Source organism: Artemia sp. Qi Xiang Cuo, chromosome 4, assembly GCF_049724085.1.
Source record: "Artemia sp. Qi Xiang Cuo chromosome 4, ASM4972408v1, whole genome shotgun sequence".
NCBI classification, from domain to species: domain Eukaryota; kingdom Metazoa; phylum Arthropoda; class Branchiopoda; order Anostraca; family Artemiidae; genus Artemia; species Artemia sp. Qi Xiang Cuo.
This window is the reverse complement of record NC_142797.1, coordinates 5,902,640-5,968,075: the sequence shown is the minus strand read 5'-3', so window position 1 is coordinate 5,968,075 and position 65,436 is coordinate 5,902,640. Positions and strand designations below refer to the sequence as shown.

At 36.7% G+C, this 65,436-nt stretch overlaps 2 protein-coding genes across 2 annotated transcripts; one reads left to right on the top strand and one right to left on the bottom strand.

Annotated features, from left to right (window-relative positions):
- Positions 1–25,066: 25,066 nt before the first annotated feature.
- LOC148952716 (uncharacterized) lies at positions 25,067–25,636 on the bottom strand. Its single transcript, XM_089087761.1, has one exon. The coding sequence runs from the start codon at positions 25,634–25,636 to the stop codon at positions 25,067–25,069; it is 570 nt and encodes a 189-aa protein (XP_088943887.1).
- An 8,976-nt stretch (positions 25,637–34,612) lies between these two features.
- Positions 34,613–35,047, top strand: LOC148952715 (zinc finger BED domain-containing protein 5-like). The gene has a single exon (XM_089087760.1). It carries the CDS (start codon positions 34,613–34,615, stop codon positions 35,045–35,047), a length of 435 nt encoding a protein of 144 aa, XP_088943886.1.
- Positions 35,048–65,436: the final 30,389 nt, after the last annotated feature.

Genomic DNA, 65,436 nt, shown 5'->3' with positions numbered 1-65,436 from the left:
CTACTGTGGTGTTTATCCTCCCCATAGTATAGTGCAGACGGTTTGATATCATTCTATTTTCCCTTCTTGTTTTAGTTTTATTTTTGTGTTTAAAGCTTTTTCCAATAGGCAATGATTAGAAGTCCTCAAAAAAAAAGTCCCCCCAGATCCCAAATCAAATTCCAGTGTAAGTGTCATAGTGAAAGATACCCATCCTGGCTGGTCAAGCACGCTATCTCAAAGTTCTAATGATAGCTCCAATTCGGAGAATAGGACAATGATAAGTGTAGGGGCTAATGTAACCATAAACGATGATAATGGGTTTCAAGAGGTCCTCTCTAGAAGTTCTAAAAAAAGGAAAAAAATCTCCCCAATTAAAAGCATTTCCCCTCTCCCTGCCCAAGATTCTCCCTCCAAAAACTTAGGAATTTACCTTAAAATAAGTCCCACTACCCCCTTTGAAATAAAAATGATCACTGCAATAAGAGTTGCAATTTTTAAACTGCTAAAATCAATGTTCTCTCTTAACATTAACCGTGATGGATCTCTGCTAATAGCTGTAGAAGAGCAGAAATCAGCAGATACAATAATTAACCTTAAATCCCTTCTGAATACCCCAATTATTGCATCTAATTGGAACCCAAAACAATCACCAACACAAATAGTAGTTTATAATGTTCCCCCAGAGATATCTACTCAGGAGTTAAAAGAAGGCCTCTCAGACAGGGCTGGAAACATAATCCCAGTTGAGGATGTTACCCAACTTGGAAAACCTAACTCTAATGGCCGATAAACTAGTAGATCCTTCTTATTCACACTGAAGGATAAAATTGATGTCCCAGAAAAATTATTCCTATTTGGGCAAATCAAACCACACAAGGAATACAAACCTAAGCCTATCCAGTGTCAGAAGAGTTTCAAACTGGGACACACAACAAACAAATGCAATGAAATTCTCCAAGAGTGTAGTAATTGTAAATCTTTCCATCCTAAAGAGCAGACAACTTGCAACAACACTCAGCCTACATGCATCAATTGCAAAGGCTCACATGAATCTACAAATAAATCATTATGCCCTGCATACAAGAAAAGAGCTTTAACACTCCAAATATCAATAGAGAAAGCCATCCCATACCCTTTTGCAGCAATGGAAGCAAATGCTGCCCAACAATACCAAATAAAGCCTGTAATGAAACCAACCAAAACCCCCAAGTCAAATGCCCCCAATGCATCAAGCACCCCATATAAAACACCATTTTCTAAGCCCCCTAGCTCAAATCCCTATCAGAAGGAATCACCAAGCCAACAAGCCTCCTTGTCCAGTGAGACGAGGTCAGCCTGCCCCCCCCCTCCCAAGAGGAAACAAACCAGTAACACTACCAGGAATCAATCCCTTAACTAAGAAACAGGATACACAACCAAAAATGCAATCCCCAAATATATGCTTATTCATTCTAAACTGTAATGCAGTTCAGGCCATGAACATACATCAAATACAGAAAACAAAAATTTTTGCAGAATTGGCAAAAATCTACATCCCTGATGATATGCTCATTCAAGCAAAAAAAGATCTTGCTTTACTTTTAACAAAGCTGAACATTGATACACAGTCATATGAAGAATAAATCAACAACACAACATATATCAATACTCCAATGGAATGTAAGATCACTCTCAGAAAATAAGCTAAATGAACTAATATCATTTATGAATAATAATTCCATTAATATTGCTTGCCTCCAGGAAACTCATTTAACCCAAAATCAACAAATTAAGTCTCCGGGATATACTATCCTGAGAAAGGATAGATCTTCAGAGAGAAAAGGAGGTGGGGTAGCTTTATTAGTTAATAATAATATAAAATTTTGTGGCATCAATTTTCCAGATTTTGCAAATGATGTTGATGTAATTGGTATCAGTGTTTGTCTGAATAATTTAAAAACCTACATAATAAGCTTTTATAACCCTAATGGCCAAACTACAGATGCCAAGGATTTCTTTAATTATATAAATAATTCTAATATGTTAAAAAATATCATTACTTGTGGTGATTTCAATGCCCACAGCCTTTTGTGGGGGAATAAACCAGCAAATAAAGCTGGTAAATTCATTGAGAACATGACTTCAAATAATAATGAATTAGCTGTTGCTACCCCTCCGAACCTGAACACATATTTCAACCCCAAAAGTGGCAGATTCCCCACAATTGACCTACAAATTGTGTCATCAAATTTTTTTGAACAAAATTTACATAAATAAAATTGATAGTCTATGTACTGACCACTTCGCTATAGTTTGCTCCCTAAATGAACCTGCTGAAACTTTATCTCATACCTCCAAATATATTAACACTAAAGTAAATTGGTCTATATTCCAAAATAAGCTAAATGATGAAATTAAAAGTTTCATCCAAAGTTCATGCATTTGAAAGACAATTGACCCACAAGCTGAAGCCTTGATATCTTTAATAATAAATACAGCTAATCTTGCTATCTCCAAGACAACACCTAAGAAAACACTCCCTAAACAAATTCCTAAAGCATGGTGGACAAATGAGTGCCTAAATAACTGGAGGTTAAAAAAGGCAGCCAGGACAGAATTCATAAAAAAACCATCACCTATTACATACTTAAAAAAATTACAAGCAGAGTCTAATCTAAAAAGGACTATAATAGATGCTAAATATAAATACTGGAAGAATTTTACAAATAATCTCTCCAGAGAAACTCATGAGCCAATTATACATAAAGTCATAAGCCACATCTGTGGGAAAAAGACTTCCCCCAACCCACTCCTGTATGAGCTTATACATAATAATACCCATTATGACAATGATAATGGTAAATCTAACATATTTGCAACTCTTTTTGTTAATAAGCTAACATCAAATAATCAAAGCAAACTGTCCACAATTCCTATGAACCCAAGTTACCAACCACGCCCAGGATCCGAGTACATAACCAATCTATTTTCTATCCAGGAATTGAATAATGCAATACATCATATTAGGACCAAAACTAGCAGCAGTTATGACAATATACACCCTACATGGATAAAGAATCTCACACCTTCATACAAACAAGAACTGCTAAATTGTTATAATCATGCTTGGGCATCTTCTAGGTTCCCCAATATATGGAAATGTTCGTCCCTCATACCAATCCTAAAAAAAAATAAACCAAAAGATAACCCTGAGTCTAATAGGCCCATAATGATTACACCAGTGATGGGGAAAATAATGGAGAAAATGATCTATCAAAGACTCCTCTGGTTTGTTGAAAAAAATAATATGATCCCACACACTCAAACTGGATTCAGGAAACACCACTCCTCAACAGATGCTTTCATTTTGCTAACAAATGCATGTTTCATTTTTGCTAACAAATGCATGAGAAATGAATCTTTCTAAAAAAATAATGTCCTAGTGGCAGCTTTCCTAGATTTTGAAGGGGCATATGATAATGTGAACCACCAAATCCTTTTAAATAAACTTGCAAACCTTGGAGTATCCCCTAAGCTAGTATCCTTTATTAAATCGTTCATAGAAGTGCGAAGTTTCATCGTTTGTGTTGGTTCAGCGTCTTCACCCCAAAAGACAATAACCAAAGGCCTACCTCAGGGAGCAGTCCTCAGTTGCCTCCTATTTGCCCTATATCTCTGGGACATGAACCTACCCCACACGAATCTACATTGTGGTGATGATCTGGTGTTTTGGTTATCTGGCAACATCGTCGAAATAGCACTGTCAAATCTGCAAAAGTCACTTTTCCTGTTCAAAAAATTCTCTCTACATTCATATTTACCCATTGCACCCATTTAGTCACAAATAATCCAATTTCACCAGAAGTGAAACCATCTTAATGAACCACTAACTCTAAATAAAACAACTATTCCAGAAGATAATCATATTAATTACCTAGGTCTCATGCTTGACCAAAAACTTAATTTCCAACTCCACATTTCAAACACAATAAAAAAATGCTATAGAAAGGCAAATATACTAAAAAGACTTCTTTCCGCACCCTGGGATTGTAAGGAGAAAACCTTACTCCAGTTTTATAAATCACATATAAGACCCTATATTGACTATGGGCTCATCGCCTATGGTGCATGTGAAAAGACCCAGATGCAAAAAATTGAAACAAGACAAAATGATATAATACGTCTCATACTTGGTCCTAGGAAACCCACAAGCACCAAGTTTCTGCTTATGGATAGTGGATTAACAACAATAAGGGAGAGACGTAGCTTTCTCTTGACAAAATATCTTACAAAAATTGAATCAAATAGCTCACATACATTACATAATTGGTTAAGAAATCCAGCCATGTATAGAGGTATTGCAGTTGAGTATGCCAATGTTCAAAAGAAGTTCCCTGTACCAGCAAATTCTATTGCACCTACTTTCCCCCAATCCCCTCCATGGAATTGGTCATTTCCCATAATAAATACTGAATTTTCAAAAAGGAATAGAGATTTAACCCCCATTGCTTTTGTCCAGAAAAAATTTGCATAACTTTATACAATTACCTATAAAAATCACTTCCAAATATTTGTTGATGGGACAAAAATGAATGAGAAGGTTGAAAGTGGTGCTTTCCTTCCTCACCTGAAAATTGCAATGGGTGAGAGATTATTTAATAATTTATCTATAATGTGTGCTGAGTTAAATGCCATAATCATGGCATTAGAACACCTTAAGCAAAACCAACCTTTGATTGCAAATTCGAATAATATTATCATCTATTCCGACTCTTTATCAAGCCTTGAGTTGCTGGCCTCGGCTCCACAATATAAGCTGGACATTGACGCTTATCATTGTCTCAGTATTATTGATAATCTTGCTTCAAGTGGCATAAAAACTTATTTTCAGTATATTCCTAGCCACTCTGGCATAAGTGGTAATCATCAGGTTGATGAAATAGCTAAAAATGCTATAAATATTGACCAGCCAAGTGGGACACCAATCCTAATTAGAGATATTTTCCGATGGAGGCTATCAGATATTAATTTTAATAAGATTAATCCTATCCTCTCCCCCTTTCCCAATAAGTATCTTTCTAAAATCTATCATAGAATTCGTTCTGGAACAAATGGACTAAATTTCCTTGCAGTCTCATATAAGCTTTCTAATTCAAGTGGTTCAATTCCCTTGTACCCTCTTTTCAGGCATTGTAATATGAATAATGAAACAATTGACCATTGCCTATTTGAATGTAATATGCTGACGTCTGCACAACATACCTTGTTTTGTAAACTGTTAAAATACTTCAAACGCCACAAAATCTCACTATCAGCCAAGAGCCTAGCCTACTATACCTGCACACAGAGCACAGAAATCGATATCTATCATCTTATATTTGGACTCCTGAAGTCAAAAGATCTACTGAAAGATATCTGAGAATATCTAATAAATATGAGACAACCAAGCCAGTAGCTCTGTAGCCCACAGAGTAAAGCAAAAAGAAGAGGGCTAAATAGTACCAACTGAATAGCCCACCTGCTGTGAATTAGAAGAAGAAGAAGAAACCTTTGATCGTCGACAGTGTAACGGAAAAAAATGGAATCGACAATTGGACTGGGCAATTTTACGCAAGTTTAGTGCTAAACTGAAAAAAGTCTCTTGAGGTACATATCAAGATGACCCTTGGGCTTCTGATCTGCCTTAGTCATAAGAGCTGACGTGGTTAAAGGCCTTTAACGAATATCAGGGAAAGTTCACGACGGAAAACGTTCTGGGTGGCCATCAGAAAAAAGGTAAGGCTCCTTGGGTCGATGGTCTGCAAGTAAAACACTTACAGTACGGTAGACGTGTGCTATTTCAACCCCAAGCTTCTCTATTCCTGCTAAGTCTGTCCTAGCAGTAGGTCCCTAAGTCGCTATTTGATGGACTAGTATTATGTGTGCCTAATACGAATAAGAATGCAACGCTATGTGATTTCTATAGACCTATAACCATATTCCCTGTTTTTAGCAAGTTACTTGAAAATATAATGTGTTAGTTTCGGTAAGAACAGTATGATTTTGGGGATAATGAAGTTGACTTCAGACACGGATGGGGAACACAAAATGCACATTCTGCGGTTTTTTCTTTAATAAAACGACACAAGATGATGAAAAAGATTCTATTCGTATCCCAATTGAAATCTCTAAAGCTTTTGACTACATTTTACATTAATAATCATTAGTTGCCTAATTAAATAGTGAGACTAGCGGTTTATCTGCGCGTGCTATCGGAAATCATACCATTATTCAACAGCCCGGATTCATTCTGGTGATGGAATAACAAATCCTATGCCCGTGAAGTTTGGGGTAAAGCAAGGCTGAGTTTTAAGTCAGTCAATTTTCAACAACGGATTGAAATCTCAATGCACTGTTAACACAAACAGCGACGAAAAATCCCACCCTATACTATTGATAGCCATATTGTGCTTAGTCACCAATCGTATGCAGATGACATACTTCCTCTTGCTGAAAACCTGTCTTCAATGAAAAAAGCAGGCGAGGCTCTTCTGGCCAATTTGTCTAATTGGCCTTGCTATTGGACCATTGAAAACTGAGTTCCTGATTGCAAACCCGGATGAGAAGGCTCAATCAGAGTCCCTTAAAATAGCTTCGATCACTGTTCCTAAATCTAACCCTCTGAATTATTTGGGTGTTCCTTTTGGTTCATTGATAATAGCAACATACGTATAGGCATACTCTTGTTATAAATGAGTTAAAAAAGAAACTTCACAAAACATATGGTCTGCTGACAGAATTAAAGGACAATTTGATATATACACGTTGGGAAGGCTTCACAACTCCGTGTTTGCACTGAATGTGTTTTTCATAATTATATTTGGAATCTCTTTTCTATAGCTGGAAAAACAAAATCAGAGTCCAAATTTACTGAAATACAAATAACTTTATTGATATCCCTCTGTGGTTCCAGAGCTCCCACATTAGCAAAAATTGTGTTTTTGATATATATGTGAAGATGGAGGCATTTTCGGCTCGTTTTGAAGACCGGTGTGAGAAAATATCAGAATTTCCACTTAACCATTTATTATATAATGTCGGGTAGCCTGATATTTCCTGTGTCTTAAAATTAATTCAAATTTCTAGTTGTTTTTCTTCCTCCGTTAGATATGTTCGTCACTTTAGTGTATAATCGCTAATTATTCATGTTCATTTTTGTCTTATTTTTTCTCTTTTTATACTCCTTTTAACGAAAGAGGGTAAAAATAAATTATTACTATGATTGTTATTTAATGTTGTTCGTGTGCGATAATTATTGGACTTTGACCTTTGACTGAGAACCAAAATGGTTGCCAATCAACTGCACTTATCATCTACTGTTGTGTTTCGCATTGTCACTTAAGATCTTGTAATAAGTAGAGCGTATTCCAAGCTTTTGAAAAAGGTGTTGTCAGACAAACAAAAGATAGATCGACTTAAAAATTTAAATGAACTTTTGCAATGTGTTGAAAATGAACCTGATTATTTGAACTACGTCATCACTGATGATGACACCTGGGTTTTCAATAAGACCCAGAAACAGGGCACCAAAAAACTGAGTGCCCAGAAGCGAGGCCGCCGTACCCGAAAAGGTGCGAATAAGCAAATCAAAAGAGAAAGTGCTCATTATATTTATCGACAACAAAGGAGTAATAAGTAAGGAGTTTGCTCGTAGACGACAAGCAGTTAGCACCGCCTACTACGTGGCTAAGCTGCAAAACCTCTCAAAACAGCCAGAACGAGAAAATACATTCCTACTACCTGGCAGCTCCTTCACGACAACAAGCCTTGCTACAACGCACCCAGAGTCCAGAAGTTCCTGGAAAAATACCAGCCGTCAGCACTACTCCCCATTATAGCCCTGATGTAGCCCCAACAGACCTCTTTATGTTCCCTCGGATTAAGGCAGCTCTGAAAGAAACCCTTTTCCGTCCATAGAAGATATCCCATCAGCCCTGACAATGACCTTGCGTGAGGACTCGGGAAATACCTTTTAGGGTGGGGAGTTTTCTTGGCATAGTTGATTGTTGGTACAAAAAAAACTATTAAAGCCCAAGGACCAGTATTGCAGGCACTTTGAGATAAACTGTGTCAATTTCTGAGTACGACAGTACCGACAGTAATTAATATGTACCACCTGGACAGTAAGTTGGCCAATAGGCAACTTTTATTAGTTTTTTTTTATGTAATCTTTGTTATTTTTTTTATTTTTTTTATTTATTTTTTTTTGGTTGATTCTACTTTTAACAATTTTCCGTATGCTGACCAAATGGTATGTGTAGCGCTGGTACCAGTCTCCTGATTTTTTGCCTTCCGCCTGGAGTGCGATGCGTCGTTGGGGGCAAATAACCTGACCCTTCCGATGTTTTTTCCCAGGTTTCTCCAGGTACCCATTTAGAACTGGGTCGACTCGGGCTGAGCTTACAGAGTCACACCATTGACGCTCGTTCCAAACCAAGTAACCAGCGACACCAAGACTCGAACCTCTACGAGGACTCGAGGGAACTCGACAAATAAAAATACCTTGCTCAAATAAAAAGTGTTTTCAGGAAACCGCAATTGACGCTCCGGCCTGTAGAAGGTTTTGTGAGTGGTCGTCATACTTCCGTGTGTGGTGGTTTCCGCTTGTTTTAGGTTTGAGTGCTAATTCATTTTAATATCTTTTTGTTTTGGATCTCATTTATTAATTAATAAATGATTTCTGTTCTTTTTAAGTTTGAATTATTGTTTGACTTTATTTCTTGTCATCTTTCGCTCAATGTCGTTCGTAAATATTCTTTGAAGAATTCCTTTTTTAGAAAAAGTTTTCTAAAATTATTTATTATCATAAAGCCATAGTCTTAGTCCAATTATGAGTCAAACAGAAATTGTAACAAAGAGCAATGAATACTCTCCAAGATGTGGTTTTTGTACTTCCGGACTGAGTCAAATTGGCTTTTGGACAGTTCATACATTATCTAAGTGGAATTGCAGCGTGTGTAAGAACATTTATTCTAGCCTCGTTTTTCACAATATGTCTAGACTCTACAGCTCCATAATAACTAGCGGCCTTAGTTAATTTTGCTTAAGGGAGATGATAGACGCTGCTGCATTACTCGTTAGCTACGGAAGATTATCATAGGCGGCGCAATAGCGCTGCCTAAGTAAAGAGCGATGTTGGCACAATGTAAAGTTTATTTATTTTTTGTTTTTTATTGTTTAAACCAGGGTACTTTGCATCAAAGGAGTTCTCGTAGAAACTTCGAAAAGGGCTCATTCGATTGGAAATCGAAAAGGCTAGTGCCCTTTTAAATAATTGAAAGTGATTGGAGGACAACTAGCCCCCATTCCACGCCCACCGTTTCCCCAAACATATTCAATAAAGACTTTGAGATAGCCATTTTGTTCAACATAGTTGAAAGATCCGGAACTATAGACATATACATACATAACGTGCCAATGACGCAGTAGGTTTTAGAATTTTACAGTGAGAGAAGGAGGCGATACCCAAACTCTTGTTTGTAGTGATTTTTATTCGTTTCAAGCTTGATTTGTATATTCAATTTAAGTTTCACTCGTTTTAAGATTTATTTATTAATATACATTAATATCTATTGTATGTTTGTTTCCATTGATTGTTTATTTAATTTCTGTTCGTTTTAAGTTTCATTTATACTTCAATAGCAAAATATTTGTGTTTTGTTTTAAGCTTGATTTTCATATTCAATATAAGCATTACTCGCTTTAAGATCTATTTATTCAATTAAAATATTACTTATTGTATGTTTTTTGCATTGATTTTTTATTTAATTTCTGTTCGTTTAGGCTTTCAGTTATTCTTTGAAAGTAATTTTGGTCATTTTGAGTTTGAATTTTAACAGGTATTTGTGTCTCCTGATCTTAAGTTTAAAATGGCCATTACTTTTCTTTGAAAAACTTATTTTTCGGAATTTTTTTTTAACTAATTTTTGTTCGTTTTTGATTGTAAAAATTTCAAGTTTTTAAAAATTCCTTATTTCGAAATAAAACTTAAAAAAAAAATCAAATATTCATCAAAGTATCAAAACTGGTATCAAAGTAACAATATTAAAGTGAAAAATGGGTTTGTGTCAGCCTGGGGAGTTTCACCCCCAGGACAACGCTTACAATACCCCCCCCCCCCCGGCCCTGGGGGGTTTGTTGTTACCGGAGTTTTTGTTGTCTAATTTTTAACTATTTTAAAAAAAATTGGCTATCTCAAAATTTGTAGCGGATGGGTTTGGGGAAGAAAAGGGCGTGGGGGGACTAGTTGCCCTTAAATTTCTTTACTCTTAAAAAGTGAACTAGAACTTTCAATTTCAAATCAAATGAGCCCTCTATGGAGTTTATACGAGCATCCCTTTCATAAGAACCATACATGCCTTTAGGGTATAACTTAGAACGCCTCTCCCGGGCCCTGGGTGGCTGACACCGAAGTTTTTCTTATCTGACCTTTGAACTATTTTTAATAATCTCATCTCAAATTTTTATAATCTATCTCAAATTTTTCATCAGATGGGTTCGGAAAAAGAAGGCGTGAGGGGCGGGGGGCTAGTTGCCCTCCGATCTGATTTGACTATTAAAAAGTGAGCTCGAACTTTCAATTTACAATCTAATGAGCCCTCTCTGAAGTTTATACGAGTATCCCTTTTCATAAGAACCATATATGCCCCATGGCATAACTTACAACGCCTGCCCCCGGGCCCTGCGGGGTTGTCGACACCTCAGTTTTTGTTAACTGACTTTTGAATAATTTTTAACTTGCTGGCTATCTCAAAATTTTATCAGATACATTTGGGGGAAAAGGGACGTGGGGGAGGGGCTAGTTTCCCTTCAATCTTTTTTGACTGTGAAAAACTGAACTAGAACTTTCAATTTCCGATCAAATGAGCCCTCTCTGAAGTGTTTACGGGCATCCTTTCCATAAAAACCATATTTTTCCCCAGGGTATATGTTACGACGCATGCCCTCGGGCCCTGGGGGGGGGGGGCTGTGTCAACCCCAGAGTTTTTGTTATATGGTCTTTGAACTGTTTTTTTTAAATGGCTATCTTAAAGTTCTTATCGGATGGGTTTGAGGAAAAAAGGGCGTGAAGGAGGGGGCTAGGTGCCCTCCGATCCCTTTTGACTCTTAACAAGTGAACTTTCAATTTCCAGGCAAATGAGCCCTCTTTGAAGTTATGCCCCCAGGGCATAACTTACAACGCTTGTCCCGAGGCACTGGGGGGTTGTGCCGACACCAGAGTTTTTGTTATATGATCTTTGAACTATTTTAAACAAAGTAGCTATCTCAAAAGTTTTATCGGATGCATTTGGGAATAAGGGCGTGGTGAGGGGAGGAGGATTGTTACCCTTCGATATCTTTTACGCTTAAAAAGTGATCTAGAACTTCTTAATTTCCAATCAAATGAGCCCTCTCTGAAGTTTATACGAACATTCCTTCCGTAAGAACCATATATACCCCAGGGGCATAACTTATAACCCTTGCCTGAAGACTGTGGGGGAGTGTCCTTCTCAAAGATATAATTTCCAGAAATTTCGACTACGTTGAGCAAAATGGCTATCTCAAAATTTTGATTGGATGTGTTTGGGGAAAAGGTGGGCGTGAGAGGGGGTTTAGTTGTCCTCCAATCACTTTTGATTGTTAAAAAGGGCACTAGCCCTTTGAATTTCCAATTGAATGAGCCCTTTTTGAAGTTTTTACGACAAAGCTTTCTATAAAAAGGCTTATATGCCCCTAGGGCATAACTTACAACCCTTGCCCTGAGGCCTATGGGGGGAGTAACCTCTTCAAAAACATAATTTCTGTCTGGAAATCGACTACGTAGAAAAAAATGGCTTTTTCAAAATTTTTATTGGATGTATTTGGGGAAATGGTGGGCGTGGAAGGGGTGTTAGTTGCCTTCCAATAACTTTTGACCCTTAAAAAGGGCACTAGAACTCTCGATTTCCAATCGAATGAGCCCCTCCGAAGTTTATGGGCTCCTTCCATACGAAGTGCCTCTGAGAAACAAAATAACAAAAAAACATTGGAGCCGTATGGCCTTTACTATAAGCAACGCCATAGCGTTGCCTTTGATATTTGATTAGGATTAACCTAACTTCACTTATTGTGTGTGTTCTGTTTAGCAGACTAGTACCGATGATTTTTCACTCGACTTCCACACAACTTGTCAAATTGAGCGATTTTTTATTTAGTTTAAAAGAAAAACAACTCCAAAGTGACTTTACTCGGACTTGGTGGGAATTTTTACCATTTCTATGTAACTATTATTTTATCTCCCATTTAATCTGTTCTGAAAATTTTTCCACTCCCCTTTCGAAGCTTCTTACGAGTTGGAGTTACCATCCCTTTATCGTACCCAAGTTAGGTGTTCAGCAACTTTGGAAATAAGAAAAAAAATTTATTAGACTGTATTTTTGTCAGTCAATCGGCCAGTTTGAAACGGGATTGATAAGAAAGGCGGTGTAGAATTTAGTGTATAGGCAGATTTCTTCTGAGTAACGTCTTCGTGGTCTTGTGAAATTAGCTTGGATTGTAATTGTTCTGACATTTGCTTTGAAATTTCAAGTGCTGACAAGAAGCGTAATTTTTCTGTAACCTGGTCCAACTGTATAACCGTCCAATGCTGTGAATGTGACGCCAAAATAAATAAAGACTATTTGAAAAGTCATGTTCATCTTATTCACAACAATCTTGAAGAAGAACCGAAATATGCGATTGCGCCTCTGTTTAATTACCCATTTACCGCGTCAAAGAAGCAAAAGCGATATGACAATATTAAGGTCACTACAGCTTTTGTCATTAAAAGTGTTTCTATGGCGATAACTCTCTCACCAATTCCTAAGGCCCTGTCACTACCTGATGACGCTATAGTGAGTGGATATGTCGGCTTACAATCAATATTTTCAGGCATTAAATCTTTTCTTATCACAATATATATTGACGAGAATTTTGTTCTGGACATCTTTAAACGGGTTAAACAAGCCCGTCATTTTCAGGCCTGGGGTGAAGGGGCGGCATCTCTAATCCTTTGAATTAATTTTCATGTAAAAGAGCATTAATATTGCAGTGATTCCGCCATCTCCATCAATGCTTTACCGTTTCTCGTTCTTTCGAACTGTTCACCATTTCTCACGTTTGCTAATAGCAATTGACTTCACATTATTACATTCATCAATGTCAGGTGGAAAAATTTTTGCAAGCTATGATTTTAGCAATCAATTCGGAGAATACTCCAATTCGGAGATTGTCCAAGTATATTACAATTTATTGGATTATCAGTGCATCATATAAACCTAAAGTTACCGCCAATGATCCACCGGTGGCTAGCGTTTACCCCCCCCCCCCCACCCCAACACCAGATAATGACCCACCACGGACAATACCCTCCTCCTCCTCCCCCGCGGGAATTCGCTTCTAAAGTTTATTTTGTATTCACCCCCCAAAACCCTCCTTAAAAAAAAACTAGCTACGGATTTTTACCAGTTTTTTTGGATTTTTTGATTTGATTTTGATTTTTTGGACCAGTGTGATGTATCTTAGATAGTTAAAAAGTGGAAAGGAATGAAAAATCGGCGAATCTCTCTTTAATTATGATCTTAATATTACGTGATATTTACATATTAAAGTATATTAAAAGGTCAATCTTTTTTTTAATTCGATGAAAATCAGGTAGCCATTCGGTAAAGTCTACAAAGTTCGTCCCCCCCCCCCAATGAACAGAGGCTCGTGAAGCCTCTGGCACTGGCCCAGAACGTTTGTAAACTAGAATCCTTCTTACCAATTTGACGATAAACTAGGCCTACCCAATGCTGAATTCCTAAAATTTCTGCTCTCTTTGGTAAAGATTAAAACGAAGCTTATTTTGAGTACGCTCGAGCATTCAAATGTTACTTATCCGACATGCCCAATTACTTACCCTTAAACTTTAACGAGACATAAATGACGTCTGAGTTTAAGAGAATTACTACTTAAAAAGGTCTGTATTAATTGTCAAATAAGTTATAGCTACAAAAATCCTTTGGTTTGCACTGACTCGGTTTTCTTTTAGCGTTAATCGGCTCTTTCCAGATATTTGAGCTCATTCCAGAAATATCCGTTGTCCTTGTTCTACTTCTTTTTTCAAAATGAAAAATAATTTTTTGGAAAGCTATTGTTTACATAGCACACACACTTTGTACGTTTAGGAGCCAAATTTTTGTCTTTCGCTGATTTTATCAGCAATGCCTATTTTTGCCACTGCTTCAAATTCCCCCAGCCCATATCTGGATAAGTCTGATAATATGTTGTCTTGTAGCCCTAAAGAGCATAACAAGACTTTCATTTGGAAGAACCAAAGCACGTTATTTTAGTGATTAATTAAAAAACTTTTTCCACAAAACAAGTTTTCCAAAGAAAAGTAAAGAACTCCATTAAACAATAAATGAGCAAAAATAAAATAAAATAATCTACCAAGCGTGAAACTACCACAAATCAGCATCAATAAATAAATGAAACTCAAAACGAACAAAAATTACAATAAATAAACTAGTCAAACTCAAAACGAGCAGAAATTAACATAAGCTGGGCTCAAAACTCCTATGCCTTCAAAAGGCCAGAACATTATTTGCACTTTACTGAAAAGAATATAAATATTTTACTTTTGTAACTTAAATAAATCAAATAATATTAACATTTTGATTACTAAATATCAGTATATGTATATTAAATTGACAATGCACATTCATTTGTATTTTTTTTTCAGTAAAGTGCAAATTGTGTTCTGGCCTTGGGAAGGCATAGGGGTTTTCAGCCCAACTTAGGTTAATTTCTCCTTGTTTTGAGTTTGACTCGGTTAATTATTGTAATTTCTGTTTGTTTTTGGCTTCATTTATTTATCGATGAAAATAACCTTTTTTTTTTAAATGACCTTTTTTTGAAAATAAGGCAAATTTTTCAAGGCTCCTAACTTCTAACTTTTGATGGGTAAGACTAAACCTGATGAAACTTATATATATGAAATTAGCATAAAAATCCAATTCTTTTGATGTATCTATTGGTATCAAAATTCCTTTTTTTAAGAGTTTCAGTTACTTTTGAGCCGAGTCGCTCCTTACTTACAGTTCGTTACCACGAACTGTTTGATATTGTAATAGCATTAAAGCATTATCATTCAATTCCTCATGCTACATTTTCCAGAAATAATAAGTAGTACCGTGACAATTACAATTGGGACCAGATCTTTTCCCCGTAATTTTAATAAACAACGTTTGTTATTTACCATTTTGACAAATTCCCCCCAAATGTATCTGATCAAGTATTTATCTAATTGCACTTAAGAGACTTTTCTAGATTAGACTTTTCTTGGAGCACTTTAAATGAAGGAATGTATGAGAAATTTAAAAGTACTAACATAAAATTTACAAAACGTGCCTCCATTTATGACTTTCTTCCTTTTCGACTTGACTTACTGACTTAAGTCCCATCCGTCCTTGAAGGTCGTCTTGGGGCCTCTTTCTTCGTAATGGCGTGGATGTGCCTTTTGTATGCTTCACGGTCTTCTGCTAAGCGAAAAAGGTCCGAGAGGCGGTGAGGTGCAAAGTTGTCCTTCCACCGTTTTGGGGGACGACCACGAGGACGAGAACCGTGAATTTCGCCTTTGAAGGTGATTTTTTGGGAGACGGGACCGACTCATCCGTTGTACGTGACCAAACCATCGAAGTTGCTGGAGCTGGATCTCGATGAGAATTTTTTGTTGTACTTTAAGGCGCTCGAGAAGTTTGACATTTGATATTCTATCAAGGTAAGTGATCCCGGCGATGTGGCGGAGGCACTTAGTTTCAAATGCTGCGAGTCGACGGTTGTCATTTATCTTCAGCGTCCATGTTTCACATGAGTATATTGCGATGGGGATGATCAGGGTATCGAAAAGTCGTGTCTTAAGCCGCAGAGACAAACCCTTGCTTCGCCATATGGGCATAAGTGCCTTGAAACTGGAACTCGCGAAGGCGAGACGTCTTTTATGTCTTTTGATAGACTGTTGTCGCTCGTGATCAGACTGCCGAGGTAAGGGAACTCGTCGACCCACTGTATACTCTCTTCATTAAGTTTCAGGTCTGGCTTAACTGTATCCTGCGACTTTCGTGAGCAGCACATAGCCTTTGTTTTTGATACATTTATGATCATTCCAAGAGAACTAGTGGCTTCGAAGACGTCGTTAGCAACGGCTCGTAGATCCTCGGGTGTTTCAGCCCTTTCGTCGATATCGTCGGCGTAGGCTAGCTTATCTGTCTGAACACCTTTATATGTGCACCGCAAGTTGTTTCCACCAGGGAAGAGACTGCTGTTAGGAAAAGGTTGAACAGCTCTGGAGACAAGAGGCATCCTTGAAGGACACCTGTGGAAGTCTGGAAACTGTCAGTGAGACGTTCAGCAGTCGTGGCGTGACTCCCAAATTTGGAGTACACTTCTTTGATAAGGTCGATTAGGTTTCTTGGGATTCCATAATGGAGTGGGATATACCATAGGACATTTCTCCAAATAAGGTCAAATGGTTGCTTCATGTCGATGAAGAGCTGATACAGGTCACGATCGAATTCCAGATATTTCTCTAAAATTTGGCGAACAGTGAAAATTTGGTCAACGGTCGATCTCCCAGGGCGAAAACCGACTTGGTATTCTTGGATGACTAAGGATGACACGGATCCGTTGGAGTATAGTTCGGGTGAAGATCTTGGCAGATTGACTTGTAATGCTAATAGGACGGTAATTATCACGTATCGCATTTGACCCCTTCTTGTGTAGTGGAACAAATGTGGCTTTGCACCAAGAAGTTGGGAAATGACTCTTTTGCCAGGCAGCGGATACAATCTTGTGGAAAATATCTATAAGTGGTTCACACCGGACTTTCAGCAGTTCTGCCTGTATTCCGTCCGGGCAAGGGGCCTTGTTAGTCTTCAGCGATTGGATGGCATCCTCGACCTCAGAACGGAGAGGAAGTGGGCTAGGGTCTAACACAGAAACGGGAAACAATTCCAGGACAGTAGGGTTTGGAAGGATATCAGGATTAAGCTTTTCTTTGAAATGCTCCATCCGTCTCAATCGGATACCTTCTATGCTTTGTATCTGGGAGCCGTTTTTATCTAGCAGTGCACAAAAACTGAAACTTTTCTTGCTTGCTAGCTCAAAAACTCTCCTATACATGAAGTATGAGTCGCCTTTCTTAAAATCAGACTCACACTGTTCGCATTTGTCTTTAATGTAGGTACGATGGGCTCTACGGGTGGTTTTTTCTACAGCACGCTTCAACTCCTTATATCTGTCCCTGCTCTTTCTGTCTGACCTGTTACTGTGTTTTCGTTTCTCAGCATACAATAAAATGATTTCGTTGGTTATCTAAGGCTTTTTATTGTCCTTTTTGGTTCCTAGGGCGGACATCGCTACTTTGCTGATGATCTTAAAGGAGTCTGTGACCAGTTTATCGATATCCTCTTTAGATAGAGTTATAGGAATATTAGAAAAAAGGTCCGATATTTGAGTAGACAGTTCATCAATGTAGGTCCGGTGGGTTTGATGGATTTTGAGAAGATGTGTGTTGAAACGAGCAGGTCTATTATTCAGCTTTACGGAAGATTTCAGACGTATCTTTAGTGCAGACGTGACCAGGGAATGGTCGATGTCGAAATCGCCACATGCGAGGGTGACAGTATCTAGCACAGACGATTTCCACCACCTAGAGACGAGCACGTAATCAATAAGATTACGGGTTTTTCCATCCGGCGAGGTCCATGTCGCCTTACGACGTTCTCTGCGTTTGAAGAGAGTGTTGGTAATGGGTAGATCACTGTCTCTGCAGAATTCAATGAGGCGTTTTCCCTCTTGTTAAGTCGTCCAAGGCCAAATTTATGTTGTGAAGTGTATATTTGTGGTATTTGGGTGTTTTAGTCGTAGATGCCTTTATTCTTCCTTTATAGGGGAGATAAACTCTGGCCCTAAGGTAATTAAACTTTGGTAGCGTGCCTTAGGCTATGACCAAACTAATGAGGTTTACCGACTTGGTTTATTCGAGGGACTAAAGGTAGATCGTAGAGAGGTTGTCTGAAATACAATGCTTTTATTCATTTAACGTATAATATAATCGGATAAATTCTTTCTACTGGGACTGGCTGTCCCAAGTAGATCACAAGTCTCAGAAACAACAATAATATACTAAAAGATAGACACTTACGAGGATAAGACAAAGTTCCAAGGTATTTCTAGAAATAACGGACCAGAGGTCAGTCCGGCATAAAGTTAGTATCAGATCTCCCCTTCCGTTAAAATTTATCTTTTATACATTTTTATCAACCACACCTTCCCACGTAATCGGTAGGAAGTGGTAATTTCTCAATTTCCCGTTAAACAGAACTTGGCGGATATGTTCCTTATCTTAACAAAGATTGGTATTTCAAAACTTCATATTTGCGTCTTATATATTTTTACTAAATTGATAATTAACTAAATTAGAAAGCTTTACCATAATACTCCCCATTTAAAGAATAATTGTTCTAATTCTCAATATTTTACTTTTAAAACAACTTATTTCGTTTACAGCTATTATGCTGCTATCTTTGGGTCATTATGTGCATCTACCCTCAATGGATTACTCTAGGGTTATGTTTCTAGTCCAAAATTGGTCATGTTCTTTTCTCTTGTCGAAGGATTTTAATTCTAAATTCATCCTTGTTTCTCATTTTCTCTGTCTCTAGGACTGACAATTACTCTTTTATCTTCTTCATATGCTTCTTCTGTTTTAACTTCACCCAAATTAGCTTAAGCATAATATTAGTGGCATCGCTTAAACAAGGTTCCAGGTTATATTTGAAAAGCTTTTCAATTATTTTGGTTTAAATGTATGCACCTCGAAGATGTAATTTATCCTTGTGGCGTGGTTGATATAATGTTTTTTTTTCGTTTTAAGAGTACCTTGTATAAATTACATATAAATCCATTTATTTAGATTTTTTTAGATATTTTTCAAACACAAGGTATTTTCACATATTTCAATAATATACACCATTTTGGGCTGTGTAGCACACCATCTATAGCTAAATTAAGTTTTGATTTTGGTTCACTTTTGATAAACCTGTATAAAGTCACTATTTCTGCACTAGTTTCCAAATATCATCTGATCAAGTATGGTTTGTTTTCTAATGGTATGAGATGATATTGTCAGGATCTAGTTGGACTGGCTTTTAAATTTTGTACTTTCCAAAAAGGCGTCAAAGAAAAGATTGAGAAATGGCTCCAAAAGGTTGTAATTAAAAATTTAATTTCCAAAAAAAATAGCTAGGACTGTATGTAAAATAAATATTAACATTAGAATACATATAAAGTATAAAATGTTACATATATAGAAGAAAGAAACACTAAATTCCGTAAAGTTTAATAGCTTTTATTCACTTTTCTCTCTTTTAATTGCTCCAAAAATAATATCCCGCTTAAATCGAAATATTACGTTTCTTGCTGGATTATTCTTTCAAACTTAATACTAAACTGATTATTTCACAATAAAAATTATTAATAAGTTGACTCGAGGTCAAACATTTACATATAATATTAAATCCCTAGTTAAAACTTAAAGTTGATAAAAACATAGTATATATATAAGCATTGTGTAATAGCTTACTTAAGTATTTTTTTTTTAATTCGCAAAACTAGAACGGATATTTAACTACTGTTTAAAACTTAAAGCATTAAAAAAATAATACATGGTATAGATAATCATTGTAATTAATTCAAATGATTGTTTTTTTAATTGTTTATGAAGTATTAACGTAGAATACTTCTTGAATGAGATAAACATAAAAAAACACAAATACTCAACATTTAACTCACTATATTTACATAGATAGTTTAGGATATATATATTTATATATATATATTAACAAAAGTTATGTTGATACATAACTTAATTGTTAAAAACAAATAATAATTATGTACTTTAATAATTTATTTAATCGCTGCAACATTTATTCTTTGTACAACTTTTAAATAAGTCAGTAAATTATTTTATATTATAAGTCCTAACTTTTATTAAAATACTTAAAAAACAAACACAACTCCAACAAATAGATTTATGAACTATAACTGATAACTGGGATTAGCCTTTATATAAGGGCTTGGCAATATTTCATGTAAAATAACTTTTCTATTTACATTTATATAATATTTTTTTTTAATACAATTCTCTGTTTATTAAAGGTTTTCGAAATATATTTATAACAGTAGATATTTTCTCAATTACATTTTCTACAACTATATATATATATAACTTTTCCCATATACGACTATATACATTTTGTTTTAAAACTTTGGTTCTATTTCGAACCTACTTGTGTCATTAACTGTCATTAGCTTATAAGCCTGTTTATTCAGACTTTTAAGCTTTCTAATTCTTTTCGAATTTTTTTTGGTACTTGAGACAGTTTTATAACGTTTTTGTCTGTAATCTCTCTTTTTCAGCTTTAATGTCCTTTTGGTTTAAGGCTTTATTTACTGCTTATATCTGATAAGCTAAAATATTTTGCTGTTCACCTTATACCTGTTATGCCATTATCAAATGACTTTGCATGTACTCTGAAGGTTTGATTACCATGACTGCCTTCTGGTAGCTCCTTATAACGTTTCCAGGTCCTCTTGTCATGGCTACAGCTAAAAGGACTATTATGAACCTGCACACACTATAATTAATTATTTATATTATTGTCACACTTTTTGATTTGTTGCCACAATTTTCTCTTGGGCTATTCTTTTTTCAAAAAAGTGGCCCTTCTGCAGAAAATACCTGGCCTTTATGGCACACAGTAATTTAGTTTTCGACATACAAGTGACAATGACTATTTTCACTTTAACTTCCCAACTTTTAGTGGTCTTGTCTTAGGTTTCAACTTCAAGTTTTTGTGCCTTACTTTCAATTTTCTATGCCATGCTAGTCATTTTTTTTTTAAGTCTTTTTCCACTTTTTCAGTAAAATAGGTATTTTTGTAAAGCCTATATTTCTATATTTCATGTTCTTTTTCAATAACCTTAATAAGTTTTTATGCTGATTGCCCTTCTATGGTCAAATTCATTATCTCCATATTTTAAGAGTTGGGGGTTTGTCTATTGCTGCACCCTGTATTTTTTTTAAATTATTTAAATTTCTTCATCCGAAAGTGTTCGTGTTAGAAAAGTACAGTCTTTTTTCAGCTGATTTTTAGAATACTTTTAATTAAGTTTTGCCCCGAAATTGCTAGTTCTCATTTATTTATAAAAATGTACGTTTTTACGATATACTGTTTGCCAAGTATTATTTGTTCCCTGTCTTCCTAAATTTCTGTCCCCCTGCGTTCTGAAATGGTGTCTTGTCTTGTACGTCTGGCCTTCTTTGCGTATTCTATGCCAGCAATCTGCTGCATTGTGGTTTGTTTTGCTACAATAATAGCAATAAAGTTTTCTCTTACATCGTTTGTTTTTTTTCTGGTTATTTCTAAATATTTTGGATCTGTCCTTGTTCCTTCCCAAACTATTTGTCTTTGGTGGGAGAGGGTGCCCATATTTTCTATAGTTATTAGCTGCTAATCTCTCAAGGTCGTGGAATCTGTCGGGTATCTCCCTAGATGGCGACCCTCAACCTCCATCACAGCTTTTTGGTTCATGATTTGGCTCTTCAAAGTTCACCCTCTTCTGTCCCCTTTCATACTTTATACTTTCTTGGGCTCCTGTGTTATTTATTGACATCTGATCAAACTTTTTCATAGCCTCGTCAAATTTTACCTCTGTTTTGACTAGTATTATAGCCTGCTCTAAATTTTAAGGTTTCCATGACAATATTAGTCTTAATAACTTTTTTGGTAACCGCTGGTTAAGAGTAGGTAGTTGTGTATTCTCTACTGTCTTGTGATTTTCTTCTTTCTCTGAATTCAAACGCACCGATCTACAAATTCTGTCGGCGTATTCCCTGATACTAGTTTAGTTATTGAATGCCACTACATCTGTTCTTTGCCATTTGGAGAAGCTTGTCTCTATGAATCTTGTCTTAAAAAATTTAATTAGAGTACTGAGGTCCTTGGGCTCTTTTTCCTTAATTGTCTCAATAGTTTTAAGGGCGCTTCCCTTTAGTCTGACTACAACGCATTACTCTTTGACCTTATCCTCAAACGATTCAGTTACTTCGTCGTAAATTTGTAATTTTCCGATTAACTTATCTATGTCTGAGTTTCCTACGCATTCTGCTATAATTTTTGCAATTTCAAGTGCTGTTGACAGGGAAGTTATTTTTTCTTCTGGTAAAGCCATTTTTCTTCAATCTGCTATTTTTATCTAGCCTGCTCGACCCAGTTTTTCCAGCGACCACCAGTTGTTGTAAGTCTATATTTATGGTATTTGGGTGTTTTAATCGTAGATGCCTATATTCTTCCTTTATAAGGAAGATAACTCTTGCCGTAAGGTAATTAAACTTCGGTGTCGTGCCCTAGGCTATTAACGAACTAATGAGGCGTACCGACTGGTTATATTCGAGGTACTAAGGGTAGACCTTTGAGAGATTGTCTAACACAAAATAATGATTTTCAATTTTTACATCATCATCGCGGATATTAATATGCTACTGGGACTGGCTGCACCGAGTTGATCACAAGTCTCAAAAAATGAAACAATACATAATAAGATGCAGACACTTACAATGATCCGACAAAATCCCAGGGTATTTCTAATGAGAAAATAAACGGGCAGAGCTTCACCTGGCAAGTCAAAAGGTCTGCCCCAGTCTCAAAAATCGGGGTATATGTATGAAAAACTAACCACGTCTTTCCGGTACTTTTACGTATTTAGCCAGGAAATTTGTTATTGAGCAGGTTCCCTCCAAGCCCACACATTCCACGATTTGTATCTTTATCTTAAAAAGTGGTATTTTGAAACTTTGTTTTTGCGTCTTAATATATTTTTATTCAATTAATAATTAACTAAATTAGAAAGCTTTACCACATTTACCCATAACATCTTCGTTTCCAGCAGAATCGTTACCAACAATAGAATTGAAGTCGCCAATGACAACAACAAGGTCTTTTTTGGGAACTGCGTCAATTAGGCTTTGCAGTTGAAGGTAGAAATTGTCAGACTCTTCATCTGGTTTGCTGCATTCAGGAGCGTAGACTTGTATGGTCGTGATGTTGATCGGTGATCCTTTCATTCGTATCATAATCATACCTTCTGAAAATAGCTAGAGCAGATCATAGTGGCAAAAAACAAATACCTGGATGCTTGACATAAGGCTAAGGTCGTCATGAGCATACCACAAGGCGGAATTTCTGATCTTTTGAATTTGTTATTGATAGGAATAACGAAAAGACAATTGGGATGAAAGGATTATATGGCAGTCTATACGCATACCCTTGTACAAATTCTGGAACTGGAACGAGCATCACAATTATAGATGGCAGAAATTTCGCAAACATTTTCAATTTAAAGATCGTTGTTAGGTGCTCTGGCTGATACTATTTTAGCGCAAAATTCGTCAGATAGCCTGTTCCACAGCCTCTTTATTGACTGCATTGTTGGAATTCGATTTAAAATGATAGATTTGTAATCATTGCAAAATTTTGGAGTTATCGAACTAGATTAGCTTCTCAGAAGCTACCTTTAGTCTTTAGTGGACTAGGCTAGCCTTTTGAATCTTCAAAAGGCCTAGGCCTAAATATAGATCAGAAACCTAATTGAAATAATGGGAATACAAAAATTTATAAGAGGTATTCTGATGTATAGAAAAAGTGCCAGGAAACAGATGGTTGAACAGTTTGAAAGGATAAGAGACAATCCAAAAGTAAGTAGGCTAGGCTATTTTGTGAGGTAGCCTAATTTTATTTAGCCTACTCTGTAGGATTGCTGGAATAGTTTGACTAGGCCTATGAAATGAACAGAACATAATCCTAATGAACTGTTAAAAAAACAATTCTTACTTTATAATATGCAGAATAATCATATTATGTTTAAGAGATAATTACTTGGCAAAAAAAAAAAAAAAAAAAAAAAAAAAAAAAAAAACTGTCGTCCTAATCCAGCAATTGAGACAAATGTGCACTTGAACGAGGCTCTCACCTTACACATCCATCCATGTGCAAATATATGCACCAAATTATATATTTCCTGGGTAAAATTCTACTTTAGCCACTTTTGGCTATCTTGGAAATGGATAGAAAATGCAAATTTCATGGATGGGTCTACAAGCTAAAGTATGTCTTGGGAATGTATTTTGAACTTCTCCCTCTAAAGGGTTCTAAAATTTGTCTACATGACAGGTCTATTACCTATTGAAATTTTGTCAAAACAACATTTTACCTTAATTTTCAGTTATCAGTTTCTTCTTCTTGGAATGCCAAGCCTTCTGGAGTCCACTTTGGTCTCCTTTTGGCTTCACAATGATTTTCAATATGCAGGGGATAATAAGTTAGGAATAAGTCTTGCTACCATCTATGTGAACTGCTTGCAGATATTGTTGTCTTAGGAAATCAAAAATACTTTTGTATAGATGTCTTTCAGTGTTAGCTGGTAGGCTTGAGAGCAGCAACACATTGATGTCAGGCTGGAGCTTTGCCTCACTGAAGATTCTTCTAATCCTGATTACTTCCTGCTGGATGCATTGACATTCAAAAATCAGGTGGTTCAAGGATTCTGGAAATGAGTTGCAAAGTCTACAATATGAATTGGCTTTTTTATGCCAAATAAACTCCTCTTTTCTCAGGATTAAAGAGTTGCTTTTGATTCTATGATAAAGAATATTATCTGCCTGTGATAGAAATAAGAATAGAATAGCATTTTTGTTTTGAAGGAACTCTTCTTCTGAGTATGTCTCTGATGGTCTGGGCCTTCAAATTGGGATTAATTAGACTATTCAAGGAGCTACTAACTATCTGGTCTGCTACCTTACTGTATTTGATGCCTTGGTGTCTGGGGATATACTGGAACTTGACTTCAGTAAGACTATTTTGGAGACTGATTAATAGATCCCTGATTGTCCTCAGGTCTATTTCCATAGCACTCCAATGGATATTATCAATGAGCTGAAGGGTGCCTTTGGAGTCTAAGAGCAATACTACTTTTTTGGAAGCCAGTGGATTAATATTGAATTCCAGAGTGGAACAATGCAATTATTGAAGAAGTTGAACTTCTCACACTTTCTGCTAAAATTTATGATGCAGGTATATGGGATTTTCTTATGTTCTGGTGTATTCACTGTCATCAAAAACGGCTTGATGGTGTCACTGTTCATCATCTTAAAAGTAAGGATGGCATCTCCTCTCTTTCTACTGTACATTAGGGTAGGCAGGTCAAGCTTATCTAGTTGTTGCTTATAGGAGATTTGTTTTTTGGCAAAAGGGAGCTTGGTTGTTCTACACTGGACTTTCTCAAGTGTCTTAATATCACACCTAAAGTGCAGGTTGGCAACTGACATGCCAAACTCAAGATGGGGATGAACAAGGGCCTTGTAAAGCTTCTTGATAACTCTTGGTTGGCAACTTGTTACTGAATGCTTCAGTGACAAGATCAAACCAAGGACCTTGTCTGTCTTAGCTGCTTGGTTCCAACAGTGAATATGAAATTTGAGCTTATTGTCAATTAATACCCCAAGATCACACTCTTCCTTGGCACTCTGAATGAGCATATTAGCACCTGCAGAGTCAATTGTGTGATAACTATGGCAGGGATTGTTTGAACCAAGATGAAGGACTTCATTTTTATGGGTTGAACTCAAGGATCCAGGTTATTGCCCACAGACAGAGGTTGTTAAGATCTTCTTGCAGAGAAAAGCAATTTTCTATTGAGGCTGCTGGACCAGAGAGTTTGAAATCATCTGCATACAGTTCCAAGCCATTCTTGACCACCTCAGGAGCATTATTTACATAGAGGTAAAACAGTGTTGGTCCTAGTTTGGCTCCTTAGGGGACATCACTCTTAACATGAACTGGTGTGGATAGATTAGGTCACCTCTTTCATCACATACAGTAACAATCTGGGTTCTGTTGGATAGAATTCTTTGAATCAAAACATATACTTTGGGTTAGGCCTATATATTTGCACATTAGGGGGTTGGGGGTAAAGTATAGCAAGGCTTCATGCAAAATGTGTTAAATATGGTTATTCTGCATATTATAAAGTAAGAATCATCTTCTTAATATGTTTCCTTATGTCTAGTTACTTATCTAGGCTTATACCATGAACTTATGCTTATTTCCCATATGTTTCATTTACAGCTTCAGATACATATTAGGCTATGATGAATATGCTAAGCCTATTTGTTCTGCAGATCAGTTTTTTTGGGGGGTGAAAAGAAGATTATTCTCAAAATTTATCATGGTCAGATATAGACTAGCATAGAGCTCCATAGAGGCTGATCTATTTTTGAATCAATAGACCAAGATAGTCCCAACTGTTTGTAACAGTAGTATGTTCCAAGTTTTTCCCACATGGCTTTACAATCTGTAAAAGTAAGTTCTACTATCAGTATTCCTAACAAAACAAAATGTATTTATTAGGTCAGCATTATCACATCAGAACTAAAGACTAGACACGCATAATTTCTGTATTCTCTGGAGGTATGGTTGATATTTCAGGTACATTACAGATTTTATGATCTTATGTTGAACTTTCTTGACTCCTATTATATCTCTCATGCTAAGGTGTACCAAAGTGATGAGCAATACTAAAGTATTGGCATTGGCAGATCCAGAGGACAGGGGGACCCTGGGCCCCCCAAGATTTTTTCTGGTGCCCTCTTTTCCTGTTTTTTATTCTTTTTACTTTTTATTTAGAATAAGTTTGAAAATTTGGTCAATTATGGACACCTTTGTCACACAGCCCCCCCCCCCCCCCAATATTTTGCTCATTGGTGTCCTTGTCACATTGGGCTGCCAAGATTTTGCTCTAGATCTGTCCCTAAGTATTAGATCCTAAAATGACTTCAATGAATGAAGATTGAAATTAGAGAATACCTTTTTGGGTAAATATAGAGCAGTTCATATAACTGACCTACATACAAAGTGAACATACCACTTTATATCAATTTTTAGGCTCTGTCTGAATATAATAATCCATTTCTTGCAGATTTAATTTTAAGCCCTCTTAGGACCCTTGAAAATAACAATTTCTTTATAGTTTTTGGATATAAAAAGTCATTAAAAATTGGTTTCAAACTTACTATTTTATTATAAATCCATTTTGTAAAAGTTATACCATTCAAAAAATTGATTTGTCATGGTTAAGTTGTATAAAAAAAATTCAAAACAATTCTGTCATGTTTTTCTCTTATTCTGTAAGACCACTTGAAAACTACTGTTTCACCTAAATGTCAAAAATATCAAAGCCAACAGAAGAGACATGGTGGATAGAAAAATGGATTAATTGTTTTGAATTGTTATCTAACCTAATTGCAACAAATGAATGTTTGTTGATTGTGTAATTTTAACAAAATGGATTTTATAATGGAATAGTAAGTTTGAAACCAATGTTTTAACCATTTTCATACCCTAAAACCATAGAAAGAAATTACCATTTTCAAGTGTCTAAAAAAGACTTAAAATAGAATAGAAAGAAACTTCTAAAAGGGCTCATTCAATTGGAAATTGGAGTGGCTTTTGCCCTTTTTAATGGTCAAAAGTGACTGGAAGGCAACTAACACCCCTTCTAAGCCCACCCCCAAACTCATCCAATCAAAATTTTGAGATAGCCATTTTGTTCAGCGTAGTTGATTTCCAGACAGAAATTATGTTTTGAAGAGGACACTCCCCCACAACCCTCAGGGCAAGGGTTGTAAGTTATGCCCTGGGGGCATATAAGGTTTTTATATAAAGCATTGTCATAGAAACTTGAAAAAAGGCTCGTTCAATTGGAATTTCAAAGGGCTAGTGCCCTTTTAAATTGTTGAACGTGATTGGAGGGCAACTAACCCCCTTCTCATGCCGGCCTTTTCCCCAAGCACATTCAATCAACATTTTGAGATACCTATTTTGTTCAACATAGTTAAAAATTGTAAAAATTAGGTCTTTGAGGATGAACCCTCCCCCCCCCCCACAGCCTTCAGGGCGAGGGTTTTAAGTTATGCTCTGGGTGCATATAAGATTTTCATAGAAAATGTTGTCGTAGAAACTTTAAAATGGGCTCATTCAACTGGAAATTGAAATGGCTAGTGTCCTTTTTAATAGTCAAAAGTGATTGGAAGGCAACTAACACCAATTCCACGCCCCCATTCCCCGAATACATCCAATTAAAATTTTTAGATAGCCATTTTGTTCAATGTAGTTGAAAGTTTTGGAAATTATATCTTTGAGCAGGAAACTCCTCCACAGTCTTCAGGGCAAGTTCAGCCCTGGGGGCATATATGGTTTTTATTTATTTATTTTTTTTTTTTTTTTTAAGTAACAATGGGTTTATTTAAAAAAAAAAAAATATATACATCATCTATTCCCTGAAGCAACTGAAAGCTTTGTTGTATAAACTTCAAAAAGGGCTCATTCGATTGGATATTCAAGGGACTAGTGCTCTTTTTAATAGTCAAAAAGTGATTGGAGGGCAACTAACCCCCCTCTCACGCCCACCTTTTCCCCAAACATATCCAATCAAATTTTGAGATAGCCATTTTGTTCAACGTCGTTGAAAGTTTTGGAAATAAGGTCATTAAGGATTATAACCCCCCCCCCACAGCCCTCAGGGAAAGGGTTGTAAGCTATGCCCTGGTGGCGTATGAGGTTTTTATAGAAAGCATCTTCATAGAAACTTCAAAAAGGGCTTATTTGATGGGAAATTGAAATGGCTAGTGCTCTTTTTAATAGTCAAAAGTAATTGGAGGGCAACTAACCTCCCTCTCACGTCCACCATTTCCCCACACACATTCGATCAAAGTTTTGAGATAGCCATTTTGTTCAACGTAGTTGAGAGTTCTGGAAATTATGTATTTGAGGATGACAAACCCCAGAGGTCAAAGGTTGTAAGTTATGCCCTGGGGGCATATAAGGTTTTTATAGATAGCAATGTTGTAGAAACTTCAAAAGGGGCTCATTCCATTGGAAATTGAGAGGGCTGGTACCGTTTCTAATAGTTGATAGTGATTGGAGGGTAACTAACCCCCCTCTCACACTCACCATTGCCCCAAACACATACAATCAAAATTTTCTGACAGCTATTTTGTTCAGCATAGTTGAAAGGTCTGGAAATTATGTCTTTGAGGATGACAACCCTCCCCCCATAACCCTCAAGACAATGGTCGCAAGTTATGACTTTGGGGCATTTAATGTTTTTATAGACTTTTTTTTCATAGAAACTTCAAAAAGGGCTCATTTGATTGAAAATTGAGAGGACTAGTGCCTTTTTCATTAGTCAAAAGTGATCAGATGGCAAGTGTCTTCTCCCTCCACGCGTATCATTTCCTCAAACAGTTCCAATCGAAATTTTGATATAGTCATTTTGTTAAGCCTATCAGAAAGGTCTGGAAATTATGTCTTTCAGGATAACAAATCCCTCCAGCCCTCAGGACAAAGGTCGTAAATTTTTCCTTGGGGACATATAAGGTTCTTATAGAAAGTATGGTCATACAAAGTTCAAAGGAAGTTCATTGGATAGGTAATCAGACACTCTAGCGCTCTTTTTAAGAGTGAAAGTGATCAGAGGACAGCAACACTCTCCGCCCTCCACAAATATCATGTTGTCCCGAAATACAGCAAATGTGGATTGTGAGATGATCATCCTATCGAAAACTGGCTATATATCTCACAGACCAACGGTGTTTGTTGAAACAAACCCCAGAGTTTTCGGGCTAGGGTTGGTAGCTATGTTTAGGGGATACTTTTTGTTTTTATGGAAGGTATAGCCGTTTTAACTTTGGATGTAGCTTAGTCCTTCTGCTTGAACAAGACTATGCAAATTTAAGATAAACAAAAATAAGTCCAAACAACTTAATACATAAATTATGTTTTTCAAAAAAAGTAATGAACTCCATTAAGCCAAAAATGAAATAATCTACCAAGCATGCAACTACCACAAATCAGTATTAATAAATGAAACCCAAAACAAACAGAAATTAAAATAAGTCAAACTCAAAACGAGCAGAAATTAATCTGAGTAGGGTTCTAAACCCTTCTTCTTCTTCTATTTCACAGCAGGTGGGCTTTTCAGTAGATACTATTTAGCCCTTTTCCTTTTGCTTTACTCTGTGGGCTACAGAGCTACTGGCTTGGTTGTCTCTTATTTATTAGATATTCTCAGATATCTTTCAGTAGATCTTTTGACTCAAGGAGTTCAAATATAAGATGATAGATGTCGATTTCTATGCTCTGTGTGCAGGTATAGTTGGCTAGGCTCTTGGCTGATAGTGAGATTTTGTGGTGTTTGAAGCACTTTGACAGTTTACAAAGCAAGGTATGCTGTGCAGACGTCAGCATATTACATTTGAATAGGCACTGGTCAATTTTTTCATTATACATATTACAATCCCTGCAAAGAGGGGACAGGGGAACAGAACCACTTGAATTAGAAAACTGATAAGAGAATGCAAGAAAATCTAGTCCATTTGTTCCAGAATGAATTCTATGATACATTTTAGAAAAATACTTACTGGGAAAGGGGGAAAGAATAGGTTTATTCTTATTAAACATAATATCTGATAGTCTCCATCGGTAAATATCTCTAATGGAGATTGGTCTCCCACTTGGCTGGTCAATGTTTATAGCATTTTTTGCTATTTCATCAACCTGATGATTACCACTTATGCCAAAGTGGCTAGGAATATACTGAAGATAAGTTCTTATGCCACTTGAAGCAAGATTATCTATAATACTAAGACAATGATAAGTTTCAATATCCAGCTTATACTGAGGAGCTGAGGACAGCACCTCAAGGCTTGGCAAAGAGTCGAAATAAACTACAATATTATTTGAGTTAGCAATCGATGGTTGGTTATCCACATGGTGTTCTAATGCCATGATTGTGGCATTTAACTCTACAGATATTGTGGATACATTATTATATCATCTTTCACCCATTGCAATTCTCAGGTGAGGAAGGAAAGCAGCACTTGCTACCTTCGCATTCATTTTTGACCCATCAACAAAGATTTGGAAATGGTTTTTATAAGTAATTGTATTAAGTTCAGCAATTTTTTTCTGGACAAAAGCAATGGGGGTTAAATCTTTAGTCCACTTTGAGAAATCAGTATTTATTATGGGGATTGACCAATTCCATGGAAGGGATTGGGGAAAAGTAGGTGCAATATACTTTGCGGGTGCAGGGAACTTCTTCTGAATATTGGCATGCTCATCTCCAATGCCTCATATGGCTGGATACATGGCTGGATTTCTTAACCAATTATATAGGGTGATTGAGCTATTTGATTCAATTTTTGTAAGATGTTTTATCAAGAGAAAGCTGCATCTCTCCCTTATTGTTGTTAATACACTCTCCATAAGCAGAAACTTGGTGCTTGTGGGTTTCCTAAGACCTATATTTCTAAGAGCCAGAATATAATTTGTACTTTACTGAAAAAAATTCTGTTAAATGTTTTCACTTTTATAACTTTAATAAATCAAAAATTAATTATGATTTTAAGGAATAAATATCAGCCTATGCATATTAAACTGACAATGCACATTTTTTTCATTAAATTCATTTCAATTTTTTCAGTAAAGTTGAAATTGTATTCTGTCACTTAGAAAGCATATGATTTAGAACCCTACTCAGATTAATTTCAGCTCATTTAGAGTTTGACTTATTTTAATTTCTGTTTGTTTTGGGTTTCATTTATTAAGTACTTTTCTCAATTACATATACTATGTGTATTAATGAACAAACTGCCTAACTGTTCTGAGGACTATGGGGAGGTTGACAACCCCATAAACATAATTCCTGGACCTTTCAACAAAGCTGAACAAAATAGCTCTCTTAAAATTCTGATCAAATATATTTTGGGGAATCATAGGCTTGGAGGAGGGGGGCTGATTGTCCTCCATTCACGTTTGACTCTTAAAAAGGGCACAAAAACTCCCGAATTCCAATCAAATGAGCTCTATCCGTTCGAAAGCTCATACAACTACCCATTCAATAAAAACCTTATATGCCTTGGGCATAACTTACAATCCTTGCCCCTGGGCTCTGGGGGACTTTGTCCACCCTTAAGACGTTGTTATATGATTTTGAACTATTGGTAACAAAATGGCTATCCCACAATTTCAATTGAATACGTTTCAGGACAAGAGCATTTCAGGGAGGGGGGCTAGTTGCTCTCCATCATGTTTGACTCAAAAGGGAACTAGAATTGCACATTTCAAATCAAACAAGCCTCTTATAAAGTTCCCACAACCACCCTTTCCATAAAAACTTTTATGTCCCTGCGGCATAACTTACAACCCTCACCCCCAAAATCTGGGAGATTCTGTATTTCCCCAAAGGCCTTATTATATGATCTTTGGACTCTTTTTAAACAAATGGCTATCTCAAAGTTTTTATTGGATGCATTTGTGGAAAATACGAAGTAGAGGGGTGGTGCCTGCCCCTGATCACTTTGAATCTTAAAAAGGAATTAGAACATCTGATTTCCAATACATTGAGCTCAATCCAACCCAAAGTTATACAACTACCCATTTTATACAAACTTTATATGCCTTGGGCATAACTTACAACCCTTGCCCAGGGGCTCTGGGGGATTGTGTCCACCCTAAAGACATTGTTATATGATTTTTCGACTATTGGTAACATCATGGCTATCTCACAATTTCAATTGAATACGTTTTGGGAAAAGAGGATGTCGGAGGAGTTAAGGGGGCTAGTTGCTCTCCATGATGTTTGACTTTTAAAGGGGAACTAGAACTATACATTTCAAATCAAATGAGCCTCTTTTAAAGTTTACACAACCACCCCTTCCGTAAGAGCCTTATATGCTCCTAGGCACAACTTACAACTCTTACCGCCAGACTCAGGGGGATTCTGTCCACCCCAAAGGCCTTATTATATGATCGTTGGATTCTTGTCGAGAAAACAGCTATCTCAAAATTTTCATCAGATGCATTTGTGGAAGATATGATGTAGGGGGTGGTGGCTGCCCCCAATCACTTTGACTCTTAAAAAGAGAATAAGAACATCTGATTTCCAATCCAATGAGCCCCCTCTGGAGTTTATACAACCACCCTTTTCCATTAAAACTTTTAATACTCTCGGGGCAAAACTTACAACCCTTGTTCTGAGGGCTGTAGGGGGGGGGGGCCACCCTCAAAGACATAATTTCCAGACCTTTTAACTATGCCGAACAAAATGGATATCTCAAAAGTTTGATTATATGTGTTTTGGGAATTAATAGGCGCGGGGGGGGGCAGGCCTTTGCCCTCGAATCGCTTTTTCCTATGTAAAAAAGCTCTTTTAATTTCCATTCGAATGAACCTTTTTTGAAGTTTCTACAAATACAAATGGCCATCTCAAAATTTCTATCAGATGAATTTGGGAAAATATGAGGTGTGGGGGGGGTATCTGCCCTCTGATCACTTAGAATCTTAAAAACATACTAGAAGTTCTGATTACCAATCTAATGAGCCCCCTCTGAAGTTTATGCGATTACCCTTTCTACAAAAAACCTTATATGCCCCCAGGGCATAACTTACAACCCTTGCCCTGAGGGCTGTGGGGGGCGTCATCCTCTAATTGGTTCCCAACCGGTGGTACGCGTGCCCCAGGAGGTAAGCTAAATCCTCGGAGGGGGGGGGGGTACGCGAAGGTCCCAAAATTAATTTAGTCTATATCTTTAAAACTTTTTTCTGGCTCAGTTCCAACATTTTCCTTAAAATCAGATAACCCATTGTACATAATTTCAAACTCATTTTCAAAACTTTCGCTTTCAGTAACCCGCTGATTTTTCTCCATAGCGGTAAGGTCTCGTTCACTTTCGCTTTCAGTAACCCGCTAATATTTCTCCATAGCCGTAAGGTCTTGATCAGTTCAGTCACAGACAATTTGAAACCAGCGATTTAAGCACCTTGTCATCTGCTGAAACACAAAGTTCGTGAATTGTGGTTGCAAACGAACATGGATAGATTCCTGATTAGTAGTCACAAGAAGCTGAATGATGGTACCCCAAACACAGAACCTGCACCTAAGAAGAAGAAATATGACGAATCATGTTCGGTCAAAGTGCGTTGATATTTGTCAAAATACCTAGGGCTCGGATTTAGTGCGACAAAGTCTGATCAAGCGAATGCACAGTGCGTTCTTTGGTGTTAAGTCTTGGCCAACAGTTCCATGAAACCTGCGCATATGAACCGACATCTCAGTAATATGCACCCTTCTCATGTCGGTAAGCCGATAGAGTTTTTCAAGCATAAACAAGAAGCACTCGCTAGTAGCTGTTTGGAAATTGCAAAAGTGGCATCATTTTCTTCCAAGGCTCTCCGGGCTTCATATGATGTGTCCTATTTAGTTGCGAAACAGAAAAAACCGCACACCCATACCGAAAGTCTGATATTGCTAGCACTAGTGAAAGTCAGTGAAATAATGTTTTATACGAAAACTGCTACTGCCCTTCAGTCTATACGTGTGTCGAACAACTGTTTCAAGAAGGATAGAAGACATTGCTAGCGATATTGTCATGCAGGTTGTTGAGCAAATATAGATGACGAAGATGTTTGCGTTACAGCTTGACGAAAGCACGGATGTGTCAGATGATGCCCAGGTGATCGTCTTCTTCCGATATCAAGACTATTCTGACATAAGAGAAAATATTCTGTTTTGTCAAAACCTACAGTCAAGAACAACTAGAGAAGAACTAATCAAGGTAATTGGCAAATTTTTTGCAGAAAGGGGCTTATTTGGGAACTGGTATCTGTCAGTTTGCAAAGATAGAGCTACCGCCACAGCAAGGAAGAACAATGGGTTTTTGAGCTGGATAAGGAAGGAAAATCGAAGGGTGAAGTGGTTGCACTGCATCATCCACAGGCAAGCTCTTGCATCGAAAAGGATGAACGCATATCTGCACGAGACCCTCAACGAGGCTGTAAAAGTGATCAACTTCATCAAAGCCAGACCACTGAACTCAAATCTGTTCTAGTTGTTCTGCCAAGGGATGGGTTCCGAATATTAACATTTACTTCTGCACACAGAAGTTCGCTGGTTGTCTCGTGGGAAGATATTAAGCAGAATTTTCAAGCTTCGACAAGAAGTTCATATGTTTCTTCTGGAGCAAAAGTCTGCATTCAGTTTACTTTTTGAAAACCATGACTGGGCCTGCAGGCTGGCCTATCTTGCGCATGTTTTCGACAAACTGAATGACTTGAATCTTTCAATGCAAGGTTTCCGGACGGACGAACTCTCCCTGAATTCGAAGATTTGTGCTTTCGTCAAGAAATTGGAGTTTTGGCATAAAAAGGCTCAAAGAAATAGCGTTAGTGTCTTCCCGACCCTTGACAAGTTTGCGGACGATAGTAAAATTGATAACCTCAAAACAATCTGTGATTGTATTCGGGAGTATCTGACAAAGTTGCGAGATGAACTTGTGTCATATTTCCCACCGATAACGACCTAAGATAGAACCCAGGATTGGATCCAAAATCCATTTGTTGGAGACGTGACCTCAAGCTCCGGTCTTAGTGACAAGCTTACAGAGAATCTAATCGAACTTGCCAGTGGTCGCGCCTTAGAACTGAAATTCCAAAATGTAACTGTTTCCCAGCTTTGGTTAGAGGTGAAAGCAGAATACAAGCAGCTAAGTGAAATCGCCATGTCTGCTTTGTTGCCATTCGGATCCACTTACCTTTGTGAAGTGTTATTTTTGGCAATGTCGTTGATCAAAACCAAACACAGAAACAGACTGAGTGTACAAAATGACCTTATAATTGCCGTTAGTGACATCGAGCAAAGATTTGATAATATTTTAGCTAAAAAGCAGCCTCAAGTTTCTCATTGATTTTGTACGTACTTTTACACATTTGTGCAACGTCATATATGACAATAAATCTCGTGTTTTTGGAAATCTAATTTAAGTTAAGAAAAAGGTAAAACAACGATTCTCAAGAAAAGGGTACGCAAGCTTTTTCGACCTTGATTAGGGGAACGTGGAACGAAAAAGGTTGGCAACCACTGCTCTAAGACATAATATACAGACCTTTTAGCTATGCTGAAGTAAATGGCTATCTCAAAATTTTCATTGGATATATTTGGGGAAATGGTGGGCGTGGGAGGGCTGTAAGTTGCCCTCCAATCATTTTTGACTATTAAAAGGGGCACTAGTCCCTTCAATTTCCAATCGAATGAGCCTTTTTCGAAGTTTTACAACAACAAATGGCCATCTCAAAACTTTTATCAGATGCATTTTGGGAAAATACAAGGTGTGGGGGTTCACCCACCCTTCTATCACTCTGAATCTTATAAAGGGCACTAGAAATTATGAGTACCAATCCAATGATACCCCTAAGAAGTTAATGCGACCACCCTTTCTATAAAAACCTTATATGCCCCCAGGGCATAAATTATAACCCTACCCTGAGGGCTGTGGAGGGTGGGGTTATCATCCTCAAAAACGTAATTTTCGGACCTTTTAACTATGCTGAACAAAATGGCTATCTCAGAATTTTGATTGGATGTGTTTGGGGAAATGGTGGGCATGAGAGGGGTTTTAGTTGCCCTCCCATTACTTTTGACTATTAAAAGGGGCTATAGAACCTTCAATTTCCAATTCAATGGGCCTTTTTCGATTTTCTACGACAAAAAATGGCCATCTCAAAATTTGCTCCAGAGCCATACACAAGCTCAAGCTGCAAAAGCAAACTTGGCCCTTAGGCTCATTATGAGAACATTCAGAACCAGGAAGCTGTGTGTGTTAAGGAAGCTCTATTAGGCACTATTCCACCCTCATTTAGAGTTTGGTATGATTTTGGCATATCCTCAGTATAAAATGGATCCTAAAGCGCTTGAGGATGTTCAGTGCCAACTCATCAAGCTTTTACTACACCTACAAGAAAAAAATTGATGAATATTGTCTCAGATGCCTAAAACTCCCTACACTGGCATACAGAAGAAAAAGGGGAGATGTCATCATGACTTGCAAGCTGCTTGAACACTCAAGTCTAAGTTAAGTTTTCTCCTGACCCCTCATCTTGCCAGGGAGGGCAAGAGGGGTTCTACACACGGGAAGTCAAGGGACATTGGATATCCTTCAGGAGACATGGGTGTTGGAACATTTGGGAAAAACACAAACCTAAATGTGTTTTAAGATGTCTGAAAACTTGTTTCGGGAAATTATTTAATAACGGACACTAATCACTCAATGAAAAAAAGTAAAGGGGCGTGTGCCTGTCCTGAGTCTTCAATAGCACGTTTTTCTTCAAGCAGTAGCGAAGAAAAGTTACTATTTAGTGAATATACTACTTAGCCTAGTTAAATTCAAAACATTACACAATACATAATAAACAATAAACATACTTTAAACAAACAAAATTAGGTACTGGTGCTCAACGTTTACCAAAATTATCAGCAATGAATTTTTGTAGACGACAGTAGCATAGCGTAAACAAGCTTTCGGGTGGGCGAAGGTGAATGTTTTATAAACTCGCTTTTTTCAGCTAGCTTCACCACAAATGTTGCAGTACCTTCCCCCCTCCACTTTCTTTAACCTCCATGCCCAGCACAGGATGCTCAATCTCATAGTTGAACCAAGCACTATTCCAACAACCCTGTAAGCTCTATCCCGCTATTCAGTTGTATGTGATTCGAAAATGGCGTCTGAGCATATACAAAAATACACCCTTTAAATCGTTATTGTCGAAACCTTACACAGGAAAATTGTAACCTCCCTCCTTGAGCAACAAGAAAAAAATCACCGTTTTGCATAGGAGCATTGTCTCCTTTTTTTTCTTTGTTGATATTTAGGCACTAGAACATCATAGAGAGCTGTTTAAGAGCTCATTGAAAAGCTAGCTCTTCTATTTTACCAATTAGACTTGATTAAGCCGTCAAAAAGTACAATATGGTAGTCTAAAAGCACAATTCGGGCTGTTTGTCAATTTCTAAAATGGAAACAACGAAAAAGGGTTTTTTCCAATGAAAAACTCTGCAAACAAATTTCCTCTGGGAAATTACCTTCCACCCCTGCAGAAAGTTCTCTTCCATGGAAAATACTCCACTGTAAATTTTACCTATATTTAAAATAAGTGGCTGTATTTTTAATCTTAAATTATTACAAAAAAAGTTAGAATTATTAACTTACCCATTGGTAATTGTTTGATAAGAGATATCTAGATAATCTGAACAATTCTTGGCATAATTGCAACAGAAACCTTACATTAATTAAAACTTGCCAGAGCTGCAAATTGGAAGGGAAAAATAGACGCATAGAGTCTTCTCCTTTTGTATCTTTGTTTAAAATAAAAACGAAATCTAGCAAGATTACACAAAAAGTTTTTTCTTATATAAATCTGGGTATGGTATACATTTCCGGAGTGGGAGAAATTATAATCAACATCATTCTTGTGTCTAAATGATGGTGTTTGGGCTCATTTTTGTGTCTATGGGCTGGTACCACTTATATTTGCACGCAAAATTTCTAATTTGTGAGAAAAATATATATGTACTGCTCAAATTCACTATCATACTTGCAGCAGACACGTCGTACAACAGTCTGATGCAGAGATAAGTGTCCCACAAGTAGCACTGGCGTTACGTGAAATGTGACTAATAACAGTAATAATCCGCAGAACATTTATGGCAATTCTTTTTTTGGATGTGGTTGAAAGAAATATTTAGAAAAGCGGAAATAGCAAGTAGTCCACATTTTATTATACATAGAGGCAGTTCTACATTTACCAGCATACATTTACCTTTGCAATTTAATTTCTGCTGTTAAACGTCCCGGATTTACATTCTAGCTTTGTAATTCAATTTTTGCTGTTAAACGTCCCGGATTTACATTTTAGCTTTGCAATTCAATTTCTGCTGTTAAACGTCCCGGATTTTTTTGCGCAGTAGGTTATTTTTCTAAGGACTAAGAGACTATTGCATAACAATGAATCGGACAGCTGATATTGTTGATATGACAAGATTTAAAAGCGTAGTCAGTACTGACTGACATTCTAAGGTACTGAGTCTCTAATTAACATGTCGCCGCAAGGAATCCTACCTTAAGGTTAAACAGACACAAACTATTTTGCATCTAATCCCAATAAATGAATTTTTGAACATACGCTATCGTCTGGTTTACCGCGACCTTACCAAATTGGATTGTAGCACGAAAAATGAAACTGTGATGTCTACCGAAACCAAGTAGCAACAAACTGTACCAAGCGTGGATGAACTGTGCGGCACACGTGGCATTCTAAGATGTACATCAGGTGGTAGAAAGTGGGTGCCCCTTTGATGTTGCTCCTTACTTTCAGTTGAAAAACTTGTTTCCTACCTTAATCCTACCTTAAGCTTTTAAATCTGGAGTCTCATTCTGAACGGGTATAGGCTGAAATTAGTTTTGTAAAGTTTTTCCTGTTTCGGTTGACGGCTGCATCTGTCTGTCTTTTATTTGTTTATTCTTCTGATTTACTACATTAATCTGTTACTATGCTGTATACTTCAAAGCGTCTGCATATGTAGGTAGGAGGATGGTATATTTTTAGCCCCAGTCCCCTCCTCCCAAAATATAAATCCCAAAATATCCCCCGGAAATCCCAAAATATCACCCATAAAACAAAATTTGCATTGTCAATACAAATTAAGAAAGGAATGGGGGAGAGGGCTATAGGTTTTTTTTTTTCAATAGAGTATTAATAGGTATGTAGACCAGTTTTGTAAAAGTGATAGACTAATATACAGGCTCCACACAAGACCTGTTCCTTTTTTTCGGCACTGCCTACAGATCAGACTTAATATTTTTTCTCTTTCAGAAACCAGAAGGACTAGGAAAACCCGTGAACTTTTTAAAATGAAACTTACTTTGGGTTTATTTACTTATTTATTTACTTAATAACTCTATGAGAAACTAAGAAATTAACTCTATGAGATAGAATAATAGCTCTATCTCAAGCCCTAGGTAATTTCGAAGATCACACTACCTTTTCATGATGATAAATAAAAGTTAATTAGTTATAAATTCTTTTAATAAACAGTGATAAATTTCACAAAAAACATACTGGATATTTCGGTCGAATATGCAAGTGCCGTATCAAATAGCAAACGTTTTTGCGGAAATATGGAAAAATCCCAGTGAGGGTTTTTATTCTTCTTCTTCTACATCACAATCCAGGAAGCAGTTCTCGGGTAAATTGTGTTTAAAAGCAATGGTTCTTGAAGAGATTAAATAAACAAAAAAAACAAGTTTTTCTTAACAAAAGTAAAGAGCGAAAATCTGCCTTTAGCAGAGTAACAAAAAAAACTTGACATTATAATGAATAATCAACTAAAAGTTAAAAGAAACAACTTAATAAAAATTAAACCAATAATGAAGTTATAAGTTACAAAAAATAAAACTAATATTCAACTCAAACTGAAAACGAACAGAAATTACAAAATAGTTGAACCAGGAAGTTGTCTGTCTTGTACCCCAATTATGATTTTTTTAAACATTTTTTGTAAGAGTTAAAACAGTAATTCTATTATCCATTCAACTTATTAGATGCCGTAATAAATACATAAATACATCTGAGCGATACGGGGCCTAATAAGTATTGCTTTCATAAAACCTCCTATCAGTAAAAGAATACACACAAATAAAATCAGAGTCTGAAAAAAAATAAAACCATGTTTCAAAAGTTTAAACACAGTGTAAGAAAAATAAACAACAAAAAAACAGCAAAAAACAAACACCTGCTACACAATAACCTTTGACTTAATTTTATCTGAACTGAAAATGTCCTGTAATTTAATAAAATTCCAAACCATTAATAATCTTATTAAACAGCGGGGTTCGAATCTCATTCAACATAATGAGAGAGGAGAAAAGAAAAAAAAACTACATAAAATAAAGCGGAATAAATAGATAAAGCAAAATCATAGGCACTCCAATCATAGGGCGATTGTTATTCGCGCTTTACTGAAAGCAATATACATTTTAAGCGATTTCAAAGCGAGAGAGAAATAAAAGATGGACTGTTTGTCAAATAAAAACATCAGCAGAAATACTAAAATAAAACAAATTCGACCAATGATATATATAAAAAATAAAATAATTACTTATTGTTTAATACCCTTATTTTTTTTTCAACACAATACCGGAAGTAAATCTTTTTGCCCTTCCAAGTTCCGGTTCATTATTTTTATTTGAACTAACAATTGGATAAAGGTTAAGGAGGCCTGAGACGGTCAATCATTTTGATCAAAAGCTTCCGTCAATCGATTGATTATTAAATACATGATTGATCGTCTAGGAACCTGTTAATCGATTGACGAGGGTGATTGACCGTCTGGCTCTAGACTAATTTTGTTCAAGTATTACGTCAGTCACGCGCCAAAAACAGTGAAACACATATTGGAAGCAAGCAAAAATGTGGAAGGCGGGTTTATTAATAGAGTTACACTGGTACACAGTAGACAGAACATACAGTATCGACAAAGGTTATACTCTCCATTAAAAATATGTGACACAGGTTTAAAACCACACAAGATTCATACTCCGCCTTCGCGCACGCGCGATTCCAATGTACACATCACGATAAGCCTATTGGAAGACCTGTTTTTCCATTGAATGCCAGGTAGCAACTGAACTAAGGTTCTGACGTATATGCCCAGGGTCGATACGCGCCGTATCAAATGTGTGTCATGTTTGGAAAAGAGACGTCGCTACAGTCTACAGTTCACTGGATCACCTGAGTTATGGAAAGTTAAATGTAGAGACTATTATAACCGAAATAAGAAAAGTGCGATATTTCACTGGATATTGCGGGCGGTAAAGACATCCTATTTTCTTCTTATTTTCGCGCGACCAACGTAGATACAAGAAAAGCCAAGTCAGTGTTAGACTGTATTTCACACACGATAGACACTTCACTATCCGACTCTGAACTGAAACTAAAAATCTCGCCGTGAGTTAAAATTAAACTTGAAATTAGCTTTGGTCAAGATTGAAGGGTTGACTGAAGGTACATTGAAGCACACATCAATCAATTGACGGAAGTTTTTGATCAAAATGATTGACCGTCTTGGGCCTCCTTTAGTATTTTGATATCTTTGTCCTAACTAAAATTCCTTTTATAAAAGGTCCTATTTCAAATTTGAAATTTTGAAAGGGGTCCTTAGCCGAAACAAAGGTTCTACTGGTCAGGTACCTTAAATAAATCAAATTTGTCCTTACTGCAATTCGTGGTAACAAACTGTAAATAAGGAGTAAATCGGGCCAATATTTAGCGAAACTCTAAAAAAGGGAGATTTGATAAATTAACACATCAAAATGTTCGATTTTTTATGCTGATTCCAAATATATAGGTTTCATTAAGTTTCCAGCTACCGAATCACGTGCTGCGAGAATATTTGTGTGATCTTCAAAAAAGGAGGTGAACACCCCGAAAAGTTAAATGATCTTGATGAAAATCAAACCATCAATTCAGCGTCTCAGAGAACCCTACTGTAGTGGTTTCAAGCTGCTATCTATAAAAATGGAATATTGAACTTTTTCCCAGATGGAAGATCACGGTTGTGTTTTTTTTCTATGGTTGATTGTATAGAGCCAATGGTCCTAGGAGATCGAGAAAGGGCTCATTTGAACGGAAGTCAAACATTCTTCGGTTCTTTTTAAGTGACCAAAAAGATCTTGCCACGGGAAAATCGGATTTGCCCCAAATGCGATTTTCCAAAAATGACCAGATTGCTACAAGTTGAAAGTTCTGAGATAGCTAATTCATTTAAAAGCATCAAAGACTATATGTTTAGAGCCTCACTTTCAGAGGAAGTAATGCCGCATGCTGGTGCTTTAGTTTCTAAAAAGGCCCGTACTCTATACAAGATAAATGGTTAATGTAGACATTTATTTTGAAGCCTCGTTTAACTAAATTGATTGACTTAATGTTTTATATAATTATGTAGCCTACAGAAGCGTATAATTGCGCATTAGCTATTATGAGTACTTGCTTAGACTTAGGTCTTTCCATGCCTAGAGGGGCATCAGGCAGCAACAGTAGACCTCCAGTACAACTGATCTTGTGCCAGGGATCAGAACCCATTCAGGGTAGTTTTAGGACTTGTTGCCTTTTTCACCAGGAACTGACCTAGTGTGTTCCACTGTTTTCCCCTCCTTCGAAGACCGGGGGGATCCAACACCTTATATCCTGCGGGAGATGTTCTTCATTCATGCAGACCGTATGCCTCCAGTATATTCATCTCCTTATTCTGATCTCTTTGGTCACCAGTGGGTGTTTATTATCTGTCCTTGTTCGGGCATTCGTCAATCTATTGATTCAGTGGTTTACAGAGATTATATGTAGGAAATTGTTTTTGATGTTGAGTAGGCTAATCGTTTCTCTGCATTCTTTGGGTACAAAGTGTACATAACTCCCAAATAGTCTGAGTTTGAGCTTCTGGGAGTAATTTCTGGATTTCCAAACGTTTCTCAGCTGAAGAAATACTGCACTAACATACGCTATGCGCAGCATGACTTCTCTGTCACAGTTCTCATTTTGGGTCACAGGCCCACTAAGATACTTGAATTCTCTGACCTTTTCGATATCAGTACCCTTATATTGAATGCCTTTAGCCAGGGTTGGTATATTTCCAGTTGACACACTTTCGTTTTACATTTATTTGTAGACCACTAGGGGTGGCAGCTTTCGCTGCTAGTTTCTTCAGATTATGTTGAATGTCATCATGGCAGTGAGCAGCAAAAGTGGTATCGTCAGTGAACTCACAATTAGGCAGTAGACGCGCAGGGCTTAGTTGAATGCCTCCTCTAAAATGGCAGGCTCAAATCACAAAGACAATAAGTATTGAAAACAATATCGGGGATAGCAAACATCCTTGACGAACACCGATTCGACTTGAAATCACTTTGACAGTCCACTCTTCCGTCTGTACTACGCACACTTGTGCGTCAAACAGGGTCTTAGTCATACTCACAATTTTCAGAGGGATCCCATAAGCTATGAAAATTTTCCGCATAGCCTCTAGGTTCACGGAGCCAAAGACTTTCAAAAAGTCTATAAACACTAAATAATCGGCACTTGCCATTCATCTGATTCATCCAATAGTACACGTAAGCTAAATGCCAAATAACAGCAAAAACGATTCGAACGAAAGCGATGTTATTCGTCCCTTAAAATAGAGTCCACTTGAACCTGGATTCTGGTAAGTAAAACTTGACACAGGAGTTTGATTCTGACCGACTGAAGCCTCTCCAGCTATCACATACTGTCTTCCTTTCTTAAAAAGTTCCACAATAATACCCTGTTTCCATTCGGGTGGGATAGCCTTGTTCTCCCATACTTCACTTTGTGTAATTTCAATATTTGGCCAGCAAGTGCTCTTATTCGATCTTTCAGTAACCCCGGAGGGATGCCATCATAATCAACTGGTCTCCCATTTTTAAGCGACCTCAGGGCTGTATGAACTTCCTCAAAGAGGATTGGACCCGAACGGATGTCCTCATTAAACAGGGGTATGTCAGGAACAACCAGCGGCTCTTGAGGCATTGGCTGGCTTCGAACCTTCGAGAATATTCTCTGTAAAGATTTTTAAATTGTTTTACGAAGGAGGAGGTGACTCATCGTGTAGGTGAGGGATAGAAAGGGGTCTGGTGGGAGGTATGAATTAATCTGTAATCTCCCTTTTCAACTAAGCCTGTGTAAGGATGCTATGGGATGATGGCTTTCTTCATATGGCAGGAAAATATTTTCTTTTCTGACATTAAAGATTTGATTGACATTCCTGCTGACGAAAATGGTGGAGGGGAGAAGGGGATAATTAATGAGCACGGTCAGGAAATTACCGAGAGCTGGTGGCAGGTGACACTAGGAGATTTGTTCTTGTTGTTCTTTAAATGGAAATATTGGGTTTTATGTTTATTTTTTTCTGTCTTACACATTTTGGTGGCAAAGAACCGTAAGTAAGGAGCGACCCGTCCTAGTCGTAACCAAAACTCTAAAAAAAGAGTTTTAAGTAATTTATACACTAAAAGAATTGGATTTGTATGGTGATTCCAAATATGTAAAACTCATTAAGCTTGAAGTTACCCATCAAAAGTTACAAGCCTGAAAAACACCCAGCTTTCGATAAAAGGGAAAAGCAATCCATAAAGGGCGAGTGATTTTGATGAAAATTAGGCCGTCGAATTCAGTATCTAAGACAATTCTATTGTAGAAGTTTCAAGCCTTTGTCTGCAAATTGTGAAATTTTGTATTTTTTTCCGAGAAGAAGGTTCACGGATGCGTGTTTATTTCTTGTTATTTTTTTCAAAGGCGATTGTATCGTAACAGTGGTTCTAGAATATCGGAAGAAGGTTCAATTAGAAAGAAAATTGAACGCTCTACTGTTTGTAGACCTGTTTTATTACCAGAAAAGATTATGATGAAACAAAGTAGCATTTTTGGAGTAAAACGATAATTCTAGTCCAAAGGGTGCCGAAAACCCCTCACCTTTACCAGAAAGTTTGGCTTTTTGTCCCAATTCTTTGAGAACGGACTTCTCAGACACAAAGGCCGTTGGATTGGAATAATTAGTGTTTTTAAGGCACTATAAAACTTAAGCGTAAATAGCGAGGGGTTGTGGAGGGGGCAGCCCCCCTGATAGCAATATTTTTTCAAACCCTCCCTCAAGCTGCATAGTATTTGGGTATCCAAAACAAAAAACACTAGTTCAATTGATGTTGTCACCATGTATAGCAAGTAATTGATTTTGTTTGTAAACAAATACTAACTGCTTGTGCAATCTCTTTTCTGCACAGCAATATGGTATAAAATAACAGTTCAAAATAGGGATAAAATCCTTTTTTAATAGACAGTGTATAATAAATTTCACAAAAGTACCAGATATTTCGGTCACATATACAGTGAATGTTTTACTACTGATGACGGTCACTGTATATGTGACCGAAATATCTGGTATTTTTTGTGAAATTTATTATACACTGTCTATTAAAAAGGATTTTAACCCTATTTTGAACTGTTATTTTATCGTCATGGAAAGGCAGTGTGGTCTCCGAAATTATCTACGTCATAAATATGGTATGGTGCACAACTTCTAGGGTAGACCTACCCTGTAATCATGGTTGGTTCTCTGAGCTTCGTCCAGAAGATTTTCCGTCGACTGGACAGTCCAATAAGAGCAAGGTTACGTCACACAGCTGACAATTGTTACCCAACGATGTACTTTTTACGGAGGGTCCGAATGGTGCCTGACTTCTGTAGGAGTGGAAATGTCAAACTGGTACCATCAAAACATGGAAATGGTGACATTCCAAGGGGTAAAATTTAATTTAGAAATGGTAACATCCAAACGTGCAAATGCCGACATTTCATATGGTAAGATTTAATTTGGAAATGGTAGCATCCAAACATCTCTAGAACCATTTAAAATAGGACTCAGGCTCAGTTGCTCCCGTAATTTTTGCTTTCTCTGATACCCCTCCATAGTATTAGTTCTTCAAACACCCTAACCAAAAGATCCGATCTCGATTTTAAAACAATCTCAATTATTTCCCTTATCTGAAAACTGATAGATTGTCCTATTTGCCTGGAAATCTACGCATGAATGTAGTAGGCGTTCTTTGGCAAAATCTTCCTCGTGTATGTGCTAAGACGAGCGAATTTAAAGCCCGTTTTTAGCACAATATCTATCTCATCAAATAGCTATTAATATTCGTTAAGTATTAAATCACCAGTTTTGTTTACCTCTCACGTATCTGTTCTGGTAGATTTTGTAATTTTTAAGTCAAGAAAAATTTTCAGTCTGAAAAATATTTCACCACCTGTGACTAAACAGATCAGAACACTATGCAGCTTCAAAAAATAATTAAAGGTATTTTAGCTTACAGAGGAACTGCAAGAAAGCAGATGGTGGAGCAATTTAAAAGGATAAAAAATGACCCGGCTGTAAGTTACGCCTGATTTATTTAGAAACGGATCGAAAATTTAGTTTTTGTTCTTCGATTTTTCTTTGTTAGTTTAAAAGGGATTTAAGTTTAAAAGCTTTCGTTCGATTGAGCCTTCCCCCAGCTTTCTTTGGCATGCTCGACATGATCACTCCTGAAAAAGCTGTTAAAAGTAATTAAAAACCTAGGATACCTAAGGATACCTAGATAAGTCAGGGGGAAAACAAGGGAAGTGTCGGATGATTTGCCCTCAACCACGTACTGCACTCCCGGTCGAAGGTCGAGACTGAGGAGATCGGTACCTGCGCTACGCAGACTATTGATCAGCATGCGAAAAAAAATTTTATATGTTCATCAGTAAGATTTTCCCTAAATTTGGAATAATTTAAAAATCAGATTGGAATAATAAGTTATACTTGAATGTAATAAGTTACGTTTAAGTATTTTATTCAAAGTTTTTTTTTCTGCCCTATTACAAAACAAGTTAATTTTTTTTATTGACCTTTTATGGCTGTAGTCTAAAACATGTAAAAAGACCAATAAATTAAAAATGTGGGGGCATGTAAATAGAGGAATTTTTCATAAAATGATGCATCCGGTGTTTAGAAATGAGTTTTAAGGATATATTCAGAGTATGCCCTATTGAAGGCATTCACAGGTGGGACGGCCCAGGGTCCCTAAAATAAAAAAAATCAATTACTTTTTATTAATAATTTGCCATAATTTTGTCCCTTAATTTGTTTTGAACGTGACCCTCTTGAAATAAATTTCTGTTGACGTGCCTGGAACCTGGAAGTATGTAATTATCGGATCGAGGTAGTGACCACTCTGAAATCATGTACATCGTGTGGCGCGTGCCAAGCTTTGCGGAACTGTTCCAAGGATTTTGTGGACTGTGCCAACCTTGGGAGAATTGCGGAGACACCTGGTCGTGGGAAGTGGACAACCCCTCAATTCACAGGGCTGAGCAGGCTCATCTTCAAAGTCAATTCGTCAAGTCTTAATCTACTTGGCTTAAATATACACGTTATTTGGAAAATATTTCCATTATGTAAGCCAAGGCCGGGGTATTTTTGGCCCGTTTGTACCGCTCTACGTAATAGGATAATATATTGATATTCCTTGCGTATCTCTAAATGTCCTTGCAAATCACGGATTCGTTTTGCCAGATTTTGTAAGCATTTGGTGTATAAAAATATTTATTACCTGTTATTCAAGGCTTAGATTATTATGTAAAATTTTTAATAAAATAAATATACTAAAAATAAGTAGAAAATTGAAAATAATAAAAAAGACGGTACTTTTTTCTAAAAGCCACCACACTCAAGATCTTGTATCGCGAATATGAGACAATAACCGGTTTTATGGTCTTTATGCCAGACAATATTAGCTTCGGCTCCGTGGGAAACCACATTGTAGCTATATTTTAATTAAATAATTTGTTGGTATTTTGGTTAGGTTACGTATTTAATATAATGCGGTCTGGGCGGACCGAGTCCGTTGATTTTGAATTGAATTTATCAAGTATTTTAGGCAATCGGTTGCATCAAGACTGGGCTGGGTAATTGTAGACAGAGAAAAGCCAAGACAGATAGTCCAAGTAATTGAGAGGCAAATGTTTAAATGGCTGGGGCACGGGTAAATGGCAGGAGTATGAATGACTCTCTTATTGGACACATACTTGTCAGGTTAGTTTTTGGAAAGGCATGCCTGCCTAGAGCCTTGAGCCAAGAAGACCCTGTTGAGCTTGACTCTAGTTCGGATTTGTGTAGTGACATGAGAGGTGTAGAATAAGTGGGAGATGGTAACGTCGGCAATGAAATACCACTACTTTCATGGTCGCTTCACTTAATCAGTGAAGCGGAGGCAAGGCCCGTCGATAATTCTGTGTTGTAGTTTTCATAATTTTGTGGATAAAGTTCTATATTTTCATCATATTTTGTTTTATTTCATTAGCATTAACAAAACTTTACTTCTTGACAGAACTTGAGTGTGGTGGCTATAAGACACAAGTACCAAAAGACTTTGCTTACCAAGGGCGCCGGCAGAAAATTTTCCAGGGGGGGCAGCCTTCAAAATAGCAGTGGTGGTTGGGTGATAGTTTAGGTGGTTTAGGGCACCAAACTATGACTTTACCCCGAAGACGACGAATTTACAATCAATTTAAAATCCTGTGAAGCTAGTTGATTTAAAAGTATCAATAACTATATTTTAGGCTACCCAGTTGCAAAAGAAGTAAAAACACACGGTGGTAGTACTGGGTTCAACCAAGTTAGCTCAGCCAGAGTCGACCCAGCTCTAAATTGGTGCCTGGAGAAATCTGGGGAAGGTAAACTGGAAGGGTGTGCGAAAGCAAAGGATGGTTGGCCCCAACCCTCCATTGAACTTCCTGGTTGAAGGGCGAAGAAACGGAGATCAGCACCGCCGGTAGGGACTGTAAAGTCCAATTCCGTATTCTTTACTTTTTTTTCTCTATGCAGCTAATATGTTAAATTCCCATATCTACCAGCACATAGTTGGAAAAGGCAAGGCAGGTTATCATCAGCTCTGCCGGAAATTAGTTTTCAGCAATTTTCAATGGTAATACTTTTCTTTTTCTTTTTATATGAAGTATTTTAGTGTGGTTAAAAAAAAGATATATGTAATGTATGTATCTATAAGAGAATCCTATTGTATAGGTTTTGATGGCTTCAGTTATGTAGGAGATTAAAAGTCTCACAGAATTTCCATCCATACAAACAATAATACTCCTTTGCATCCAACCAAAATTCTTTAGTAGTAATATTAACAAAGACTTTTCATCAAGATTACTATTCGTCGCCATTTTTTTTTAAGTATATTCAAATGTTTTCCAAAATTGGAATTGCAAATTTAAACGTAGGACGGTACTAATCGACGTACGATTTTTGATTTACCCATTTTAAAAGCAATTGACTGGGGATTTAAGGGACGGTACCTCAAATTATATCTTGGTTAGGCCTGGGTATGATTTGGAAAACAATCAGAAATTAAATAAAAACAGAGCTTTTCAACTGAAAGAAAGAAACAGATTTGAAACCTATTTGAATAGATTATTCTTTGTATTAAGGGGGCTGTCTCCCCCTTAGCTCCTTACTCTTTACTGTGAATTTTGGCTTTTTTCCAAATTTTTTAAGAAAATTCGCAATTGGAAAAAAAAATATTTTCCAAAAAAAAACTTTTTGTTTTATGAGCAAGGTGTCGAGAAGGGGCAGTCCCCCTTATATACAGAGTAATTTATATTGGTTTTAAGTTTTAAACTTGCTCCTTACTTTAGTTGAAAAATCTTTTCTATTTGTTTAATTATGTTCCATGAAACTGTAAAGTGTTATGAGTACAATACTTTTAGTAACGCAGAAAAAATGTTCAATATTTCAATGATCTCTGTTAGGATTTTGATGGGTAATCAAACAGCTCGTGGTAATGACCTGTAACTTACTTAAAGCGACCTGGCTCAATAGTAACCAACACTCTAAAAAACGATTTTGATACCATTAGACATATCAAAACAATTGGCTTATTATGCTGATTCCAAATATATTAGTTTCATTAAGTTTAGTCTTACCCATCAAAAGCTACGAGCCTGAGAAAATTTGTCCGATTTTCGGAAAAAGGGGGAAAGACCTCCTTGAATCAGGGATGCATGTTTATTTGTTGTTGTTTTTTTTCCTAGGGGTGATCGTATCGACTCAGTGGGCTTAGAACGTCGGAATAGGGCTCATTCTAACGGAAATGAAAAGTTCTTGTACCCTTTATAAGTGACCAAAAAAATTAGACGGCAACTAGGCCCCCTCCCGTGTCACTTTTTCCCAAAATCGCCCGATCACCATTTTGAGATAGTTTTTTTCTTTAGCATAGTTGAAAGGCCCAATAACTATGTCTTTGGAGATAAAATGGCCCCCTAAAGCCCCTGAGGGAAGGTTTTAAAGTTATAAAAATCGCCCTTTGTTTTGTTTGTTATTGGGAAGTATGCATACATTTTTTGGGTGGGGAGGGGAGGACGAATTTTCAATGGAGAGGATAGTTTGCAGGGCGTGAAATTTTCAGAAGAAATTTTGCACTGGGTGAATTTAACAGAATTTATATACAAAATCTCTTTATGTCTTGTTTTCTCTTTGCCGATTCAATTTTATGCGTGGAGATATTAAGGGTAATTGTCCGGGGTAAATTTTCGTCAGGATTGAATTACCCAGAGGATATTTCTACTGGGAGGGGAATTTTTCCGTGGATGTAGAGCCAGGTATCCCGGCATTATTTAAAAAATAATCAAAAATAAAATAAAAAACAAGTTTTTACAACGGAAAGTAAGGAGCAGCATTAAAACTTAAAACGCACATAAATTATTACGCAAATGAGGGGCTCTCCCCCTCTTCAACATCTCGCTATTTTCGTTAAAGTTTAAATCTTGTCCCAATTCTTTAAAAACGATTCCTAAAACACAAGGGTCGTTTAATTAGAACAATAAGTAAAATGCCGAAAAGCTGTAGCGTGAAGAGAAAGGTGTTGAGGAGGGGGGCAACCCCCGTCATATACGTAATTATTTCTGTTCGTTTTAACTTTTAATGCTGCTCCTTACTTTCAGTTGAGGGGACTTGTTTTTTTCCTTTATTTAAGGAAGCTTAGAGACAAACAACTTTCTAAAGACAATAGAAAAAGTATGTCAATTAAAATAAAAGTATTTAAAATGAAAAAAGTAAGCTACCCAGCATTCAGTTCTGTTGAGCAATGCTGATGCATTGGACTGATATTTTTTAACAATATCAATTGTTTTGAGCTTGGTTATCAAACACCAAAACATTTAATTAAATAAAATTAAATAAAATTAAAAATATTTAATTCAATATTTTTAATTTAATTTTGAATGTCAAAAGCTAGTATATTTGACACCTTTATATTTTCATAACCGTAAATAATTAAATCTTTTTTTAAGTGACAAATAGATAAATACAATCACTCAGAAACAAAAAAAAAATGATAATAAAACATAAAAAACGTATCCGTTCAGGGAGAAAATACAGAAATTCTTAGCAATCCGTTCAGGGTAAACATTTCTGATTATAGTTGCTTCAGACATCAGCTCATGTGTACTCTTGCAATGCAAGCAAGAGTTGACGGTGTATTCTTACCAAAATTGCCCCTTATAAAGTTGTTTTCCTTGTGTTTTCTATAATTATACGAACTTTCTTGTGTTCTAATAACTGCACTAATTACTAATAAACAAATACATATTTAAGATCACCATAAAAAGCTGATTCTTTGACTGAATGTTGTCAATAGTTAGGCTCTTATACTTTCGTTATTGACAAGGATTAAATAAAAAAACATTTTTTTTTTTAACTGAAAGTAAGGAGCAACATAAAAACTTAAAACGAATAAAAATTATTTCGTATATGAAAGGGGCTATCCCCTCCTCAACGCCTCGCTCTTTACGCTAAAGTTTTTTATTGTTTTAAAAAATAGAGTTGTGAGAAAAAGTCTAACTTTATCGTAAAGAGCGAGGCTTTGAGGAGGGGACATCCCCTTTCGTATACGGAGTAATTTCTGTTCGTTTTAAGTTTTAATGTTGCTCCTTACTTTCAGTTAAAAAAAGATAGTTTTTTTATTTAATTTTTGAACGTTTTTGAATTAATGGAGGTTTTGTTTTTGGCTCACCGTACATGAATAATAATAATAAAAAAAATGCATATTAATTTTACTTTTATTTGATTAAGTGGCTTTCTCGAAAGTTGTTTAATTTTATTTACGAACGTTTTTATTAGTAATAAATATACGTAACTTACGAATTAATTTACGCAACGAACTTGTATATCCATATATTTTTAATACGTATATTATGGGGTTCACCCCCTAGTCAATACCTCGCTCTTTACGCTAAAGTTCGAATTTTCTTCCAATTCTTCAAAATATGACCCCTTAATCACAAAGGCCGTTAATTAGAATAAATAGCTCTTATGAAAGTACTAAAAAATCTTTGGCTTAAAGAGCGAGGTATTGACTAGAGGGCGAATCCAATCATATACTTCATAATTTATGTTCGTTTTAAGTTTTGATGTTGCTCCTTACTTTCAGTTGAAAAAATTGGTTATTTTTTATTTAATTTCTGATCGTTTTTTTAAATAATGCAGGGAAATCCAGCACCCCTTTCGTAGCCCATGCCCCCTGCCTATGAAAACTTCGTCCACGGACAAATTCTCCCACCTAGCCCCCGGCCCCTCCCCCCCCCCCACTACCAGAAAAAATCCCCCTTGAAAACGTCTGTATACTTCCCAATAACCAATACTATATGTAAACATTGGGTCAAGTTCATAACTTTCAGCCCTCCCCCCAGGGGCTTTAGGGGATTAAGTCTTCCTAAAAGACATATTTATTATATTTTCGACCATGGTGAACAAAATGGCTACCTCAAAATTTTGATCGGGTGACTTTGGGAAAAAATTAGCGTGGGAGGGGGCCTAGTTGCCCTCCATTTTTTTGATCACTTTAAAAGGGCACTAAAACTTTTAATTTCCGTTCGAATGAGCCCTCCCAAGATATTCTAGGACCACTGGGTCGATACTATCACCCCTGGGGGGAAAAAACAAACAATAAACAAATAAACACGCATCAGTGATCTTTCTTCTGGCAAAAAAACACAAAATTCCACATTTTTGCAGATAGGAGCTTGAAACCTCTACAGGTGGGTTCTCTGATACGCTGAATCTGATGGTGTGATTTTCATTTAGGTTGTATAGCTTTTAGGGGGTATTTCCCCTTTTTTCGAAAATCAGCCAAATTTTCTCAGGCCCGTAACTTTTGATGGGGAAGACTAAACTTATATATTTGAAATCAGGTTAAAAATCTGATTCTTTTGACGCATCTATTGATATAAAAATTCCGTTTTTTAGAGTCTCGGTTACTATTGAGCCGGGTCGCTCCTTACTTACAGGTCGTTACCACGAACTGTTTGATTATTATTTACTTACCATTCATTACTATGAAGAATTTTTTTTTTTTTTTTTTTTTTTTTTTTTTTTTTTTTTTTTTTTTTGGCTCCAACCAAATCATATAGGAAAAATGTGTGGAAAACTGGTTAGTGGTTACTCAGTCACAAAGTAGAACTTATATTTTCCTTATTAGGGTCAAAATCTGCCCCCCCCCCTGCCGGCGCCCATGTTGCTTACAGAGGAATTGCAAGAAAGTAAATGGTTACTCAAATGAAAAAACTTAAAAATTGCCCTACTCTAAATGTTCCCATCCTGCTGCTCTAGCAGAAATTAACTTAAAAACTTTTCTTTCTTCTTTTTTTTTTTTTTTTTTTTCAAGGTTCTGGTCAGAAATCGTCTAAGGACAGAAAAAGAAGACAGGGACAAGCTTCTGCTTATAATTTAGCAAATTCCCAAGATTCTTTTGTGAAGAATCGGAAGCTTTGAAAAATAAATCTCTAGATATTAAGTAATTTTAACATATCTGTATGTTGTCTGTATTTCCTTCTTATCTGTCATATTTCTGCATACATATCTGTCTGCCTTTTTGTTGTTCCTTCTTTATTCTCTTTTCATATTTGCTATTGGTATTACCGTTTTCCGCTTCTTTTTCTAAAAGTTTTTGGCTTCCATGTTGTACGATTTGAAGATTTTCCCCCTGTCGTTTGGCTAGCATTCTGTTTTGGCAAATTCTACTTTGAGAACTGATTGTCACCAAGTTTGGGTTCTTGAAAATTCACGTTTTCTGAGATCTGCAGGCACGAATTGGCTTAAAACCAACTACAAGTTTGACTCACCTTCCGTAATAAAACCATCAGACCCATTTCTAGGGTTGGTGATGTCCAGGGCAAAATTAATTACAGCACCCCCCCCCCTACCGATTCAAATATAAACAAAAGAGGCTGAATTAAACTGAAAATTTTATCAGAGTTGGCAAACCCCCAGGTGCAACCCTCGTTACGGTACCCGGGGCATGTGCCCTTGTTGCTCCCCCACCTTTTTAACGGCTCTGAAAACCATTTATTGGTTACTAGTCAATTGAAGTCTAACTTCAATTGGGTAGTAAAAGTCATTATTTGTTATTAATTTAAAAAAAAATTCCGAAAAATAAGTTTTTCAAAGAAAAGTAAAGGCCATTTTAAACTTAAGCTCAGCAGATACAAATACCTTTTAAAATAATGCTTATAAGTAATGGTTAAAAGTAATGCTTAGATTGAATGTGAATATCAAGCTTAAAATGAAAAAAAAAAATTCCTATTGGAGTATAAATGAAACTTAAAACGAACAGAAATTAAATAAACAATCAATACAAACAAACATACAATTGATATTAATGTAAATGAATAAATAAATATTAAAACGAGTGAAACTTAAATTTAATATGCAAATCAAGCGTGAAACGAACAAAAATCACCACAAACAAGAGTTTGGATATGACCTCCTTCTCTCACTGTAAAAGTCTAAAACCTACTGCGTCATTGGCGCTTTACTGAAAACCAATTTTATGACAAATATTTTCTTTTTTACTTAATATTAAAAATAAACATTAAAATTATAGTAAAATTTTGAACTGATGAGCTTTCAGCAATTAATATCATTATACATAAAATATTCAGATTATTTTATTAGCTCTTTTTGAAGTTATTAAAGACGAATATAGTTTCCCTACAGATAAGTGTTTGGATACTGCCTCCTTTCCTAACTGTAAATAAAAGCCAAACGCCTACTGCGTCATTGGCGCTTAACTGAAAACGGATTATATTACAAATATTTTCTTTTCCAGTTCTTACAGTATTGAAAATAAAATACAATTACAGTGAAATAAATTCTTGAACTGATAGATATTTCAGCAATTAATATCATTATTCATCAAATATTCAATTTGATGTTGTTTATACTTTCCAATACTGTTCAAGACGCATATAGTTTTCAGTAAAGCGCCAATGACGCAGTAGGTTTTAGACTTTTACAGTGAGAATTTACAGTGAGTAATTTTAATGAAGTTTTGTTCGTTTTTAATTGCAAAAATTTCAAGTTTTAAAAATTCCTCATTTCAAAATCAAACTTAAAAAAAAAAATATTCCTCAAAGTATCCAAATTGATGTCAAAGTAAGAACATAGAAGTAAAAAAATCGGTTTGTGTCAACCTCAGAGTTTTTATTATCTGATGTTTGAACTATTTTTTAACAAAATTGCTATCTCAAAATTTTTATCGGATGGGTTTGGGGAAAAAAGGCGTGGGGGGACTATATTAAGCTTCGGTCTCTTTTGACTCTTTAAAAGTGAACTAGAACTTTCTATTTTCAATCAAATGAGCCCTCTCTGAAGTTTATACGAGTATCCCTTCAATAAGAAACATATATATCCCCAGAGTATAACTTACAACGCCTATCTCTGAGCCCTGGGGGGTTGTGTCGATCCTGGAATTTTAACATCTGGTGGTTGAACTATTTTTAACAAAATGGTCACCTTAAATTTTTATCGGATGGGTTTATCAATCCGATACGCCCAAAGGCATTGAGGACAGGAGAGGCTAGTTGCCCTCTGATCTTTTTCACTCTGAGAAAATGAACTACAACTTTTATTTCCATTCAAATGAACCCTCTCTGAAGTTTATTACGAGCATACCTTCCATAAGAACCATATAGGCCCCCCGCGCAATCCTTACACCGCCTTCCCCGGTCCTTGGGGGGGGGTGTTGACACAGGAGTTTTTCTTATCTGATCTCTGAACAATTTTTAACGAAATTACCATACGTAAAGGTGTTTTTGTTATATGATCTTTCAACTATTTTTAACAAAATGGCTCCCTCAAATTTTTATCAGATGTATTTGGGGGCCAGTTGCCCTCTGATCACTTTTGACTCTTAAAAATGGCACTAGTACTCTCGATTTCCAATCGAATGAGCCCCCTTTGAAGTTTATACGATGACCCCTTCTATATGAAGTACCTCTGGGAAAAAAATAAATGGAGTGTGGGGGGAGGCTAGCTGCCCTCCAATCATTTTTGACTCTTAAAAAGTGAATTACAAATTTCAATTTCCAATCAAATGAACCCTCTAGGAATTTTATACGAGCATCCCTTTCATAGCAACTATACATGACTCCAGGGCATAACTTACAATACCTACCCTCAGGTCCTGGTGGGCTCAGTTGACACCGGAGTTTTTTTGTTATCAGAGCTTTGAACTATTTTTAACAAAATGTCTATCTCAAAATTTTTATTTGATGCATTTAGGGCGTGGAGGAGAGGGGGGGGCAGGTAGTTGCCCTCCGATCTATTTTGACTCTTAAAAAGTGAACAACAACTTTCAATTTCAAATCAAATGAGCCCTCTTCGAAGTTTATACGACCATCCCTTCCATAAGAACTATATATACCCCTAGAGCATTACTCATAACGCCTGCCTCCGGGCCCTGGCGGGTTCCGTCGACACAGGATTTTTTCTTATCTGACCTTTGAACTATTTTTAATGAAATGGCTATTAAAAAAATTTTATCGGATGGGCTTGGGGAAAAAAGGGTATGGGGGGGGGGCTAGTTGCCCTCGGATATCTTTTGACTCTTAAAAGTTGAGCCTGAACTTACAATTTCCAATGAAATGAGCCCCCTCTGAAGTTTATACAAGCATCCCTTTCATGCGAACCATATACACCCCCAGGACATCACTTACAATGCCTATCCCGCGGGCTCTGGGGGGCGTTCTTGTTATCTGACTATTGAAGAATTTCCAAAACACTGGCTATGTCAAAATTTTTAGGGACGGGTTTGGGAAAAAAAGAGCGTGGGGGGCTAGTTTAACTCTCTTGACTCTTAAAACGTGACCTAGAACTTTCAATTTCCATTCAAATGAGCCCTCTATGAAGTTTATACGAGCATTCCTTTCTTAAGAACCATGCATGCTCTTAGGGCATAACTTAGAACGCCTTCCCCTGTGGCCTGGGGGGTTCTATTGACACCGGATTTTTTCTTACCCGACCTTTGAACTATTTTAACAAGATGTCTATCTCAAAATTTTCATCAGATGAGTTGGGGGATAGATGCACTCGGATCTCTTTTGACTATTAAAAACTGAGCTCGAATTTTCAGTATCCAATCAAATGAGCCCTCTCTGAATTTTATACTTCAGAGAGCATAACTTTATACCAGCGCATAACTTACAATGCCTGCCCCCGGGCCCTGGGGGGGGGTTGTGACGACACCTGAGATTTTGTTATCTGACTTTTAAGACATTTTTAACTTAATGTATATCTCAAAAATTTTATTGGATGCATTTGGGGAATAGGGACGGGGGGGGGGCTAGTTGCCTTCCAATATCTTTTGACTCTAAAAAACTTAACTAGAACTTTCAATTTCAAATCAAATGGAAATTGATTGAGATGGCTCATTTTATTGGATGCATTTGGGAAAAAAAGGCTTGGGGGGCTAGTTGCCCTCCAATATCTTTTGAATCTAAAAAACTTAAGTAGAACTTTCAATTTCCAATCAAATGAGCCATCTCTGAATTTTGTACGAGCATCCCTTCAACAAGAACCATATATTCTCCAGGGGCATAACTTACAACACCTGCCCTCGGGTCCTGGGGGGCTGTGTTGACCCCTGAGTTTTCGTTATATGGTCTTTGAACTATTTGAAAAAAATCTATCTCAAAGTTTTTATCTGATGGGTTTGAGGAAAAAAGGGCGTGAATGGGGGGGGGGGGCAAGGTGCCCTCCAATTTATTTTTACTCTTAAAAAGTAAAATAGAACTTTGAATTTCCAATCAAATGATCCCTCTTTGAGGTTAATACAAGCATCCCTTCCATAAGATCCATATATGTCACCAGAGTATAACTTACAACGCCTGCCCCAGGCACTGGTGGATTGTGTCGATACCGAAATTTTTGTTATAGGATCTTTGAACTATTTTTAACAAAATAGCTATCTTAAAATTTTTATTGGATGCATTTGGGAAAACAGGGTTCAGGGGGGGGGGGAGCTGGTTATCATCCAATATCTTTTGACGCTCAAAACGTGAACTAGAACTTTCAATTTCCAATCAAATGAGCCCTCTCTGAAGTTTATACGACAATGTTTTTATATACAAAACCTTATATGCCCCCAGGGCATAACTTACAACCCTTGCCCTGAGGGCTGTGGGGGAGTTCTCATCCTAATAGACCTAATTTCCAAAACTTAAAACTACGTTTAATAAAATGGCTGTCTCAAAATTTTGATTGCATGTGTTTGGGAAAAAGGTGGGCGTGAGAGGGGAGTTAGTTGTCCTCCAATCACTTTCGACTGTTAAAAACGGCACTAGCCCTTTGAATTTCCAATCGAATGAGCCTTTTTTGAAGTTTCTACGACACCGCCTTCTATAAAAACCTTATATGACCCCAGGGTAGGCCTATAACTTAAAATCCTTGCCTTGAGGGTTGTGGGGGAGTGTCCTCCTCAAAAACATATTTTCTATCTGGAAATCAACTACGCTGAACAAAAAGGCTATCTCAAAATTTTTATTAGATGTGTTTGGGGGACTGAGGGGGGGGGGGGGGGCTTGTTGCCCTCCAACCACTTTTGACTATTAAAAAGGGTACTAGCCCTTTGAATTTCTAATAGAATGAGCCTTTTTTGAAGTTTCTCCGACAATGCCTTCTATAAAAATCTTATATGCTCCCAGGGCTAGTTGCCCTCCATTCACTTTCGACTATTAAAAAGGGCACTAGCCCTTTGAATTTCCAATCGAATGAGCCCGTTTTGAAGTTCCTACGACAACGCCTTCTATAAAAACCTTATATGCCCCCAGGGCATAACTTAAAACTTTCCCTGAGGATTTTGGGAGAGGGTCCTCCTCAAAAATATATGTTCTATCTGGAAATCAACTACGCTGAACAAAATGGCTATCTCAAAATTTTGATTGAATGTGTTTGGGGGAATGATGGGTGTGAGGGGGGCTAGTTGCCCTCCAATCATTTTCGACTATTAATAAGGGCACTAGAATTCTCGATTCCCAGTCGAATGAGCCCCCTTTGAAATTTCTACGACGACCCCTTCCATATGGAGTGCCTCTGGGAAAAAAATAATAATAAGTAAATAAATAATAAAACATTGGAGCCGTATGGCCTTTACTATAGACAACGCTACAGCTTTACCTCTGACTGCTCAATTGAAGGCCAAATTGTAGGTATACGTTCCAATGGATTTCAAGGAAATTGGAACATCCGCACTCCTAACAGTTGTCTGTAAGTGTGATAAAGTCAGTCTTTTTTAATGTTGTCCTGGAGAGTGATCAATCCAATATAGACGGTACCTTTTTTCACTTGAATATCAGAAAAACCAAAGAATGAGACAAACATCTTATATTAGTAGTTCACAAGCTACAGGGCGGTGCTGAAATTCCATAATCTATCTCTGTTCTTATATCATATTGCAGAATATTCCTATTTTGCAACGTCTGGGGCTTACATTATTTGTTCCGAAATTGGAACATCCGCAGTCCTAACAGTTGTCTCCATGGACCATCTTCTTTTTTACAGGTTAGATAGCTTATAAAGTACCAACAACGGTGGAATTTGTTGTGACTGTCTGAGTTGGTTAAGATAAAATTTACACAACCATATATCTTAAAAATTAAGAAAAATGGAGAATACAATTTTTAATTAAAAAAAAACTCATATACTGCTATTGTTACTGGCGGCCGCCAAATTAAAGAAAAACAATCGTGAGTGAAAATTTAGCTTAAAACATTTAGCACAAAACAGCATAAAGGGGTGCAGCTTTCTGTTTAATGTGTTGTTGTCTTGTTGCTTCAAATATTCTTAATATTTGAAATTTTGCCAACAAAAATTATTGTCAATTTTATCTAATTAATTTACTTATTTATTTTCATTATTCAACACGACAACTCTGACAAAATGTAATACCGCTCTAAAAACTTCATAACTTTGAAGCAACAAATAGAAGAATCTTAGAAAATCTTTTTTTTTCAGGTGTTAATAGACCTAAGACGGATTGTTTTAATTTAATGTCCTTGGTAATTTAAGGAGTCTGCTCCCCGTGTAGTGGGTTATTTTCCGAGGTTGTACGGTTTTACCCTGGGTTCCCACTTGTGTAATTTTACACATAAATGCCCGTTTTTGCGTGAACCAACAAATTTCCTCCGTTTTTTGCAGCAACTTTATGCGTCGCAACGGTCCAACGGCTGTGTTGAAAATTTTCCACTGAGCCTTTGAAAATTGCATCCGTTATTCTGAATTGAAAAGTTTTTAGAATCATAAATTTCAAGTAACTGAGAACCTAATTATGTTTATCCAGCGAGTCGGATACATATCCTTTCTCAGCCAATCAGAGGCTTGCTTACACATGATTTTCCCCGTTACATAACAATTCACCCTTGAGATTTCGTATATAACGGGCATGCATTGTGATTAAATTATCAGAAAGTATTTTGACACAGTTGATGACACAAGAATGGATATTTTTGATGAGCTTGAAGCATTGACAACCTCAATTTACCATGTAAGTTCTGTTTTAGTACATTTTTTATTTTCAAATAAAATTATTTTCCTTGGTCACCCTCCAGTATATTCATGTAAATCCCCTCCCCCCTCCCACTCTAATACAAACATCACTATGCAATCTTTATACTCGCTAGAAAACGTAAAATGTGTTTCTTTTACCCTCAAAACCTAACCCCTCCCCCATTGTTTACAACCAAAATTCTCGCAACTAGAAATAATTATCTTTCTCGATAAATTTAGACATTTCTGTATTTTAATCTTTTCTCTAACTGAGACATCCGTTACTGTTGTTATTAACCGGCTCTGGTTTGACATAAGACTCTCCAGCGCGAGGCCTATAATTAGCTCTCACCCTTTTTAAAGCACTTCCTGTTCGTTACCGTTAGCAGTTTAATCAAATATTTCTCAGATTCAAAAGAATGTCTAGTAGATTTCGCGATTTTTTTGCGTTTTGCTTTACTGAAATGAGATAAATGCTTTTCTAGACAAAATTATGGTTAGGCTGGGGATGGGGGCACTAATTTTCCTTCTGTAAAAAAGGGGGAATTATCACTTATTTGAACTTTTATTTAGCCCCATTCATATACGGAATAATTTCTGTTCGTTTTAAATTTTAATGTCACTCCTTACTTTCAGTAAGAAAAAACCTTATTTTTATTTATTGGATAACTGAATAAGAACAAAAGCTTAGATTAATGCTTCGATGTTTGGCTAAATAAGTAAAGACTAAATATTCAGATTTTCAACGTTTAGTATTAAGGAGATTTTCTTCAAACAGCTTAGAAACAAACTAGGCCGACTTTTATAGGCTGAATTTTGAACGACTAATAAGCCGTAATTCATCATCTGCATATGCAATATAAGATACATTAGTTCGTTCCTTAAAACACAATGAAAAATTAAATAAAAATTTTTGGCATTATGTTTTTTTTCTAAACTGAGATTTAATTTTTTTTTTCATACTTAAGGGATCAGGAAGGGTGTCTGTGCAATAGGGAGAACTATAAACCTCCTGGTTTAGACCATGGAAATTAGAATCGTGCGTTTATTATGCTTCTCAGAGCTGTCAGTCCTGAAATGGCACTAAAAATGCCACCTTTGGTGCTATAAGGTGGCTTTATCATGGTGAATTAAACGCAGTTTGCGGTGACGAACTGTAATAAGCAGCAACTCGGCCAAATACTAACTGAAACTCTTAGAAAATGAAACTATGAAGAATGTATGCCGCCTCCCACTAAGAAAGCGAGAGAGGACGAGGCAGCCCCCGTGAGACCACCCGTTATTAAGTATGTTGGCCCTTACACGACCCCAAAACAAGTGTTGACTGCACAAGTGCAGTCATCTGTGCAGGCACCAATGCAGCCTGACAGAAAACTAAAGAGTGAATGGGTAGCTGCTTTCAATGGACCTTTAATACCTGTCCCGTCTACAGAAGGTACGCCGATGGTACAGCATGCTTTGTCTGGGCTTTTGGGCATTCAAATGCAGACAAGCTTAGCAAATGTGAGTTTTTTTTCTGAACGACATTGTAGAAATATCTAAAAGCAAAATTATTTTTCAACCTATTATAAACATGTCTCAGATATATTAAAATCTTGACCCCTTGCCCCCAACCATTGTTTTTAATTTCTGTCCCCCCCCCCCTCCCTCAGAGATATCTAAATATAATGTAATTTTTTTTTTGCTTGCTAGTCAAAAGAAACCGCTCTTTTTCTAATATTTGCTATTTTCTCTGTTCCCCCCACTGTTGCTATCTCTTCGCTATCTCATAAGCGAATATTTTTAGGTAATTTCTAGTTTACTGCTAATGCTCACCATTTGAAACTCAAAATGCTATTTTTCACAATTGAATATTATAGTTTTAAGAGAATTGGGACAGAGATTATCCCATTTATCTATTGCACATATGGATCCCGTAATTTCCGTAATATTTTTAACAGCTTTCAATCTTACAACTTGCCAAGATTTTAGGTGGGGGAAACATTGACAGTATGAGTTAACGGTTTCCCATTTAATTGTATTTTCCTCGGACTGTACAGTCTTGGAACAGAACATACGCGCGGCTTACAATAATTAAGCTAATGAGTTCACAACCTGTAGGGAGAATTAGAGAGAGAGAGAGAGACGACTTATGATCTAACAATATTTTCTTTTGGACATTATGTAAACCGCTGGGAGCCAGGGCGCAGGTCGGGAAGCGCCGGTGGGTCCGGGAAGCGCTGTGGGGCCCGGGAAGCACTGCGGGAAGCGCCGCGATGGCCGGCTCGGAGGGGGAGCATTAAATATTGGAAATTGGGAAGGGGTGGAGTTGTTTGAACAAAATCAAATTTTGTTCCTTCTATGTAAAGCGGCGTTTTAGATTGTAAATATCTTATATTAAGTTGGAAATTGGAACTTTCAGAATATCGGTAGTTGCAATGGGGAACAGTGAAGTAACCAAATGATACTATGTGCATACTGCTACTACTACTAAGCGCTGACTTTAAATAATAATCCAAGTTTTAAAAACAGTAGGGGTGATTTGAACACTTTGAAAATAAGCTATTTTTCATTCTTAGGTTGGACCATTGGTCCCATATCCATTATCACCATCATCATCAGTTGGAGGAGAGGAGGAACACGTGGAGTCCCCCAACAATTCACCATGTAGTGGTACCGTTAATGAGCAAATACCGTCGTGTAAAATTTTTTATTTTTTAAAAAATTTTATTTTTAAATTATATTATATCACAGTTATGAAGGGGGACTTAACATTTCTAATTACAAAAACACAACATCTTTTGGAATATTTTACAAATAAATTAACTGGGAACCCTCCTCCTCCTCCTCCTCCAACCCCGGATACCCTAAGGAATCCACTTCAAACAACTGAAGTGGAGCATTCACATACCCCAAATATTGAGGAAAGTGGGGGAGGGGGAGGGGTGTTGATAATATACAAGAGGGGGAGGGGGTAATGTCCAATTTACAACTTTTCCAGACTTTCAGCTGTCAAATTCGATATTAAATGCAATATTTGTCTACACTGCGACTTTTGGGGATCCATTTAATTCGCTTTTGTGTGGTAATTTTGTGTTTGATCCCGTAAAAAATGTGCAAAACTATGTAGATAAAATTCGTGCACTGCTGTAGAACCAAATTCTATTTTGGGGGAGGGATTCAATCAATGTTTCAATTGTTTTAAAAGTTTTTCATTTAAATGAAGGAATAAGTGAAGCTAACCACTATTATATAAACTCCTAAATGTGTGTAGTTTATCCGAGTTTATAAAATGTCTATGCTATTTTTTGTGTGGGGATAAGAAAAATTATAGCACATCTTGAGAACTTTAATGAAAATGTGAGTGGTCCTGTAGTTTTTTATGTTGAAAATTTAAGTAAATATCTGTAAAATTAGGAAAGATTTTATTTTAAGAGGGGGTTCAGGTGGGTATGATAGGGATACAGTTTTAAATTATAAGCCAGATTTGGAAGGATGTCGCGGTGACCAGCAGATCTGTTTTGAAACATATCAAAAGTGTTTCAGGTATGCTTTCCTCATATCAGCATTCGAGCCTCTAGCACGTGACGCTACCAAGAAGAATTTAGACGATTGGGCTCTGCATGGGAAGGAGGGGTCCAATTTTCCCATTGTAGACTTTTCTTGTTTAGAGGGGAAATACCCAGTAGCACTAAGATTCATGGATTTTTTTGAAAGGGCTAATATCCATTTATATATTAGCATTACTCTGGTTTAGTTTGTAACTTAATTTGAAGATGGGGTTGGTTCTAAAAACAAGGGGGTGGTTTTCTCTGTAAGGGGCCCGTCAATTGATTTGGTCAAACACTGGGTTTGGTTGTTGTATACACCACCATCTAGTGACTTTGCCAATTCAATTGGCCATTTTAATTCGATTCCAGACATCAGCAGAGTTCTGGGTGAGGGTAAGAAACAGAGTGCCCGTTTCTACTGTCCAACATGCCTCTCTAGATT

Excerpts from the sequence above, each read along its gene's own strand:
- LOC148952716 (XM_089087761.1), bottom strand. The coding sequence starts at position 25,636 with ATGCTCATTCAGAGTGCCAAGGAAGAGTGTGATCTTGGGGTATTAATT.
- LOC148952715 (XM_089087760.1), top strand. The coding sequence starts at position 34,613 with ATGACGAAGATGTTTGCGTTACAGCTTGACGAAAGCACGGATGTGTCA.